We start from the raw sequence: 72,089 nt of genomic DNA, 5'->3' as shown, positions 1-72,089 counted from the left end.
GTTAAATTGCCTAAGGCGGAAATAGTTTCGTTCACTACTGCTTCAAGGGTTCTAGTTAATCTACGTATCAGCTTACTATTAGTAACGGTACCTATATAGGGAAAGAGACCTTTATTGAAATCTGTGTATTTTTCCCATGCCGTTTCAGTGTAATCGACTATCGTGAGATCTCTCCTTACTCTATTATATACTAAATGATTATTTCTGTGATAATCAGGAGGAGCTAGGAAAACGGGTGGCAAAAGGAATCCAATGTAGCAAGTACCATCCCAATCTAGAGGCAAACGTACATATGCCGTCTGACCACATATGAAATAAGAATGGCGGGAAGCTCTAAATGTAGACTTGCCTTGATCACTAAATTCTACTACAGTGGTGCATCTACTATGGCCCATATTTATGGAACCATTCTTTCTTACACATAATTCACCTTTTACTGGAAATATTGACATAGCGGGCAAAATTGGAGTAGCTTCGGATTCGACATTTAGGATCATAAGATTAAGCGTAAAATTACCTAATCCATACACTTCATTTTCTAGATCAGTTCCTGTTCTCTGGGGAAGTCCCTCCTTGTTAGGGTAGCAGACTTTAAGTAAAACTAAGTTCAAATTTCCCCATACCCAGTTATCTTGATAAACTGCAGAATTCGAATCTAGGGAATTAATTAAACTAAACCATGCTCGACAGGAGCCGTTGTGTGTGAACGGGTATGGAAAGAGAGGTAGAATTCCTTTATAATTCTGATAGGGAGGGAGTCGGCCACATATCCAACAATTTGTAGCATTGCTAACCTGATGGGAATGATGTAACATACTAATAAACGTGTTATTGCGCAGCGCAAATCTATAAGACAACTCAAGCGGAGGTAATTCACTAAAAGAATGTTCAGCAGTAACATTGTAAACATGACTAGAAATAGGATAATATATGTGCAACAATATACTTGCAGTAATTATTAAAATACTTAAGAAAAACAAAATTAATAACGTCACTATGCAATGACTACGCAGTGATTTACAGTACGCCTGTCGTTTCAACATTTTCCGGGTGTGTTCTCTATTCAGGTCTAAGGGATACATGTCAGAGACAATTCAACCGCTTCACCTTGGAGAGGACTTAAACAATCAAATTGCTTGACTGATTAGACCTGAGTTTTAGTTTATAAAGTTCGGAATTACTCTTTTCAACAAAAGGAAGTTTTGAGTCAATGGGTGAAGACACACAAGGTGTGGTATTCACATCCGATGGTAGTCCATGAAATTTCTTGATATGACTTGAATGAATCCAGCCTTTCCTGCCCTCGATCTTTACGGCTGTCCTTGTGGTGAGCAAGACAAGCTGCGGCGACTTCCACCTTGGATCCAGCTGAGTCTTTCGATCAAAGTTCCTCACTAGGACCAGGTCGCCTGGGATTACGTCATGGGGTTTCACCTCAGTGTTGTCAGGAAAAGCTGCAGCTACCTGTGAACGACAAGATTGTAGTGCAGACATCAAGGAAGCCAGGTAATCTGTCAGCATATTACAGTCAATATCAGTTATTTTGCGTGGTATAGGCGTCCCCCACATATTTGGTGGTCTGCCAAAGATCACCTCATACGGGGATAGCCCTGTTCGAGAGTGTGCTACCATTCTCATGTAAAAGAGTGCAACTGGTAATGCTACTACCCAGTCGACACCTTTCTCTCTGCATATTTTGGACAATCTAATTTTCAGAGTTTGATTATAGACATAATACGAGACCTGCTGCTTCGGGGTGTCGGACACAGTGGAATTTCCACTGATAACCTAACAAAAGTGAAACGTGTTTCATTAGTTCGGATGAGAACGGCTGGCCGTTATCTGAGTAAACAACACGTGGTAAACCGTATCGTGGGAAGAATTCTCGAACCAACTGTTTGGCAGTAGTCGGGGCAGTGTAATCTGAAACCGGGTATGCCTCCGTCCAACGGGAAAGAGCACAGACAACTACGAGAACATATTTGAATCCTCTACATCGTTCCATCTGGATATAATCCATCTGGAGGACTTCAAAAGGGTGATCAGGAGGCTGAAATCCACCCTGTTCTACGGGAACACCTTTTCCTGGGTTGAACTGGCAACAGATCATACAGGTACGAACTTTTTGTTTAGCTGCTGCTCGTAAATGTTTATTGAACCAAATGTGTTGAATGCTGTCTAGCATAGCTTTTTCTCCTAGATGCGCTGGACTATGTACAGTGTTAATTATAACTTGGACCATTGAATCAGGAAGTAACCACACAGACTTTTCCTTCATCATCCATCCCTGATCCGTTTGGATCCCTCCTAATTCAGTCCATTTCTTTATTTCTTCTGATGTAGCATGTGTCTGTATATCAATTACGTCAAGAGTAGGATCTTTAATCGTCATACAATGTGTTGGCGTCGGAACTATTGTCTTTGTCATGTCGGATGTTTGAGTTTGAGCAGTTTGTTTAGCTGTTCTGTCAGCTAGATCATTGCCTTGAGAAATGATATCAGTAACTTTCGTATGAGCTTTACATTTCATAATTGATATTGCAGTGGGTAGATGTATCGCATCTAATAAGGCATGAATGAGGGGTCCGTGCTGAATGTGGGCACCGTGAGAAGTTAAATAACCTCTCTCTCGCCACAGCACGCCGAAGTCATGTACAACTCCGAAGGCATAACGTGAATCAGTGTATATGTTGACTTTTTTATTTGTGGCTTGAATACAGGCTTGTGTCAGAGCGATGAGCTCTGCGGCTTGAGCTGACAAGGTATTTATGCAATTTGTTTCGATGACTTCAGTGTCTGTTGTGACTGCGTAAGCGGCCACTAGTTCTCCTGTACCTGTTCTCATACATGAACCATCTACATACAACGTCAGGTCTGGGTCTGACAATGGGACATCGGTTAAGTCTTGTCTGGGTTTCGTCGTGATTGTGATAACTTCAATACAGTCATGGGCTAGTGGGTCTGTTCCGATTACAGGTAAAAGTGTGGCAGGATTCAATGTGTTACAACGTCTGATTTCTATATGTGGCTGAAACAATGTTAATTCGTACCCTGTAAGTCGCGCTATAGTCAAGTGTTGTGTTTGCGTTCTATTTACAAGAACCTCTACTGCATGTGGTACTTGAACTGTCAATGGATGTCCTAACACTATGGCATCGCTTTGTCTGATTGCTAAAGCTGTTGCTGCCACTGATTTCAGGCATGCAGGCAAAGCCTGAGCTACGGGATCTAATGTACTAGAAAAATAAGCACATGGTTTGTGTGCTCCTGCTTGTTCCTGTGTGAGTACTGACAAGGCAGTACCTTCGCGTTCTGTAACAAAGAGTGTAAACTGTTTACTGTAACATGGTGTTGCTAAAACAGGTGCTTGACATAAGGCTGTCTTTAAGTTTTCAAAAGCTTGTGTATGTTCCTGAGTCCAAGGGAGAACAGTCGATGTGGCTGCCTCCTGTGTTGTCAACTGAATGAGTGGTTTTGCTAGAAATGCATACTGAGGGATCCACTGCCTACAATATGAAGTGAGGCCTATGAAAGCCCGCACCTCCTTTTGTGTCTTGGGTATTGGCATGTTAGCTATTAACTGAATGCGGTCGGGTGTAAGCTGCCTTCCCTCCTTGGACAGCGAGTGTCCAAGATAAACAACTCGCTGGACACAGAATTGCAGCTTAGAAGGGGACACCTTGTGCCCCTTTTCGGCTAGAAATTGTAAAACTGTCAGTGATGCTTTCTCACATTCAGGTTCGCTTCTCGCGGTGATCAGCAGATCATCGACATATTGAAGCAGGGCAGTGTTAACTGGCATGTGGATACTGTCGAGTTCTCGTTTCAGTGCTTGGCTATAGATGCTGGGGCTTTCTGTAAATCCTTGAGGTGCGCGTGAGAATTTAAAGCTACGTCCATTTAAACTAAATCCGAACAAGTATTGGCTTTCCGGATCTATTGGGACGCTGAAAAAGGCATTCTTGAGATCAATTACAGTAAAGAATTTTGCTTCGGAATCAATAGCTGTCAGTAATGATGAGATATCTGGGACCACAGGAAATTGTGGCACAATGCATTTGTTCAATTCGCGCAGATCAATAACCAATCGATATACTGGCGGGGCCTTCGGATCTGTTCGTTTAAGAATCGGAATTATCGGTGAATTACATACATTGGAGTCTGTTTCCACAACCACTCCTTGGGCAATGAGCTCGTCAATGATTTGCAGTAATGCCACTACAGCATCTGGTGGTAACTTGTATTGTCGCATTCGTGGTAGTACCACTCCTGCCTTTAGTGTGACTCGGTATGGTGTAATATTCATGCAACCAACATCAGTAGGGCCTTTTGCCCATAGATGTATAGGTAAAGTCTGCAGTCGGGGATCCATGTCTCTAGACACATAGTGACCTTTAAAATCACGTAAAAACAATCTTACTCCTTCCGGAGAACAACATATTATAGCTCCTAGAGCTTTCAGTGTTTTTATACCTAACAAGTTTTCTGGACATGATTTAGTAAGCAATAAATCTGTAGTTCGGGTCAAAGGTCCTATCGTAAGTGGAAGAGGCTGTGATACTTCATTAACAATAGGTTTTCCTGAAAAACCAAGGGAAATATTCTGTGAGCCTGAGAGGGGTGCCCCTGGAACTTCACTACGTTTTATGGTTGTTCGACTTGCCCCTGTATCGAGTAAAAATGTTCTATCTTGGCCTAATAATTCACTATGTACATAAGGTCCTTCTTGATCTACAGGGACCTCAATAAGGGGTAAGTCAACTTCCCTCTCTAGGCTGGTTCATGCGTATCACTGATAATCAGGATAGTCATACTGTGCGGTCTGGTACAGTTGTCGTGTCGTGGTTTGTGTGGCAGCAACAGGCAGCGCTGGTGCAGCTGGCACAAACTGTATAGACTGTGGTGGAACTGGCATGGACTGTGCATGCTGCGGGGCTCCTTGTTCATTCTGATCCTGTCTAGGTGGCCGTGGTCTTTCTTTTGTATTACCTATGGCGATATTATGTTTTAAAACTGGACAATCGTGTACGTAAGAAGAACATCTTCTGCGGTTCTAGGATGCCCCTTAGGATGTACCTTTATTGGGAATAATGGGGTTGGCAAGTCTTTTTGTATTTCCGGAGTAGCCTTAGGTAATCCCCCGGCCAGAAGGGGATACATACCATTCATAAGGGCATTTCTTTGTCTGTCTATTTGTTCTGACTTCACTCGTGTACCTTCTTCAATTAATAGATTTTCTCGGACTTTATTTGAACTCCCTCTATTTTTCTCTTCCTGTCGGAGTGCTTTTTCTGTACGTCTATGAGATTCTTTACGCCATAACTCAACGGCGTCTTTCTGTGACTGTCTGACTTTCCTTTTCCATAACTCTTCCTCTACTTTCATGATGCACTCTGCATCCCAGGTCCCAGCTGCGGGCCACCTCTGACTTTCTGGTAATTCCTTAGTGTAGTCTACCCACAAATCAAGAAATAATATAGCGTCTAAGCCATGTTTATGATACATGAAGTACCCTGGAGTGTCCCTAGGAGGAATAGGAACGGCTTCTTCGAGTACCCCTTTTCTTGTTGTGATCTGTCTTAATTTCGAAAAGAGCGGCATATTTGAGAACTGATCTGATACTTGATTTTGAACAAACTTAATACAAATAAACACAATAATGAACAGTCATTCACACCACAATATGCAGAACGTATTTAAAACATTTAACATTTAACATTTAACTGAGCAACAATGATGATGACGATCTAAGGAAAACTTAATCACTAAACATAATACTCGGCATTATCTGGATTTATTCTGAAACTTGATATACTAGATATACTGCTAAACAGTACAGATACACTGCTGAAACAGTGCAGACCGGATTTGTGTACCCAAACCCGTCTTGACCGGCACAACCTATGTGCACGTCAGAACGCCTCCCCAGTAATGGTACTCACCGGGTAGCTCGGAAACGGAAGGCCTCGGAAACTGAACTGAACTTGAACCGGACTGGACTCGACTCGAACACTTCAGAAACTGGACTCGACTCGGGACTTCGGAAACTGGTGGGCCTCTGTATACCTCGGATCTTGCTCTCTCAGCTAGGCTCTGGTCGGGATACTTCGCACTTCTCACCGCCTCGTCTGGGTGTTGATCGCAGCCTCAGTCGCCCCCGCTTGACCGGAGGGAGATACAGGAAATCCTGCTGGTACGCGTTATTGTCCGTCCAGCTGTGGCAGGAGACCGGGCCTGCAACGCACCGCCGGCGCGTGAGATGAGAAAGTGTCCCTGTTCGGGCGCCATTCATGTGGTACATAATTTAATTACCGGGACTTAATTTGATACAGAAACATAATAAAAATAGCTCATTAAATAAGAGGCAGAATCCGTGGTATTAGAGGTTCGGAATGGGCTTTATTCCAGTGGTCGATTCGAATCGGTTGCTCCAAGTTCCATCACCACGAAGGTTCAGGAAGTGAAGTACATACATTATCGATAGTTAATCACTTTTATACAATAGGCATTTACAGTGAAGCAAATACAAGAGGCGTAACAATTGATAGTGTGGATAATATATTCATGCGTAGCAAAAATAGGCGTAACTAGGTGTGTTTAAAGAACGTCATCAGAGGTGATGTCATAAGAGGGTGGTTACATGAAAGAATTTCGCAATGTCAGCAGAAATACTTGGCAGAAATGCGCGCGCAGCTGCATGACGTGTGATTGACGTGCAACTAGGGGGTGAAGGGGACTTGACATTTAGCTCTACATGTGGCGACAGAAGTCTGGAGGGTCAAGTCAACCTAAATCCCAAATCATATCTAACATCCTATGTTTAAAGAACTATGTTATCCAAAAGAGAGGTCTTCTTAGAGTAGAATCTTATTCTATACTGACTATACTGACTGTTAGTGCGTGTACAAGCGTCTAAGTGTCTACACTAGATGCGTGGGTGGAAATCTTCCATAGTAATAGGGCTATGAATTACTTGTATAAAGACAGAGAAGCCGGGCCTTTGCTCGGTAGCTGGAAGAATGTTTACTTAAACTACTAGACAGGAATGCATCGGGCAGGGAACGGAGCAGATAATTTCGAAGGTGAAATACAGTTTTTGGCAGGCAGCAGGCTGATGTCAGGCTTCGTGAGCCGCGCAGAGAATGAGACAAAGTTCATGGTCACAGATGCAGGCTCAGACTGGAGCTTTCAGAGGCAGAAGGCAAGAAGAGTTTGATGACAGAATCAGGGCCTACTTGCCTGGACTGTAAAATGGCATAAGTGAACCATATAAAGCCGGTGGCCTTTCATACTTAGGAATGGAATATCTGGCCTATTCATGGCGGATCTGAAAGAGGACAGGTTGACGGTGGACGCACATGTGTTTGCGTCTTCATAACTGGAACTGGAGGGAACATACATGTACTTGTGATTCATACATGGAACCGTTGGGGTCCAAGATAGGGGACATAACTGATCAGAAAAATCCATATTTCCACAACCTTTAGCAAAAAATACGATCACCTTTATAAATCTGAAGCATCTTCCACTGTACTGACAGAAACTACCAACAAAACAACGGACAATTCCGTCATAAGTGACACAGAATCGGATGTGTCAGAAGGAAACATATCAAGTGAGGAGCACATCCAGAAACAGATCAATTTTTTAGACGAGTTTCGGGTGTTGAGAAAAGATCGACAGAAAATGAGAGACAATCCACCCATGAGAGCGAGAGGACGAGGACGGGGCCGGGGCAGAGGACAAGGAAGCGACGCAATAGAAAAAAGAGACTCAAGCAACGATGGGAGCACAGACAGAGGAAGGGGCGCCGTGGGAAATCGGAGAACACGCTCAAACAGGAAATACTAATGGATAAGAACATGGTAAACAAAACAGTGGTTAACCTGTCTAGCAGGCCTATCAGTGACTTGGATAAAAGAACTTTGTGTCTGGGCCTTTCCTTTTGTCCCTCTTCACCTTTCAACTATACGGATGCTAGAATAGATCTGTTTAAATTTGTGAGAAAATTAAAATTAAAAAAATGGCACAAACTCAAAAGGCTTAATCACACTCAGGCCAAACAACATACCATTAGGTCTGATGATAATATCACCATTAGTGATGTTGATACTCTCATTATCTTAGCCTCATTAGATAACACCAATGAGATCCCCAATGAAGATATCACCACTTCCCAAATCCTTGAGAACATGGAACTAGAGCAAGGGGCATCGGCAAGGACAGAATTTAGGGTTAAATCCACCTTTATACCCATATTACCTCACGACAATATAGATACCTTCCATGATTGCACCACTCAGGCACTCATGGAGTTAAGACGTAAAAACAAGAATCACTCCAGGGATAATTTCAACAATTTGTCATTTAGCCAAAGACAAGCACTTAAAACCCTGCGAGACGACACCAACATTGTAATCCGCCCTGCCGACAAAGGTGGTAACATTGTGATTTTAGATAGAGATGACTAAATACAGGAAGCCTTACGACAATTGAATGATATCAAATTCTACACACCCATCACTCAAGATATCTATGACCTGAGCATTACCAACTTATGGGAAAAACTTGTCACCTGGAAAGATAAGGGACTGTTAGTGTGGGAAGAATTTTGCTACTTAAAAAATGATCATCCCAAACTTCCCATACTCTATCTACTTCCCAAATTGCACAAGGATAGTACTAAACCACCCGGGCGCCTTATAGTTTCCTCCATTGGCAGTGTCAGCGAACATATATCCAAATACGTTAATCATTTTTTGAGAGATTATGTCACAGAGCTACCCAGTTATCTTAGAGACACCAAAGATTTTCTCTGCAAAATTGATAAGTTAAAATGGAACACCAATTTTTTGTTTATTGTCCTTGACGTACACTCACTCTACACCATTATAGACAACCAACAGGGGATGGAGGCATGTGAGCATTTTTTACAACAGAGACCTCTCAGATATCGTGAACACAGCAAGATGATAATGGAAATGATACATTTTTGTCTCAACAATAAAAGATTTTCATTCAATGGCGCCCTCTACAGGCAGATCAATGGCACTGCCATGGGTTCGTGCTTTGCGCCGAGTTTTGCTAATCTGTTTATGGGCTTTTGGGAACAGGAGATCATGTGCAGTACCACACTAAAAAGAGAATTTGAACAGGTCATCATGTGGCTTCGCTACATAGATAACCTGTTCATTATCTGGAATGGCACCAAAGCGGAGGCTGAAAATTTCATCAAGCAACTGAATATCAACAGATACAACATCTTACTCACAGGTAACATCAGTGCGGAACGGACGGACTTCCTTGATGTTTACTTGGAAATCAAACAGGGCCAGATTTGCACTTCCCTCTTTCGGAAAGCTACTGCGGGCAATAGTGTGTTACATGCTCTCAGTAGTCACCCGGAAGCGTTGAAATGGAGCATACCCTACGGGGAATTGCTCAGGGCCAAAAGAAACTGTAACAATGACAACTCTTATGCAGAAGAAAGGGATAACATCATTGAAAGATTCAAACACAGGGGTTACCCCAATTGGGTTCTTAAGAAAGCCACAGCTCGGGCAGAACTGATTGAGAGAAAGAATACTCTATCTGATCCCATAGAGCCCCCTAATGACAAAGATTCGGATAATACTAGGATGATTCTTACATTTATTCCGACTCACAAAAAATCAAACACATACTTGTCAAACACTGGGATATTCTGAAAAACGACAGTGTCCTGGGAAGCAGTACTCCCAATAGACCAACCATCACTTACAGACGCAACAAGAATATCCGCGATCTGGTGGTCAGAAATGATATCACTCAATCTCCTACCACCACAAGTCATGGTTTAATTGGATTTTATCCATGTGGCCACTGTAAGGCGTGCAAGTATAGTAAGTTCAAAAGCATCCTATCTTACAATGGCATAACGAAAAAGATTACACAATTCCTTACATGTAGTACCAGCTTTGTAATTTACGCAATAGAATGTCCCTGCAAATTATGGTACATTGGGAGCACCACCTGTCCAGCGAAAAAGAGGGTCTTAGAACATTTGAGAGCCATTACCAATCATGACCCCAAATATCCCGTAGCACGACATTTTGAAGAATTGCATTACTCCAATGTTTCCAATGTAAGTTTCACCATCCTCGAACATGTCCCCAGAAATCCTAGAGGTGGTGACAGGGTACTTTCTTTACGACAACGGGAATCTAGATATATCATAGATTTTCACACAAAGATTCCTGGGGGGCTGAATATGGATGAAGAGTTATCCATTCACCTCAAAGAGAGCTCATAAACAGTGTTTATCTTTGTAATACCAGGTAAAGGACATTGCCTCATCCCTTGTGATGTATAGACCTGTATGTATGACCGCAACCTGCCTTATGTATCTTTCTCTCTTACAGGATGTTGGGACTTTTCAGTAAGCCTGGGCGAAGCACTACGCTACGCTCGCGTAGTTTGCGAAGTTCGCGCTACTTCGCACTACGCGAACTGCATGTAGCACAGTGCGAACACGCGTAGCGTAGTGTTGCGTAGTGCTGCGGTCATTTTTTGCTTGCTCGCGGTCCTCAACGTCAAGTTGGCGACCGCGAGCAAGCAAAATGACATCCCGGCGAGACTTTTTCCTTGTTCGCGATCAGCAACTTCAAGTTGGCGATCGCGAGCATGGAAAATAAACCTCCCGGCGAGATTCCCAACGCGAGGAGGTCAGGTTTCTCATTGCGAGTGGTCGCGTATGCTCGCGACCGCTCGCGATGAGAAACTACCAGTTCGCGTTGAGAAAGCTGAAGCTCGAGTAAAAATCTACTCGAGCAGCAGAAAACTACAGCTCGCACTGTGCAAGATGCCATTTTCAATGATTGCACAGTGCCGGTTGCTTGTCATGTGGTAAATAATTTAATTACCGGGACTTAATTTGATACAGAAACATAATAAAAATAGCTCAGTAAATAAGAGGCAGAATCCGTGGTATTAGAGGTTCGGAACGGGCTTTATTCCAATGGATGATTCGAATCGGTGACTCCAAGTTCCATCACCACGGAGGTTCAGGAAGTGAAGTACGTACTTTATTGATAATTAATCACTTTTATACAATAGGCATTACAGTGAAGCAAATGCAAGAGGCGTAACAATTCATAATGTAGATAAAAGATACATACGTAGCAAAAATAGGCGTAACTGGGTGTGACTAAAGAACGTCATCAGGTGTGATGTCATAATAGGGTGGTTCCATGAAAGAATTTCGCAATGTCAGCAGAAATACTTGGCAGAAATGCGCGCGCAGCAGCATGACGTGTGATTGACGTGCAACTAGGGGGTGAAGGGGACTTGACATATAGCTCTACATGTGGCGACAGAAGTCTGGAGGGTCAAGTCAACCTAATCCCAAATCATATCTAACATCCTATGTTTAAAGAACTATGTTATCCAAAAGAGAGGTCTTCTTAGAGTAGAATCTTATTCTATACTGACTATACTGACTGTTAGTGCGTGTACAAGCGTCTAAGTGTCTACACTAGATGCGAGGGCAGAAATCTTCCATAATAATAGGGCTATGAATTACTTGCATAAAGACAGAGAAGCCGAGCCTTTGCTCGGTAGCTGGAAGAATGTTTACTTAAACTACTAGACAGGAATGCATTGGGCAGGGAGCGGAGCAGATAATTTCGAAGGTGAAATACAGTTTTTGGCAGGCAGCAAGCTGATGTCAGGCTTCGTGAGCCGCGCAGGGAATGAGACAAAGTTCATGGTCACAGATGCAGGCTCAGACTGGAGCTTTCAGAGGCAGAAGGCAAGAAAAGCTTGATGACAGAATCAGGGCCTACTTGCCTGGACTGTAAAATGGCATAAGTGAACCATATAAAGCCGGTGGCCTTTCATACTTAGGAATAGAATATCCGGCCCATTCATGGCGGATCTGAAAGAGGACATGTTGACGGTGGACGCACATGTGTTTGCGTCTTCATAACTGGAACTGGAGGGAACATACATGTACTTGTGATTCATACATGAAACCGTTGGGGTCCAAGATAGGGGACATAACTGATCGGAAAAATCCATATTTCCACATTCCCTCCTTGTCCCCTACTTGCCCGTTAAGAGATATCAATCTTCATCAATCCGTTGATCTGTTCATATAGCATCATTTGTTCTTCTTTTTTCTTCTGGGATGAATGAAATCTTGGTGGTGGAATACACGATGTGGCACACAGACCACAGATCGCTGGTCCACATTGTAGACATAGACAGCAACTGAATAGTATGAGGAGGCCAATACCTAGGAAGGATAGGACCTTCCATCCAAAGGTAGATAATACACTCCAAAACCAACCGGACCAAGTCCAGGTGCCTGGATCCTGGTGTATCTGGCTTACAATCTTATGGAGGCGAGTTATGGCTTTATATACAGATGGCGAATTTTCTGGTATGAAAATGCAACAACTTGATCCGATGACCCTACAAGCTCCGCCCCTATCGCCCAAGATGACGTCAAGGACAAGACGATTTTGAAGCACAACAATCCGCATAGCAGACTGCTCTTCTGTTAAATTGCCTAAGGCGGAAATAGTTTCGTTCACTACTGCTTCAAGGGTTCTAGTTAATCTACGTATCAGCTTACTATTAGTAACGGTACCTATATAGGGAAAGAGACCTTTATTGAAATCTGTGTATTTTTCCCATGCTGTTTCAGTGTAATCGACTATTGGGAGATCTCTCCTTTCTCTATGGTGTACTAAATGAGTATTTCTGTGATAGTCAGGAGGAGCTAGGAAAACAGGTGGCAAAAGGAATCCAATGTAGCAGGTACCATCCCAATCTAGAGGCAAACGTACATATGCCGTCTGACCACATATGAAATAGGAATGGCGGGAAGCTCTAAATGTAGACTTGCCTTGATCACTAAATTCTATTACAGTGGTGCATCTACTATGGCCCATATGTATGGAACCATTCTTTCTTACACATAATTCACCTTTTACTGGAAATATTGACATAGCGGGCAAAATTGGAGTAGCTTCGGATTCGACATTTAGGATCATAAGATTAAGCGTAAAATTACCTAATCCATACACTTCATTTTCTAGATCAGTTCCTGTTCTTTTGGGAAGTCCCTCCTTGTTAGGGTAGCAGACTTTAAGTAAAACTAAGTTCAAATTTCCCCATACCCAGTTATCTTGATAAACTGCAGAATTCGAATCTAGGGAATTAATTAAACTAAACCATGCTCCACAGGAGCCGTTGTGTGTGAACGGGTATGGAAAGAGAGGTAGAATTCCTTTATAATTCTGATAGGGAGGGAGTCGGCCACATATCCAACAATTTGTAGCATTGCTAACCTGATGGGAATGATGTAACATACTAATAAACGTGTTATTGCGCAGCGCAAATCTATAAGACAACTCAAGCGGAGGTAATTCACTAAAAGAATGTTCAGCAGTAACATTATAAACATGTCTAGAAATAGGATAATATATGTGCAACAATATACTTGCAGTAATTATTAAAAGACTTAAGAAAAACAAAATTAATAACGTCACTGTGCAATGACTACGCAGTGATTTACAGTACGCATGTCGTTTCAACATTTTTCGGGTGTTTTCTCTATTCAGGTCTAAGGGATACATGTCAGAGACAAATTCAACCGCTTCACCTTGGAGAGGACTTAAACAATCAAATTGCCTGACTGGTTAGATCTGAGTTTTAGTTTATATTGTTCGTGATTACTCATTTCAACCAAAGGAAGTTTTGAGTCAATGGGTGAAGACACACGAGGTGTGGTATTTACATCAGATGGTAGTCCATGAAATTTCTTGATATGACTTGAATGTATCCAGCCTTTCCTGCCTTCGATCTTCACGGCTGTCCTTGTGGTGAGCAAGACCAGTTGCGGCGACCTCCACCTAGGATCCAGCTGAGTCTTCCGATCGAAGTTCCTCACTAAGACCAGGTCCCCCGGAACTACGTCATGGGGTTTCACCTCAGTGTTGTCAGGAAAAGCTGCAGCTACCTGTGAACGACAAGATTGTAGTGCAGACATCAAGGAAGCCAAGTAATCTGTCAGCATATTACAGTCAATATCAGTTATTTTGCGTGGTATAGGCGTCCCCCACATATTTGGTGGTCTGCCAAAGATCACCTCATACGGGGATAGCCCTGTTCGAGAGTGTGCTACCATTCTCATGTAAAAGAGTGCAACTGGTAACGCTACTACCCAGTCGACACCTTTCTCTCTGCATATTTTGGACAATCTGATTTTCAGGATCTGATTATGTCTTTCTACGAGACCTGCTGCCTCGGGGTGTCGGACACAGTGGAATTTCCACTGATAGCCTAACAAAAGTGAAACGTGTTTCATTAATTCGGATGAGAACGGCTGGCCGTTATCTGAGTAGACAACACGTGGTAAACCGTATCGTGGGAAGAATTCTCGAACCAACTGTTTGGCAGTAGTCGGGGCAGTGTAATCTGAAACCGGGTATGCCTCTGTCCAACGGGAAAGAGCACAGACAACTACGAGAACATATTTGAATCCTCGACATCGTTCCATCTGGATATAATCCATCTGGAGGACTTCAAAAGGGTGATCAGGAGGCTGAAATCCACCCTGTTCTACGGGAACGCTTTTTCCTGGGTTGAACTGACAACAGATCATACAGGTACGAACTTTTTGTTTAGCTGCTGCTCGTAAATGTTTATTGAACCAAATGTGTTGAATGCTGTCTAGCATAGCTTTTTCTCCTAAATGTGCTGGACTATGTATAGTGTTAATAATGACTTGGACCATTGAATCAGGAAGGAACCACACAGATTTTTCCTTCGTCATCCATCCTTGATCCGTTTGAATCCCTCCTAATTCAGTCCATTTCCTTATTTCATCTGGTGTAGCATGTGTCTGTATGTCAATTACGTCAAGAGTAGGATCTTTAATCGTCATACAATGTGTTGGCGTCGGGACTATTGTCTTTGTCATGTCGGATGTTTGAGTTTGAGCAGTCTGTTTAGCTGTTCTGTCAGCTAGATCATTGCCTTGAGAAATGATATCAGTAACTTTCGTATGAGCTTTACATTTCATAATTGATATTGCAGTGGGTAGATGTATTGCATCTAATAAGGCATGAATGAGGGGTCCGTGCTGAATGTGGGCACCGTGAGAAGTTAAATAACCTCTCTCTCGCCACAGCACGCCGAAGTCATGTACAACTCCGAATGCATAACGTGAATCAGTATATATGTTGACTTTTTTATTTGTGGCTTGAATACAGGCTTGTGTCAGAGCGATGAGCTCTGCGGCTTGAGCTGACAAGGTATTTATGCAATTTGTTTCGATGACTTCAGTGTCTGTTGTGACTGCGTAAGCGGCCACTAACTCTCCTGTACTTGTTCTCATACATGAACCATCTACATACAACGTCAGGTCTGGGTCTGACAATGGGACATCTGTCAAGTCTTGTCTGGGTTTCGTCGTGATTGTAATAACTTCAATACAGTCATGAGCTAGTGGGTCTGTTCCGATTACAGGTAAAAGTGTGGCAGGATTCAATGTGTTACAACGTCTGATTTCTATATGTGGCTGAAACAATGTTAATTCATACCCTGTGAGTCGCGCTATAGTCAAGTGTTGTGTTTGCGTTCGATTCACGAGAACCTCTACTGCATGTGGTACTTGAACTGTCAATGGATGTCCTAACACTATGGCATCGCTTTGTCTGATTGCTAAAGCTGTTGCTGCCACTGATTTTAGGCATGCAGGCAAAGCCTGAGCTACGGGATCTAATGTACTAGAAAAATAAGCACATGGTTTGTGTGATCCTGCTTGTTCCTGTGTGAGTACTGACAAGGCAGTACCTTCGCGCTCTGTAACAAAGAGTGTAAACTGTTTATTGTAACATGGTGTTGCTAAAACAGGTGCTTGGCATAAGGCTTTCTTTAGGCTTTCAAAAGCTTGTGTATGTTCCTGAGTCCAAGGGAGAACAGTCGATGTGGCTGCCTCCTGTGTTGTCAATTGAATGAGTGGTTTTGCTAGAAATGCATACTGAGGGATCCACTGCCTACAATATGAAGTGAGGCCTATGAAAGCCCGCACCTCCTTTTGTGTCTTGGGTATTGGCATGTTAGCTATTAACTGAATGCGGTCGGGTGTAAGCTGCCTTCCCTCCTTGGACAGCGAGTGTCCAAGATAAACAACTCGCTGGACACAGAATTGCAGCTTAGAAGGGGACACCTTGTGCCCCTTTTCGGCTAGAAATTGTAAAACTGTCAGTGATGCTTTCTCACATTCGGGTTCGCTTCTAGCGGTGATCAGCAGATCATCGACATATTGAAGCAGAGCAGTGTTAACTGGCATGTGGATACTGTCGAGTTCTCGTTTCAGTGCTTGGCTATAGATGCTGGGGCTTTCTGTAAATCCTTGAGGTGCGCGTGTGAATTTAAAGCTACGTCCATTTAAACTAAATCCGAACAAGTATTGGCTTTCCGGATCTATTGGGACGCTGAAAAAGGCATTCTTGAGATCAATTACAGTAAAGAATGTTGCTTCGGAATCAATGGCTGTCAGTAATGACGAGATATCTGGGACCACAGGGAATTGTGGCACAATGCATTTGTTTAATTCTCGCAGATCAATAACCAATCGATATACTGGCGGGGCCTTCGGATCTGTTCGTTTAAGAATCGGAATTATCGGTGAATTACATACATTGGAGTCTGTTTCCACAACCACTCCTTGGGCAATGAGCTCGTCAATGATTTGCAGTATCGCCACTACAGCATCTGGTGGTAACTTGTATTGTCGCATTCGTGGTAGTACCACTCCTGCCTTTAGTGTAACTCGATATGGTGTAATATTCATGCAACCAACATCAGTAGGGCCTTGTGCCCATAAATGTGTGGGTAAAGTCTGCAATCGGGGATCCATGTCTCTAGACACATAGTGACCTTTAAAATCACGTAAAAACAATCTTACTCCTTCCGGAGAACAACATATTATAGCTCCTAGAGCTTTCAGTGTTTTTATACCTAACAAGTTTTCTGGACATGATTTAGTAAGCAATAAATCTGTAATTCGGGTCAAAGGTCCTATCGTAAGTGGAAGAGGCTGTGATACTTCATTAACAATAGGTTTTTCTGAAAAACCAAGGGAAATATTCTGTGAGCCTGAGAGGGGTGCCCCTGGAACTTCACTATGTTTTATGGTTGTTCGACTTGCCCCTGTATCAAGTAAAAATTTTCTATCTTGGCCTAATAATTCACTATGCACATAAGGTCCTTCTTGGTCTACAGGGACCTCGATAAGGGGTAAGTCAACTTCCCTCTCTAGGCTGGTTCATGCGTATCGTTGATAATCAGGATAGTCGTACTGTGCGGTCTGGTACAGCTGTCGTGTCGTGGTTTGTGTGGCAGCAACAGGCAGCGCTGGTGCAGCTGGCACAAACTGTATAGACTGTTGTGGAGCTGGCATGGACTGTGCATGCTGCGGGGCTCCTTGTTCATTCTGATCCTGTCTAGGTGGCCGTGGTCTTTCTTTTGTAATACCTGTGGCGATATTACGCTTCAGGACCGGGCAATCGTGTATGTAATGTCCTGGCTGTTTACAATAGTTGCATGTCCCTTTTACAGGTCCTGCTGAATCACCTGAATGTGTCGTACCCTTTTTATGTCCTTCAGCTGGAACTGTCTGGGAGACTAGCATTTTCATTTTTGTGTCTTTCATGCGTCTTTGTTCATGTTCTTGCTCCTCTCTAATTCTATTGTGATGATACTGTAACATTTGTAACATTTGTGATGGGGTGTTACCTTGCCAGGTACTCTCGAATTTTAATACTCTATTCTTCACTTGGGGTAAGGAGTTTTCAACTAATTTTGTCACAAACAGATGTGGGTATGATTTGCTACTTGCTTTTATGCCACTATTTATACCAAAACATTTTTCAAATCGAGCATAGAAATCACTAGTGTCTTCATCTTGCTTTTGTTTACAGGCTGAAATTGTACCCCAGTCTTCCTTTTTCGTAGTTAATAAACGTGGCAGTACCTGTACTAGTAAACCTGGTAGTGCTTTAGTTTTATCCCCAAGCCCTGCTCCTGCAGTTCGGGCTTTTTCTTCTGTTTCTAATGCTGTCCAGTCTATCTTTTGGTCTCCCACCTCCCACTCTTTTTCCTTGAGTTTTTCATAAATGCCAGCAGGCATTAATACCTTTAATATAGTCATAATGTCGGGATAGGTATACTCTCCCATGAGTAACATGTCTTTAATTTCTCGGTGGAAACCCGCTGGGTCTTTGTCATGACTGGGTACCACTTTCTTCATTTGTAACAATTCTATTTTAGATATGGGTGTGTATACAAACACACGTTTAAACTCATTGTCCTCGCCCTTTATTGGGTGTACATCTCGTAAGGGATTCTGTCTGTCCATGTAATACGTCGTTCTTTCCTTGATGGGCAGTGAGACATGTTCTGGGCATACAAAGAGAATGTACTGCTTTCTTGATTCTAGTATTTCTCTAATTAACTTAGTACCTGAACCTCTCCATCTATTCGTGAGTAGTTCAGTCAATATATCAGGTAAGGGACCAGGATCTGAATGCTGACTTTTATATAGTATAAGGAGTTGTTGAATCATATAAATCCCAGCTAAACGCTGTTCATCTGGGGTGAGGTTCAAAAATGTGTGTGCTACTGTATCATCACCATACTTTCCGGGACTGTCAACCCAATGCACGGCTGACCTGGCTAATTCTTGTTCATCCATAGAATCGAGGAAATGATAACCCCTTCGTTCTTGGAGTAATTTGTCAGCGGCTTGGAACGAATGCTCGGGGGACCTTATATTTATTATAGGTGTTTGGAAATTCCTGTTATTATCTGGACATATCGGACGTATCGGGTCGTAAAAACATCTAGTACTATTACAAGATCTTCCTCTACCTACATAGGCTATGGTTTCTGACTGTCCTGTGGGCAGTCCTGATCCTTCCTCCTCGCTTTGTTCGAACTGGTCTACCGTTAATCTCTCTTCGTGTAGGCGTTCTATTTCTTTACGGATCTTTCGGCACATGGCTATTATACAATTTTGCTTATCATGTCTCCCTTCTGATATATTCTGGCTCCATCTGGTAAGAGTTTGCATTGCTTCCGGATCTACCCCCGGTCGGTCTTGATTTCTGATCACACAATTTATGAGGAAACGTAACAGTTCCCCCTGTATCTCCACTTTCTGGTATTCCATAGCTCTGTTAATACATTCAGAATCTCGCCCTGTTTGGACAAAATGATATATATTATCTAGATGCACAGTCATTCCTGGTATCTTCCCTAGATACACCGCGGCTCGTCTGATACGTAATGATGCCATGATCATTTCGTCCTCTTTGCCGGGCACAGGGTCATATCTACAATCTATAAGAAGTTCCTTAAGCGTGCGGGCATTTATGAGTTTGGGGGTACGTGGATGTGCTGATTCTTGAAAGGTACGTTTATTTACTCTGGGTGGCGTAGAAAAAATGTTGGTAGCACCTCCGGTAGCCCCGTCTGGGGTATCGGGCGTGAAAGGATTCGTTGAACGTGATACAGCAACTATAGGTGTGGACACAGCTATAGAAGCAGCTGAAGGAACCGATGTGGAAACAGATGTGCTTGCCGGAACTTGTGTCTGGATTTGTTGCTGTAGAGATACAGATACTGGATCTTGGCGTTGAACCTCCCTGGCAGGCGGTCTATGTGGGGCGGGATTAGCATACTCGGGAGCTGCGTCATCTAAATATGAGGAAAGAAAAACATCTTCTGCGGTTCTAGGATGCCCCTTAGGATGCATTTTTATTGGAAACAACGGGGGTGGCAAGTCTTTTGGTATTTCCGGAGTAGTCTTAGGTAATCCCTCGGCCAGGATGGGATACATACCATTCATAAGGGCATTTCTTTGTCTGTCTACTTGTTCTGATTTCACTCGTGTACCCTCTTCAATTAATAGATTTTCTCGGACTTTATTTGAATTCTCTTTATTTTTCTCTTCCTGTCGGAGTGCTTTTTCTGTACGTCTATGAGATTCTTTGCGCCATAACTCAACGGCGTCTTTCTGTGACTGTCTGACTTTCCTTTTCCATAACTCTTCCTCTACTTTCATGATGCACTCTGCATCCCAGGTCCCAGCTGCGGGCCACCTCTGACTTTCTGGTAATTCCTTGGTGTAGTCTACCCATAAATCAAGAAATAATATAGCGTCTAAGCCGTGTTTATGATACATGAAGTACCCTGGAGTGTCCCTAGGAGGAATAGGAACAGCTTCTTCGAGTACCCCTTTTCTAGTTGTGATCTAGTTGTGGTCTTAATTTCGAAAAGAGCGGCATATTGAGAACTGATCTGATACTTGATTTTGAACAAACTTAATACAATAAACACGATAATGAACAGTCATTCACACCACAATATGCAGAACGTATTTTAAAACATTTAACATTTAACATTTAACTGAGCAACGATGATGATGACGATCTAAGGAAAACTTAATCACTAAACATAATACTTGGCATTAACTGAATTATTCTGAATTTATATACTTGATATACTAGATATACTGCTAAACAGTACAGATACACTGCTAAAACAGTGCAGACCGGATTTGTGTACCCAAACCCGTCTTGACCGGCACAACCTATGTGCACGTCAGAACGCCTCCCCAGTAATGGTACTCACCGGGTAGCTCGGAACGGAAGGCCTCGGAACGGAACTGAACTGGACTGGACCGGACTGGACTCGACTCGAAAACTTCGGACACTTCGGGACTGCGGAACTTGGTGGGCCTCTGTATACCTCGGATCTTGCTCTCTCAGCTAGGCTCTGGTCGGGATACTTCGCACTTCTCACCGCCTCGTCTGGGTGTTGATCGCAGCCTCAGTCGCCCCCGCTTGACCGGAGGGAGATACAGGAAATCCTGCTGGTACGCGTTGTTGTCCGTCCAGCTGTGGCAGGAGACCGGGCCTGCAACGCACCGCCGGCGCGTGAGATGAGAAAGTGTCCCTGTTCGGGCGCCATTCATGTGGTAAATAATTTAATTACCGGGACTTAATTTGATACAGAAACATAATAAAAATAGCTCAGTAAATAAGAGGCAGAATCCGTGGTATTAGAGGTTCGGAACGGGCTTTATTCCAATGGATGATTCGAATCGGTGACTCCAAGTTCCATCACCACGGAGGTTCAGGAAGTGAAGTACGTACTTTATTGATAATTAATCACTTTTATACAATAGGCATTACAGTGAAGCAAATGCAAGAGGCGTAACAATTCATAATGTAGATAAAAGATACATACGTAGCAAAAATAGGCGTAACTGGGTGTGACTAAAGAACGTCATCAGGTGTGATGTCATAATAGGGTGGTTCCATGAAAGAATTTCGCAATGTCAGCAGAAATACTTGGCAGAAATGCGCGCGCAGCAGCATGACGTGTGATTGACGTGCAACTAGGGGGTGAAGGGGACTTGACATTTAGCTCTACATGTGGCAACAGAAGTCTGGAGGGTCAAGTCAACCTAATCCCAAATCATATCTAACATCCTATGTTTAAAGAACTATGTTATCCAAAAGAGAGGTCTTCTTAGAGTAGAATCTTATTCTATACTGACTATACTGACTGTTAGTGCGTGTACAAGCGTCTAAGTGTCTACACTAGATGCGAGGGCAGAAATCTTCCATAATAATAGGGCTATGAATTACTTGCATAAAGACAGAGAAGCCGGGCCTTTGCTCGGTAGCTGGAAGAATGTTTACTTAAACTACTAGACAGGAATGCATTGGGCAGGGAGCGGAGCAGATAATTTCGAAGGTGAAATACAGTTTTTGGCAGGCAGCAAGCTGATGTCAGGCTTCGTGAGCCGCGCAGGGAATGAGACAAAGTTCATGGTCACAGATGCAGGCTCAGACTGGAGCTTTCAGAGGCAGAAGGCAAGAAAAGCTTGATGACAGAATCAGGGCCTACTTGCCTGGACTGTAAAATGGCATAAGTGAACCATATAAAGCCGGTGGCCTTTCATACTTAGGAATAGAATATCCGGCCCATTCATGGCGGATCTGAAAGAGGACATGTTGACGGTGGACGCACATGTGTTTGCGTCTTCATAACTGGAACTGGAGGGAACATACATGTACTTGTGATTCATACATGAAACCGTTGGGGTCCAAGATAGGGGACATAACTGATCGGAAAAATCCATATTTCCACAGTCCGCACTGTGCAATCATTGAAAACGACATCTGGCACAGTGCGAACAAGGTACTACGCAGTTCGCGAAGTGCTACGCGTAGCTCGCGTAGTGCGAACTTCACTTTGCGTAGCTTCGCGAAGTGCTACTTCGCGAACTACGCCCAGGCCTACTTTTCAGTATTTGTCATATGTTGTTAGTGTATATACATAACCTTCTTGCTTCTTCAACTCCTCGTTAGGATGTGCAACAAATGTAATTCGCTTTTAACTTTTTGTATTCTAACTGTCTTTTATTATTTCTTTTTCACTTTTTCTACAGGAGAAAAGGAAGGGGCCCAATTTCACGTATTCACCAGCACGGGCAACCTACCCTTTTCATCCGGTATGATTAACACGCTTGGCACATCTTTATTTCTGCAGAGTTGTGATTGGTCTGAGCGCTGTCATTCGGCACTCAGATGGGAAATAGGGTCCTGGGCATGGTCTCCCTGCAGGCCGTAATGCAGCCTGCATGGAGAACATGCAAGGAGCGCATGATTGTTTAGCCGGACTGAGACATCTAGTTATTATAATTTTATTTTTCCTTCATTTCCACTGCTAAAAGCAGGGGGGGGGGGCGATGCTCCTCTGCCTCAGCAGGGAAGCCGCCACCGCCATCAGGGCCGGACTGGGAATCAAAAGCAGCCCTGGGAACAAAATCCTAACTTTACGACTTTCGGTATTCACAAAAGGCATTTAGTAGTAGTAAAGTTAGTCCTAACTTTACTCCTACTAAATGCCTTCTGTGAATACCAAAAGTAGTAAGTACAGGATTTTATCTCAGTTTAGTAGTAGTAAAGTTAGGAGTCCTAACTTTACTACTACTACTACTACTACTACTAGTTTAGGATTTTATCTCAGATTAGTTCTGTGAATCGGCCCCTCAGGCTTGATTTTATTTAAAGCTCTACTCCATTTAAGCTAAAACCAGCTGGCACTTTACACTCAATGTTTCAAGCACCTCTACTTTTCTCTAGAGTGTGCCATGTTTACTGTGTTCATTAGTGACTTTCAATGTAGTGCCTGCATTAAAATCATTTTTGATGTAATGGGGGTACCTCATTTACTCTTATCAACCACTAGTCTCATTCCAATTGTAGGGGTGCATCATAATCATGTGTAGAGCACCCCACATTTAATCTTGTATTATGGAATGTGAGGTGTTAGAACTTTGAAACGTACTTACGTAACTACGTGACATATTTTAGGTTACAGACAAGTGCCATGGAGAATTAGCTTAGGAAATGGATGTAACTAGTAGAATATGTTAACCTGTAGAATTCCTTTTGTGGAATTCGACACTACTCATGTAATAAAGGTGTTTATCCATGGTAAATTTCCTAATTAAGTGAATGTATTAGTTGAAATGTAATAATGATTATGTGAATCCGTAATGCTTAAGCAACACGTTTGTATGTAACCCCTGCAGTAGGCCTGAAATGCATGCCTCTGACACCTCTCACTTTAGAATTAATGTTCGAAATTTCATGTGCATTGTGGAACTGTTCTTTTTCACATTTTGCATTGCAGGTGGAGAAGCATTCATTGGGCAAAATAATGTCTTTGTTTTAGCAGCTAGGACAGGAGAGAAGACATTACAATCGTATGATTCGAAGGCGATAAAGAAAGGACGTTGGGTTTACATGAGCAAAGGCTTGGGAATCAAGGATTCATTGTTGCAAAAGATGTACATGGAGAACACCATGGAAGAGTATGCTCCTGACTGTACTTATCGTGGGATTTGTGCAAAGCTGTGCATCATGGTAAACTACCTGTGGATAACTGGTTGGGATTAGGGAAAGTGCCCACATCTGTCTTGCCTTTGGTGAGGCAGCAACTGAGAGTGAGCTCTATCTTTGCGATGGTGGATTTATGCTACCTGGCCCATCTTGACGGTGGAGAGACTTCTTAGGAAGACTCCATGCCTAACACCTTTTTCCTCTTCACTCGATTTGTTTATCTATTAACCAAGGGATGTCATTTTAGCGTTAGAGTAGGCATAGATTTGATGCTTTAATTAATCAACCCTTGATGCATGGAAATTTGGACTCTTGCTTCCTGATAATGTGCATCCTCTTTCTTCAACCAATAGTTCCATTTATGTTGCACTGTCTGAATTGGGTGTGTAGATTTTGCTTTATGCTGTTTCCTTTGTATGTCTATACACTCGTGTTGAGGTGCTTTTTTGTCCAATTATTTTTGGCGTTTTATCCAATCAAACTAACCTTTGCCAGAGATCAGGACTTCTGTTTTGTTGGTGTTAAACTTTAGGCAGTGCTCTCTCATCCAGTTGGCAACTCTCGTCATACAGCTGTGGAATATGGCTCTGGTGGTGGTGGGGCCCTTGAAAGGGAGAGGATAAGTTGTTTATTGTCTGCCTAGGAGATGATGTTGAAACTGTGGGATCTGACAATGTTGGCCAGGGGTGTCATGTAGGTGTTGAAGAGGGTAAGGCTAAGCAGTAAACTCTGGGGACCCTGCAGTTGGTGTCCTTGGGTTCGGAAGTGGATGGAGGTAGGCAGACTTTCTGGGTTCTTCCAGTGAGGAAGGAGGCGATCCATCTGAGAGCACTCCCTTGGATCCCAATGTTGTGAAGCCTGGTGATCAGAGTGTGGTGGGATACCATGTTGAACGCTGCCTAGAGGTCAAGGGGGATCAGGGTGCCATTTCTCCTTGATCGAGGAGGGTTTTGATGTCTTCTGTAGCTGTAATGAGGGTGGTCTCAGTGCTGTGGTTGCTGCAGATTACGGGTTGGGAGGAGTCGAGGAGATAGTGTAGCTCAAAGTGGGTGGTGAGTTGTTTGTTGATGGCTTTTTAGAGTACCTTGGCAGGGAAGGGGAGTAGGGAGATAGGGAGATGGGTCGATAGTTTTTGAGTTTGCTGGAGTCGTCTGATTGTTTCTTGAGTAAGGGTTTGGTCTCAGCTTGCTTCCAGTCTTCTGGGAACAAGGCTGTGGTTATGGAGGTGTTGCGCAGGGAGGTGAGTTCCTGGCTGATTTTGTCTTTCCAGAGGTTGAAGATGTGGTCTTTGCAATGGGTCATTAGTTGTTCCTGAGTGGATGGAGTCCATGAGGGTGTCTGCTTCCTGGGTGGTGAGGGAGCTCCAGATGGTTAGTTGGTTAGTCGAGGTTCTGTGCCAGTGTTGGTGAGGCTGTGTGAGTTGAGGAAGTTGGTGGTCTCGGTTTGAGGTTCGAAATTCCTGTAGATAGCGGAGTTCTTGCTGTGAAAATAAGTTGCGAGGTTGTCACTGAGATACTGTGAGGTCCTTGATGCTTTTCTCTTTGGCTGTGGGGCTGACAAACTCCCTGCGGATGCTGAAGAGTTCTTTGGTGTCGTTGGAGCTGGAGTCAATGTGGGTTGTTAAGGGCTCTTTCTTCTCTTAGCATTCGATGGTAGAGGTTAAGGGAGGTCTTGAAGGTGGTTCTGTTGAATGTGTCCTTGAAGGAGTGCCATCTTCTTTCCTGTTGTTTGCAGATGCATTTGGCTGTCTGGAGTTCTGCAGTGTAGCAACTGGCTTGTTTGGAGGACCTTTTGTGGTGGTTGCTTTTGATGGACGTGACATTGTTTGCACAGTTGGTAATCTATGCATTGAAGTTCTTGACAACCTGGTCGAGGGAGGTAGTGAGTTTGGGGTTGGAGCAGTTGAGAACGTCAGTCCATTGTGTTTTGGTTATTTCAACTCAGCTGCAGCGAGGAGTGGGCATTCTCGAGAATGCAGGCTGTGGTCGGTGTACTGGTGATATTGAAATAGACGATGAAGTGGTTGGTCCAGGTTAGTCAGGTGGTGAGGCTATAAATGGCTCAGTTGCTGGATGTAAATATGGAGTCCATAGTGTGTCCTGCACCATGTATGGGGTCATAGATGAATTGGGTGAGTCCTAAGTTGCTCAGGCATTTGAGGAGCTTGATGGTAATGGGGTTGCTGTTGTCTTTGAGGTGGAAATTCAGGTAGGCGTGGAAGATGTAGGAAGTTGGAGTCAATGGCGAGGTGTACGATGATATCTGTGAAGTAGTTGCAGAAGCTGTGGCGGGGTCTGGAGAATGGTTGATGAGAGGGCCTCTGATGGTCGATTTGTCGTTGCATTGAAGTCTGAAATTGAGGTGTTCCATAGTCGGATAACAGCGTCCGTGGTGGTAGAGTATTGGATGGTTTCTTTGTGGATGATGGTGAAACTGCCATTGGGTTTGTTGGTGCGGTTCCTGTGGATGATGTTGTATTCTTCTGGTACTGCTGTGGGGATGTCGGGGTGATGAAGGTTTGAGGCAAGTTTCGGTGAGGAAGGCGACGTTGGATGCTAGGCTGGAAATGAGGTCCCATATGTCGGTGGTGTGTTTACACAGCAAGCAAGGGTTTAGGAGAAGGCACGTGAGCTGCTGGTAGGATACTATTGTGGCGCTGGGTTAGGTGAGTGCTGTGGTAGTGTGGTGGGAGGTCTGCATGGTTTTGACGGGTCGGCTGGTGGCTGTGTTCAGACATGTGAAGCTGCAGTGGGAGCAGGAGAAAGGGCCTTCTGTGAAGTGTGGTGAGGTGTGAGGTGTAGCAGCCCAGGTCGCTGGTGTGTCGTGCATTCAGAGCGCAGAGTTCAGCTGCAGATTAGCTGTGGGTAGGAACTGAACCAGGTTCCCTGGTGCTGGGTGCCGTCAGGTGCAGACAAGCTTGCCTTTGGGGCACCTCCAGGACACCAATGGTGCCCCCACTGCTGAGTAGTGCTGTGGTCGCCATTAAATAAGTCCTGGGAGAGGAGCTGGGGTGAGGTGGGCGAGGGTAGCAGAGAAAGAAAGAAGATCGTGAGAAGTGCGCGGGAGAGCAGGGTACGAGCGGGGGAAGGTAGAATTTATTTGCTGTTAGCCAAAGCAAGTAGGTGTTATTTTTAAATAGAAATGCAATTGGGGCTGTGCAGGTAACACTTCAATACTGCACATTTATGTACTATCATGCTATAAAAATTGTGTGCTTTGTTTGTCTAAAACAATATAATTGAGTGCTATGTGGGGAACAGCTGGCATTTTACACATTTTGCATTGAGCTTCATAGCAGTGAGGATTGGCCAGTAGTTTTAGTTTTGGATTTTGAAGTAGACAGACATTATGTCATTCTGCGCAACACTTACAGAGGGCTAGCTTATGCTTTTGCTTATGATTGGACTAAGATAATTCTTTTGATGATTAACGAACTTTTCCCTGCTGTATTTATTATTTTGATGAATGAATAAATTATTAGAACTGTGAATAGTGTCTCAAACCTTTACTTTAGGTTTGAAACGGATTTCTACCCTTCCTGTTACTTGACCCTGTAAATTAAATGTGTTTGAGCACTAGCACAGTGCACCATGGTTTCATCAGAAAAGCCCATTAATAGTTGAGTAAAATCTGGCATTCATGCTGTGAAAAAACAGAAAAGATGACAGGTGTGAAAAAGAAAAACTTCCACTTGGGAAGGATCAAATTAGAAAATGGAAGTAATGAGTAATGCCTGCATAACTCGTCCCCTTAAATCAGGCATTGGTGATTGCAAAGTTAAGTGGGGCAGTGGCTGTAAACAACCACAATTAACCAAACTAACATATACAAGGAGTGCATCAATCACAAATACATTTCAATTATAAATTATCATCAATTCAAGTCCATTGATCAAATATATCCAAAGCTCTATTGATATTTATCAAACTTGATTTATTTTCCAGAGTTCATCTGCTTATTCTTACAAATCAGATCATCACATCTTTATATTCACAGTTCAAAGTTCTTAATATTCACAGGTACAGCCTACGCGTTTCGTCCTATAATCCAGGACTTCATCAGGGCTGCGAAAAAGAAAAAAAGTATATACACAAATCAGTTTCTTCATGCTATTCAAGGTGTTCACACATTCCAATATCTATATAACTTAACAAAACTTCCACCTGCCTATTTCCATTCTAAACGTATGCTCATCACATATGGATGAAAACAACATCAAAATAGGGAAACATAATTAAAATCATGATTAACAATGTGCAAAACTCACAATAAAAATGTACATAAGAATCAAATAACACAAGCATGTTCAATCTGTTTTTATCTCAATTGGTATGATTCCAATAATTCGTATCTGGTTGGCCATTCCATCTGACTTATATAACATAATCGTGGTTAACATTATCACTGTAAAACCATAGTATATAAATTCTTATTAACTTAAATCCACAACTAAACTTCAATTGTTTCCAAATCTTCTCAATGAGAAACGTTATTTGCTTTCAAATCACTCGAAACAAGTTACAACTTTGTTCACCGCTAACTCCGCAAGTTGTAACCACCTAAAAATACTTAAGCCACACATTTTACATACCTCTTTTAATTTTAATTTTTATGATTTCTCACTTCTAATTTTCTCATATTTATCCTTCCAACTGATATAGATGGCAGCATTAGTTTTGAAGGTCCTACAAAAGGTCAAATATATCATTGCCTTACTTATTCAAGTTCTAGTTACAAACATTTTTTATCAGCTAATCCCCAAAAAGCCTGTTACACCTTAACTTTTAATCAGCCTAATTAATGCGAAATACCTTACTATTAGAGGCTGGATGAGCAGCTCAGGTTCTTAATCCCAGAACGTCCTTTTAACTAGTACTTTATTTTACCTATTTATAAAAATACGACATCTAATTAATTTTCTTCTAATTTTAAGCGCATTATCATCACAAATCACATCTAAGTCTAAATCAACCTACCAAAACAAATTCCTTCTTGAGTATTATCTCCAATCACCACTGTCTCCTGAATTCCCTCGCTTTCTTCTTAAAATTCTCCCCAATTCTTCTCAAACCATATATTGCTCACGTGGATATATAATCCTATAATGTAACGGGGAAAATCCATTATTACCTCCCTCCAACCTACAAAAAAATCGCTCTTAAATCATTCACTCCGTCAGTGTTTCCTCACCGTTCGCGTCACGTAACCTCTGTCTTTGCTGATTCCATTTTTGCAGGACTCTGTGCACTTTACTACTGCTAGTTAGTGCTAAAGTGCTTATGCTCTCTGATAAGCATGGTAAAATTGGCTTATACCCAAATGGCACAGTTAATTTATTTGGATGACCCTAGTAAAGTAGCACTACATGTACCCATGGCCTGTAAATTAAATATTACTAGTGGGTCCTCAGCACTTATTGGATCCACTTACTTAGGTAACTTTTAAGCATGTCGCAGTCCTGCCACTGCAGCCTGTGTATGCAGTTTAGACTGCCCTTTTTACCTGGCAAAAGTAAACCTTTTGCTGGGCCTAAACCTCCCTTTTTAATACATACAAGTCCTCAATAGGGTAGGCCCTAAACAGCCCATAGAGAAGGCTGCAGTGTATGTAAAAAGTTGAACATGTACTTATAAGTTTTGCATGTCCTGGTAGTGAAAAACTTCTGATATTGTTTTTCACTAGTGTGAGTCCTACCGCTCCCATAGGATAACATTGGGTTACCTTATTACAAAGACATGTAATTTAAAAACCTGTTGTGACATCCAAGTATGTTGTTTCATAAATAACACAAAGAGTGCAGGGGTTCAAAAGAAAGTTAATTTATTCTTAGAAGAGAACCCATCCATCCACAAGCCTTCCTGGAGTAACTGTCACTGGTCCCCCAACCCCCAACACATTCCATCATCTGGTTATGACATGCTAGGTGACATCATAGTGTTCCAACAACACACAGGTGGGACAGCCACCCAGCTACACAGTTACCACACACCTCCTTTCCTTACTAACCCAGATAATAATTCTCTTTTTTACATTTACACATAACTAAGAAGAGCACTTGTGAAAGTACATGAAAAATAGGAGTAATGCTTTAACTAAACCATACTGGCAGTCTAAAAGTTCAAACATAGCCTTTCCAATACGCTGTTTTCTTCACAGATCTTCCAGATGTTCTTATCTCCACTCCCTCATTGCATCCTCTAGCCATGCCTTCCATTTTCTTATTTTTCAAAGTTCCTTTGTACAAGACAACTCTGTTGAGGTTCCATATGCGATGGTCCTGAGTTTTCACACCATTGTTGAAAGTCTTGATAACTTGAATAGGCTTTTTGAATTTAGGACCCACACCGCCTTTACCAGGTTGTTTGATCATAACAAAATCACCTACTTGCACCTCCATTCTCGTCACAGCTTTCCACATGTCAAAACCATTCTTTCTGAGATTCAACTTTTCCTCTTCTCAGACTCATAATTAAGGCTCCCAGTCTTCCTTTTTTATATATTTTTACAGATGAATACAGACAGAAAACAATGTGTTTCCTGTCTAAATGAATTTTTAAAAGCGGAAAAATACATAAAATTGTGCTTCTTGTGAGTGACTCTCCAAGCTGTCCTTCATGAATTCTAGGCCAACAGTTGAGCAGACAGACATCATGTAGAGTCAAAAAAAACATTACATTTCCTTTAATAGAGGCACATTTTAATAAATATGTGTTTGTAATGCTGATATTTTCCTGTGGGTGTAGTGTTTTATTATATTTGGCTGCTTAATTAGGAAATATTCAGCAGGTATCAAAGTATGAGGTCATGATTATCAGTTAAATAAATGCGGAAATGTACCATTTTACTTCTCCATAAATTCTCAAAACACAAAATAAATATGGATAAATACCAGTAAGATGGCCAAAAAACAAATATGGACAGTTACAGACGGAAATGTTAGAAACATAAATACCATAACAAGAGGAGCCCTACTCATAAATATTAACTCAGGCAGTTCGACAGAGGTGTTGGGAAGCCTTCTTCAAACCACTTCAAATGGTGTTTTTCATGTTGCACTATACATTTCGACCTTCTTAATCACTTCCTCTTTCCAATTCAAAGAGTTTGACTTTGCTAACATGATTGTTTCATTAAGCACCCTATTCAACCTCTCAACCATTCCATTAATTTCTAGGTGATATTATGTGCATTTCTTGGGCTTTATCCCCGTTACTGAGAAACTCTTCCATTTCCATGGGCGTTAATTGGACCCCATTGTCCATAAGTTAGGTGCCTGGAAACCCTTCCCTCGCCATGAGTTCCTTCGATAATCTGATCACATGCTTGCTCTCTATAGCACGTGTCAAACAAATCTCTGGCCATCTCAAAACCATGTCTATTACAACTATTACATATTATTGTGCTCCTTCCCCATGCATCAGACATAGAATGTCCATCGCAATTTCCTTCGAAGGTCAATTGGGACATTCCCTGACCACCATAGTTTGCACCCTAGTTTGTTTATACTTTTCACTAAGTGCTCACGGTAAGCAATCTTGCACCACTCCCTCAACCGATTCAACCATTCCCCGCCACCAATATAAAGATTACAATCTCTCCTTACTTTTCAAAATTCCTTGATGTGACTCATGAGTTAAAGTAATAAATTCCTCTATAACACTGCACAATGGTATCAGTCTAGTTCCTCCAAACAGCAGATCTTTACTCATATTTAATTAATCCTTCACAACCCAGTAAGCTTGACATCTCTCAGACCATTGTTTTTTATTAAATCACTCCTGCTACACCAAATGTATCACCTCGTCAAGTTCTTTGTCACTTCTTAACTTCTCACGCCATCTTTCTTCTGAAATGATATAGCAATCCACTGCACATACTAATTCAGTTTCCTCATCCAACAGATAAACTGGTTCATCACTACATTCAGGGATCAATTTGGAAAGTGAGTCCGCTATTATATTCTTTACACCCGGTAAGTATTCTAGATCAAAATTGTACTCCTGCAAGGGCCTCTCTCTTAATAACTGAGTACCTAGACTCAGGAGCCTTTAAGACCCGTGAGATAAACAGAATGGTATTCATGCCATCCTTCCCCTTTTGCTGTAGCACTGCCCCCAGTTCTTTAAGACGGTTTTGGAGCTGCACTGAGCAGTTCTTTTAACAGCAAGAATTCCCTCTCACAGATGTCAGCCCAGGTAAACTCAACCCCCTTCCTTAACAGACCCCTCATACTGACACTGAATTCAGAACAATTTGTAACAAATTTGCTGTAATCATCCTCAAAAACACAATTAACTCCTCACAGGATGAAGGTGAGCTTATGTGCAGGATAGTGTTCACCAACTCTGCTTTCGGAAATATTCCCTCCCCAGAGATCGTATGTCCTAAATAATTCATAGTTTTAGTGCCAAATTTGCATTGCCCCAGTCTTATGGTGAGATTGCAGTCAGCTAATCCTTTCAACACATCTCTCATGTGAGTATCATGTTGCTCAGAGTTCCTGCCAAAATCCAGGATGTTGTCCTGGTAAACGTAAACCCCTTTAGCTTCTTGCAAGACCCTCTCCATTACACCTTGAAAGTCTGATGCTGCAGAAACCAACCCAAAATACAGCCTAACAAACCTAAATGTTTTAAAGGGTGTTATGAATGCAGTGTAATCTCTAGAGGGCTCCTTCAGTTCAATATGATGATAAGCTGAGGTGAGGTCTATGGTACTAAAAACCTTAGCACCACCGAGCAACAATAACAATTCTGTAAAATTTGAAAAAGAATACTTTTTCACAATAGCATTCTTGTTTAGTTGCCACAAGTCTATGCATAAGCACAAGCTTCTGTTATGCTTCCTAGGTGCAACAACAGTTGCAAGCCACTCAGTACCATCAACGTCTTCTATAATCCCACTCTCTTTGAATTTATTTTCTCATGCATCTCCTCTCTGATAGCTATGAGAACATTCCTCACTTTGCAACATACAGGTTGTGCTCCAGAAACTAAACACATATCCTGCTAATAATTTCCCAAACATCCTAGCTGTTTCCTGTGAACCTTTGGAAAATCATTTATGGGTTGTTCCAACATCTTACCATCTGACATTGTCTCAACACTGCAGAGTTCTCCCCTCTCCTTTAAACAAATTGGTGAGTTACTGCTGGGGTCTAACAAGACACCCAGTCCACCTTGATGTATCCAACTGATGATACTATCCCCTCTCTTCTGCACATATACTTTCCCTGAAACTAAAAGTTGTTTATATTCAATTAGACCTATGAAATATAATATTCATATAACTTTACAGGCTCGCCCCCATAAGCACGGGGTCTGATATCAGGTTTAGATACAGTGACCCTATCCAGCAATTTACTATTTTACAATATATCAGAGGTTATGTTGATTTTTGCCTCTGAATTGAAACAATACCTTAGTGGATTCTCCATCAACCAAAACTGTATCCACTGGACTGGGTCTACGTTTCCCTTCACTATTTATCTGAAGAACAATTTGCCCACACTCAAAATCTGGGTCATCATCATCCACACACAATTATTTGTGCATGCCACAGGAAAGTGCCCCTTTTTTTCTCATTTTACACAAGTAGCCTTCAAAGCAGGACTCATTTATTTGTTGGCTAGATGATCAGTTTTGTCACACCTGTAACATCTGCGTCCAACAGGTTTACTTTTAATTCCCCCATCTTCATGCTTCACATTGATTTCCCTTAACTTCTCATTCAAAACACTCACAATTTGTTACTTCTCTTTCTCTTTCTTAATTATTCTGACACACTACACAGAATGGGCCACAGGTTTCACAATCAATAGAGCTTCCTCAAGAGCGGGTTCATCTTTTAACCATAGCTCCTCCCTCACGTTTTCCATATTCTACCATGAACTAATCATTTATACGTTCATCTACCATTCCCACAAATTTGCATGATGCAACAAGCCTTCTTAACTTAGTGACATAGCATTCTATTGATTCCCCCTCCTTTTGAAACCTTCTTGCAAAATGATGCCATTCTAGAATAGCACTCACTTTCAGTAGAAAGTGATTATCTAATTTCTTGATGCACAACTCATACTCATTCAAGTTAGCAGAATCAGATTCAGAAATCCCTGCAAGGTGATCCAAGATTTCCTGACCCTTTAGCCTAAACAGTGAAGAAGTAGAGATGTTTTTCTCTCAGCACTTAAAGACGCACGACACAGCTTTGTATACCTCTTAAATACCTTCTTCCACTTTTGCCATTTCAAAGGTGGGGTCCACAGACTTGTGAGAAAGAAAGGAGATGCGGGAATAATCTGCATTTGTATCCCACCAGCCAACTACACATTATAATAAACAAGTGTCCTCTCCCCAAACATTGTACACTTTAAACAAATACGGGAAATACTACTCAATTCACAGAACACACACATTCAATGAATGTTATATAATATAAAACATTACCAAACTATAACAAGATGAAAGAAGGCCATTAACATACACCGCATTCCAGTCTGTAAGTCCTTACTACTACTGTGACTGTAACTTCATCATGCCCAAAGGTAAGTGTGCGAATCACTGCAAATAAATCAGCAGACACGCTTCAAACCATTAGAATATGTATATCAGTGTGCGCATCACTGCAAAGCTTCAGAAATGTGAATTTCAGTGTGCATGTCAATGCAAAGGAAAACAGCAGTGACACACTCCACCAGTGTGTGCATCACATGTAAAGGAAACAGCACTCTTCAACATTAACTTTGTGTATCACTTACTGAAGCCAAGAGTGGAATAACACTCCTTGAAATTAAGTGTGCGTATCACTAAACATTCTGTGATGAACAACAAAATCAGGCAAATTGTAAATTCACAATGGCATCTGCTCAATTTAGACTCGGAAACCACCCACATCCCCAAACCTCTTTTTGCATTTCGCAGAAACAAAATCTTGCGAAATTGGATAGTCAAAGCTAAACAGCCTGAATTCAAGGGCTGGACGCAAAAGTCTATTGAGGGATTGGTCCCCATCAAAGGCAATCACAAGTGTGGTACTTGCCATGCCACTGCCCACGCTATAGTTGGTGACAATATCTGCATAAATGACTACAAGGTCAACATGAAAGACATGACCAACTGCAGGACTTCGAACTGCATCTATGTCATCCAATGCCCTTGCTCTCTTGCCTATGTAGGCGAAACTGCTAGAGAAGTAAGGATACACATAGGTGAGCACAAATCTAACATCAGACGATCCAAACATGGAGCCCCCTTAGTGGATCATTGGGTTCAAAAGGGCCACTCAGAAATTGACCTTCGCTGGACGATTTTGGAAAAGATCCGCGTACAAAGAGGAACCGACAGTAATAATGTACGCAGGAAACGAGAAGTTTTTTGGATATTTGTCCTTAAATCTAAGGACAAAGGTCTGAACGAATCCCTACCTTGGGAAAATGCCATCTGTTAAGCCTTTTTTAGGCTGCCCCTATGTTTATACATCTTGATCTTAATGTAAGAAATTATACAGAGGCGCTGCGAGAAATGCAGCCCTATAATTATTTCCACTGTGGTTCGGTTACTATCACTTGTATAATCTGGCTTATTTCCTTTGCATCAAAAATAGAAACAAGGAAACCCTATTGATCAGAAGGGACCAAGGGTAGAAAGTTATTTTTAAGAAACAAGGTCCCATTCAATTTTAAAGATAGGTATAATCTCACAATTTTTCAATCAAAAATTGGATTATATGTTTTATTCAAAAAATGATTCAGATATAATACAGTTGCTACGAACCAAAATACACGTGGTGAAATAAGTGAGCAGCCCGTGAGTTGTAAAAGGAAATCAGCCGATTTCCTAGCCGCAGGCAAGTGACTTAAAATGTGACTTTTTGTGTTTGTGAAAATAAAGGTTATTGAAAGTCACAATTGATCAACATCTCGTACTCAAATAAAATTTACAATGTATTATTAGGAGATTAGAGATGTGAGTCGACGACGTTTCGATCCCCAAAGTAGTGGTAGGATCTCTTCAGGACTAACCGATTGATGAAATGCCTGGGAAAGTATGCCTGGGTAGGTAGGGAAGGAAGGGGGGGAAAAATGGGGTAGAAGAAAAAAAAAGAGAAGAGGGAAAGGGTTATTAAAAATAGAAAGGAAAAGATAATATCGAAATGAAGCATTCCAGGGTAAGGATGCACTGGAGAGGGAGAGCAATGTGCATACTAGGGATATATAGACAGGAAGGGTGAGAAGGATTGGGGTGGAAGGAAAAATAGAATGTGAGGGAGCAGCAAGGGGAGGAATGATACCAGAATTGGGGTGTGAGTGTAAGAGATAACGGAGGGAGGAATGGGCAGAGAAAGTGAAGGTGGAGTGGGATGGTGCCTTGGGAAGGGTGGAGGGAAGGGGAAAAGAGAAGAGAACTTACTGTGCAATAAACAGCTGGAGAGCGAGAGTTACAGCAGGTGAATGAGCTAAAAAGATCTCCTGTGCCACAAGGGAATTTCTGTGGGCGAAAAAAGGGGGGAGAATGAAGGGGATGGAGTGTCACAGAGCCGCAAGGGGACCGGAGGAAGTGGAGGGTAATATTTACCTGGAATTAGCATAATAGGACTATAGGATCCGTCCCTACTTCTTTCATCATAAAGCTCCTCAAAATTTGTCTGACTAAGAATTTCTTCCTTTTTGATGGCAACTACTATCAACAAGTGAAGGGTACCAGTATGGGTGCCGTTTTTGCTCCAAATTTTGCCATACTTTATATGGATTGGCTGGAGACACACCGCATACTATCTCCCATGAACCCTTTCAGAAACTCTATTCTGGAATGGAAGCGGTACATTGACGACATTTTCCTGATCTGGAACAACAGTGAGGAGAACCTCACTGAATTCAAAGACTGGCTCAACTCACACTGCAATGGCCTCAAATTCACTGCTAACAATAGTAGAGACGAAATTGCCTTTCTTGACCTAGCTATCAAAGCTCACAATGGCGGTCTTTATACAACGCTTTATCGCAAACCCACAGAAAAGAACACTCTACTATCTTACAGCAGCCATCACCCCAGAGCCTTGCGAGACTCCCTTCCCTACTCACAATTTCTTAGGATACGCCGCAATTGTTATCTTAAAAAAGATTATTTTGCGGAGGCCTCCATCCTTTCCAAAAAATTGACCAACAGAGGCTACCCACGCAAACTAGTGAAAAAAGCCCTTAAAAGAGCATGGTATTGCCCAAGGGAGACTCTACTTAGCCCCAAAGAGAAAAGAAGGGACGACAAGATAGTTTGCGTGACCACCTTTTCACCCATCTCAAACACAGTTAGAAAATGCATTCTAAAACACTGGCCAACAATTAACGCCGGCATTTTGAATTTTGAACGCCCTCTTTTTGCTTTCAAAAAAAGCAAAAACATAAAAGACCACCTCGTAAGGGCCGCACTTTCCAACAAGACAAAGGACCAATCCCTTAGAGGCGCATGGGGTTTACCACCACTACTAGGCCATTTCAAGTGCGGAAATTGCAGTGTGTGCAATTTCACTAAAGACACGAAAAAATTTGTGCATGGTAACATTGATGTCACTCTCTCACATTTCTCAAATTGTAACACTATCAATGTGATATATGCTATTACCTGCCCCTGTGATTTGATTTATGTTGGACAAACGACACAAAAGATCAGGATCCGGATTTGCCAACACAGAAGCCGTATACGCTGCAAAACACCTAATGCGCCACTTGTGGATCATTTCACCAACCTGAACCACACTGAGGACGACATCAGATGGCAAGTCATTAACGTGGTCCAACAACCCCCAAGGAACACTAACATTGGTGCTATTTTGGACAAAGAGGAACTAAAATGGATAATTCGTACTGACAGTTTGCACACCGGGCTTAACCGTCAGGAGGACTGGTCCAATCTTCTGTAATAAGCTATCATTGTATGGTAATGTTGTCCATACACTGTGACTGTCTTGCCCCCCCCCCCTCTTTTTATCTCTTTTATTCCTTTTACCCTTTCTCATTATATCCAATTCTCTACACCTTCACTCTTCAACCTTACACCTCCCCTCGCCAACAGTGCCTGATTTCCATTTGCCCCCCCCCACCCCCGCCTGGGAACCCCTGTACCTCCTTCCACCCCTCACTCTATGTAGCACGATCGGCTAACTCTTGCCTTTCTTATTCTTAATGTACTCCTCCCTATTATTACCCAACCTTGTTCTTTCCCGACTCTACTTCATTTCTCATTATCATCGCTTCCCTGCTCCGGGTCCCCTCTCCCTCTCTCCACATGTATTCCCCTCTTTGCCTTCCTATTCGTATGTATTTACTCCTTCTTCTTTATTCTAACCTCACAACGCCGTCCGTCTCTCCCCGTCCCGTGTCTCTTCTCCCTTTCTATCGCACTCACTACTCGGGACACGCCCCCCTCGTCACACACCCTCTCCTACGTAGGAGAATTCATATTACCTGCCCCTTCCGGTCCGACACTCGCTGCAGACCCGGGAACTTCTACTCGAGCCCAGCCTCGCTACGGAGAACCAGCTGACCATTCAGGTACTGTGATCGCCCCTCCTACGATCATCGGCCCCCCGCCAACCCTCGGCCTTCTCCGTACTACCAGCACTTACTCCCCCTTTCCCGCCCACAGATTATCCACCATTGGCGTGAACAGTCTTGGCTCTCCGTTTTCCAGCACGAAGGATTGTTTACTCGCGGCGATTTTTCTGCCGCTTTTCCCGTACCAGGACCTAGACAGTTCCTGGCTTAATTCCCAGGTATTTATTATCCCACCCCATTAACGGCTACCGCGCTGGCCTGCTACAACTCATTACGCCGCTCACCGGCACTCCATTCACCACACCAACCCCCCCCAATTAATTTTTTCCTGCCTCCAGGAATTCTACTGCTCCACTACCTAAGACTGGATTTCCGCTGTCCGGCCACACGGAAAGAGTGCTCGTAGACTTAACTCTCCACCATCCTCAACCTTGACGGTTCCTATAGTCCTATTATGCTAATTCCAGGTAAATATTACCCTCCACTTCCTCCGGTCCCCTTGCGGCTCTGTGACACTCCATCCCCTTCATTCTCCCCCCTTTTTTCGCCCACAGAAATTCCCTTGTGGCACAGGAGATCTTTTTAGCTCATTCACCTGCTGTAACTCTCGCTCTCCAGCTGTTTATTGCACAGTAAGTTCTCTTCTCTTTTCCCCTTCCCTCCACCCTTCCCAAGGCACTATCCCACTCCACCTTCACTTTCTCTGCCCATTCCTCCCTCCGTTATCTCTTACACTCACACCCCAATTCTGGTATCATTCCTCCCCTTGCTGCTCCCTCACATTCTATTTTTCCTTCCACCCCAATCCTTCTCACCCTTCCTGCCTATATATCCCTAGTATGCACATTGCTCTCCCTCTCCAGTGCATCCTTACCCTGGAATGCTTCATTTCGATATTATCTTTTCCTTTCTATTTTTAATAACCCTTTCCCTCTTCTCTTTTTTTCTTCTACCCCATTTTTTCCCCCCCTTCCTTCCCTACCTACCCAGGCATACTTTCTCAGGCATTTCATCAATCGGTTAGTCCTGAAGAGATCCCACCACTACTTTGAGGATCGAAACGTCGTCGACTCACATCTCTAATCTCCTAATAATACATTGTAAATTTTATTTGAGTACGAGATGTTGTTCAATTGTGACTTTCAATAACCTTTATTTTCACAAACACAAAAAGTCACATTTTAAGTCACTTGCCTGCGGCTAGGAAATCGGCTGATTTCCATTTACAACTCACGGGCTGCTCACTTATTTCACCACGTGTATTTTGGTTCGTAGCAACTGTATTATATCTGAATCATTTTTTGAATAAAACATATAATCCAATTTTTGATTGGAAAATTGTGAGATTATACCTATCTTTAAAATTGAATGGGACCTTGTTTCTTATTTCCTTTGCATGTCCTTTATTGGAAAATGCAGTCTGCTGCTATAATATATAATTTTTATTTAATTCTATAGATCTATTTATTCACTTGTATTATTTAGTACACCCCTGTTTTCACATACTCTCTTGACTCATGCTTAAATCTTGCTCGTAGGGTTTCTTCCGATAACACGTCTATCGCTTTGCAACACTTTTCATTTTATTATTTATTTTTCTAATCTTCTACTCTTCTGGTTCACTGATTTTGCAGTACTTTGAATTTGTATTACTATACGACTTTTTAGTCTTTGGGTAATTTACTGCCCAACGTTTCCACTAAGGCAGACTCGCTCCCCTCCTCCTTATTTCCGATGATGCTCAATCAGTGACACGCTAGCCCATTGGCCTATTTAAACGGCCTTTGAACACCGCGTGTGCTCTCCGGACCGATCCGTTTCACCTGAGGCCTTACTTTCCGTTCAGAGCCCTCTGGACTGACAACTCGTGCGATATCAGGTACTTACATCAGAGCCGATTTTCTTTTCGTTTCTTTTTTTTCTCTTTATCCTAGCGCCTGACATGTTTTGATTCCTATATTTCTTTAATGCACTATTTTTTGCCTATTCTTATAGCCTTGGTCCAATCCTATCACGACGGGTATTTCCGTGTTATTTACCAGGATGCATCTACATTATTTCTCTATGGCTCATTAAAGCCCCGTTTTCTATCAGGTAGTGCTTGCCATTTTTCTCTTATCTTTTCACTCTGTCTGTCTGTACATACCCGTGTTATGTTTACTTAATTCCTTAATTTATCTTTGTAGGTTCGTCAGCCTAATTATCTCTTGCCTGGCATTCTATCATTCAGGGATTCGTTTCTTACTCCGAGAGCGCCCTTTTCTTTGCCCAGGTGATTTGAGCATATTTTTGCCTCTTTGAATGCGCACATATATGCATATTTTGTGCTTCTTCAGCTTTCTATTTATCCGTGTTCCTGTTCCTTTGGCACCATCTTTGAAGGATGTCTGTTTTAAACAATCCTTGTTATACGCTATTATGTGTTGTGTTTCTGTGTTTTATCCCCTTATCTCCTTAGAAAGTGAGTCAGCATGGTTTTTCGTCTCTAATTCGTTTTTTCAAAACTGCATTGTTTCACCCATTTAACTATCTAGAGGCCTAGCCTCGACTCCAAAGCTTGTCGATAGTTTGAATTTTCGCCCTAATGGCCCATTTAGGCAGCATTTAGAATTCAGGGCCTGTACGTCCTTCCAGGGCGCGTTTCCTCCTGATTAGTTTATTTTAATTTTCTTTATATTTGTTCCTTTAGGCAGATTTATTTCAAGCAAGTGCATCGATTGATTGCTTTTTAACCTGAGCTATCTTGCTCATACCTTCTATGTGACCTCACAGGTGAGCGCCAATTATTTTTTGCCTTTCCCCCTCCCCCCTCTTCCCCCTACCCCCTCCTTCTCCCCTCCCCCTTCCTCCTTTGCCATTCCCTGGGATAAAAATAATTTCCTTTGATCAGGTGCCACCTTTGTACTGAAGAAAAAAGATAAAAATTAAGAAAGAAGTTGCTCTTATTATGTATATATCTCCCAATTTAATTTTTTCTGTTTCAATTCTTGTATATGTCTTCCCTCTTGAATCACGGTGGGTTTTTGGGAATGTCCAGTGTTAGCTGCATTTTAACCTATTTTTATGTAGAGAAAAACATTTCTTACCATATTTTTGTGCTTTGTTCAACACTTGTGACTAATGACTTCTGTATGATATGCTCATTGATTTATATGAAGGATGTTATTAATATCGCATGTTGATCTGTTATCTCAATATATTGTTATTTTCTTTGATAGGTCCCAGCTTTTACCCATTCTAAGACTTTTGATTTCTGTTTGCCCTGAGGAAGGTGGCACCAACATTTCGGTGCATTCACCGAAACGCGCGTCGGCGCCTACATGAGGCCTACTCAAGCCCTAATTCCTCTATTTTGAACACGTGTCGCTTGACACAATATTGAATATCCATATGATTCTGTGTCCATATCGATTTTTGTTTACATATTTTATATCTTTTTGGATTTAATACATCTTGCAAATGTGTGAATTTAATGTCTATGGTGTTGAATGATCTCGGCATGAATGTGTAAGTTTGTGTGTGACTGAGCACGTCTGGGACCATGATTAGTATGTCTATTTTTATTTGAAAGGTTATTTTGTATTAATAGCCAACCAGTAAATGTACTGAATTTATCCCTTCAAAATTAATCTAATTTAAAAATAAAACTCTTATAAATTTGATTCTTGTTTATGTTTTGAACTTGATTGTCTGTATTTTTCTTTGCTGTCCTTGTCCAAGTTGTGATATACCAAAAAACGATACTTTGTACGTTTTGAAATCTATAGGTAGAGATATCCCCTTTTTCGTATTTATCACTGCAATGGAAACAGCAGGGCAACCATGACACAGAAAGAAGCTTAACTCTCTAGCGTGCGCATCACTGCGAGGACCAGCTGAAATGAAACAGCAGGGAAATGCTGCAACAGAAAGTAGGGTGGCATTCTAGTGTGCGTATCACTGTGGGGACACGCTGGTTGAAGCTTTAACTCACAGCACATATCTGGATGCTGCCCAGCATGCACCCTCAATGCATCAGGAAGCTTGATGCCTTCAAACCTTATGGAACTTAGGAGAGGAGTGCCCCACTTCCCTGAAGAAAGTTCACAAAACTGGTGAATAAGTCAAATGAGATCTACCAGTCCGTGCTCTGCTGTGGTACCCTGCTAGACATGCAAGTAGAGCTCAGCACATGAGGATTCTGTGTTCGGTCCTGGTCCTGAGACCTTGAGAAGGCTGGAGCATGAGCACCAACGGCAACCCCACCAGTATTGCACCGGCCTGAACCCGGAAAACCACAGATTGTGAAACAGAGGTCAAAGAAAAGTCACAGTGGGATGGCGGTCACAGAACACAATGCATCAGAATAACAAAGCTGTTACAATTAACACAGTGACAATAAAATTAGGCCCCTTCCTCAAAGGCAGAGAAGTGAAAACAAAAATCAAGAAAATAGCACGTAGCAGTCACAACAAGTACTGCTCTGACCCAAATCAGGCGTAATGAAAGGCAGTCTCACTGCAGTAGAAATCAAATCGTGGAGTCATGAATTTCCAGTTTCTCCATTGTGTTGAGATCCTCTGTCATCCTGCTGACTACATCAGTGTGGCAATCCATGTATGTTGCTCCAAAAATAACACAAAGAGTGCAGGGCTACCAAAAGTAAGTTCCTTTATTCTCGAAAGAAGATTCCATCCATCCGTCCACCAGCTCCCCTGGAGTAACTGTCACTGGTCCCTCAACCCGCAACACATTCCATCACCTGATTATGACATGCTAGGTGATATTGTGGTGTTCAAAAACAAACCGGTCTGACAGCCACCCAGTTACCACACCTCTTTAATGGTAAAGTTGGATTTTAAGTCACAATTCTAAGTATGCCACTTGAAGAAAGTTGGCATTTTTTGTCCTAACTATTTAGTGACTACAACCTGTAACCTGGGTCACATGACGAGGTGTAGCTGGCAGTTGGTCTTTATGTATTATTCCCAGACAGTGCGACAAAGGGGGAATAGGGGTTGGCAGAATGGATTATCTATGTCAGTATGAGGGGGAGAAGCTGTCACCTACCACACTTACACATCACAAAGGCTCACCCTCAGGAAACTCATAAAGGTTTTCACACCAGTCTATGGTGCCACCAAACAAGCAGTGGCCAGGGCAGGGAGGCAAGATATTCCAGACTCCTCTGTAGGGGGAGGATTCTAGAAACCATTCCCTTTTCAAAATGAGCACTAAGTATAAATATTGGACCTTCACACCCAACTCTTTGGATCACTTCTGGACCCGTGGGGAACTCAGAAGAAAGACTGTTGTGCTGCTCAGCTGCAAGAAGAACTGCCTTGCTGCCCTTCCTGCTACTTTTCTGTCCTACTGTCTGACTAGGAAGGACTGGACCTGCATCTTGAACCCGAGACCACCACATTGACTTCATGGGCTAGTTGGCAGGCCTCCTGATCAGAGCCTCAGGGACAGAAAAAGCTCCAACCATCTTGAATCGTGCACCTGGGCTCTGCCTGCTGTGAGTCCCCAAGTGGTGCCCCTCAAGTCCTAGACCCTTAGAAGTGCTAAAGGTGCTCTTCTAAACCATCTGTGGTCTCACTAAACCGATGCAGTGCAACAGAAACTCAACACAGCACTTTGCAGCACCTCATCAGAAATGACTCAGCCTGACAGCCCTAATGCAGGCCTACATCACAGACTGCCCAGCTCATCAGAACCACCACTGCCCAATGCATCTCAACACAGACCTTGCTGCCTCTCCTCAGAATCAAACCACAACCTTGACGCAAACCAGCATGGCAGCCCTAACAGCTCATTGGAACCACCAAAGTGCAACCCATCCTGGTTGCATTTTTTAAGCAGATCTCACATTGTGTCTTGGGACTGTCACTGCATGGCACAACATTCTTCAACTAGGATTTAAGGTTAACTTGTCAGAGGGATCAGTTTGGCCCCCGAAACCAGCCTATGTTCCAGAACGGCTGGCTTCAATTTGTAATTTTTTCCCAAACCACCTCAACCAGATAACCACAGTTGGAGCTTTGCACTTTCAAGCAACGTAGATTTTTCTTGTTTTGGTGTCATATAATGTATTAAATTTTACTCTATTTTTCTAAATTGGTGTGGGATTTTCTCGTGTTATGTCTTCACTTCAGTATTGTTTGTGTACCACATAAATACTTTATACATTGCCTCTAAGTTAAGACTAACCAGTTTTGCGCCAACCTACAAGAGGGTTAAGTCCTTTCTCATATAGTATAGCAATATATTCTAGAAATATATCACAACATATCCCCACTTTGGTCCATCTGTTGAGATCAATAAACATGTGAATTTGTTTCATATACTTTCCCTAAATATAATAGCATTTTCTCATTGTGGTTTTCGGTTTTGTCATGTTGATAGGTACTTAAAGGCACAATAACAATTTGACCCAACACTGCACCGAACAAACCCACAACAAAGGCTCAATCCTGGATGCCATCATAGCTCACGAAGATGCAATCACCATCGACTGTACCCTCCCCGTCGAAAGGTCAGAGCACCATCTCGTTCTTTTTCATATCAATCAAAAGACACATCGACCGCCTCGCACAAATGAACACTTTCACTGGACAAGAACCTGAGACAGATCCCCTTCGCAGAACTAAAAGAAAGGCTAAGTACACTCCTCCCTTCTATTGCAGGTGACAGGTCGACAACAGAACTTACCTCACACTACAATGCGCCTATGACATCCATGCTGGACAAAATAGCCCCCCTGAAACAAAAAAAAACAAGACCCTTCCATCAAGATCGTAGTTTAACACTGACCTAAATGTGGAAAGAAGACAACTAAGAGCTGCAGAAAGACTTTGGCGCAACAACCCTTCGTCAAACCCATCTTGATCAACTCAAAAAGGAACGTAGGAAATATAAACAGCACATAAAAAATGAAAAATCCACCTTCTTCTGCGGTGCACTAAATAATGCCAAAAATCGCCCCAAAGAACTCTTCAATATCATCAGACAGCAAACATCCAAACCATCACCTTCTGCAATTCCGGCCTCCAAAGACATATGTAACAAATTTGTCAATTTCTTCAATGAAAAAATATGAAAGATTGAGCTCTCACTTAAGGATCACCTAATGAAGGCCCGCTACTCTATAAAGTAGACATAAACCCACTTAGGCAACCTACAAACAACTGGATAACATTCTAACCCATCACGGAAACCAAAATTATTGAATTGAGTACCGGATCCAAGCCTTCACCACACATTGAGGAACCCCTCCCTGCCCAACTGGCTAAAAAACTCTAACTCTTCCTAGCCCCACTCTGGTTGTACATTATAAATAGCTCCCTGAAAACAGGCATCATGCCTGACTGCCTCAAAATCGGTCAGGTAACACCTTTACTGAATAAAGCAGGCGCTGACCCAAGCGATCTCAACAACTTCAGGCCTGGCTCCAATCTCCCATTCCTAGCAAAACTACTAGAAAAATGTTTTCTCCGTCAACTCACCCATCACATGGACAACAACGATCTCCTCGACCCTCACCAATCGGGCTTTAGAAAAGGATGCAGCACAGAGACTGCCATCTTGAATGTCATTGATGATGTCCACATGTCACTGGACAAGCACTGTTGCTGTCTACTCATACTCCTGGACCTTTCGGCGGCCTTTGACACGGTTGAACACTACTCATCAACGTACTCCGAGAAAGGGTAGGAGCAGAAGGGGTGGTCTTACAATGGTTTACCACCTTCCTGCAAAACCGCTCTCAAAGAATAAAAATCAGAAACTTCACGTCCGACCAACACCCCATAAACAGAGGCATTCCCCAAGGATCAGTTCTCTCACCCGCGCTGTTTAACATTTACATGGAGCCACTCACCACCATTCTCAAAAAAAAAACAACATACGCTTCCACCTCTACACCCTACTAGAAGTCCAAAATGGCTATGCCAAAACCATCTGAAACTCAACCAAGATATAACGGAAATCCTCCTCATAGCCAACAAAGAGCAGACACTCCCGAATCACAGAATGGATAAAGTCTATTTATGCTCTCAACTGCACTCTCATCCCAGAAGACTCCGAGAAATCACTGGGAATCACTCTAGACACCATCCTTAACATGGTCAAACACATCAAGAACATCGCAAGATGTGCCTTTTTCAACTTAAAACTACTAAATAAAATCAAACCCTTCATCCCTCCAAAAGACCTTAAGCAAGTCACGCAATCCCTCGTGCTATCCAGATTAGACTACGGGAATCACACCTTGCTCCTCTTAGATCAACCCTAAAAGCTGCAGCCAGAATGGTGACTGAAGTAAAGAAATACAAACACATCTCCCCCACTCTCAAAGAGCTTAATTGGCCTGCTAACTTCAGAACTGCCTGTCTCACCCACAAAGCTCTGCACACTGGTAAACCCACCTATCTAGCTGCCAAACTCAGGAAAGCGGGACAGACAAGAAATCTCAGGAGCACCAACACTCTGCTACTTATTCCCCAAAATCCCGCAAACAAAAGACCTTATCTCGGTCTTTCTCTGGAAATGCACCTAGAATTTGGAATGCCATCCCTAAACATATCAGAACTAACCCTTCCTTTGAAGAATTCAAAAGCCAGCTCAAAGTGCTCTTCCTAGATCGAGCTCTCACGAAGTGACAACAGACCTACAATACCGAACCGCCACCAACTGAGGATCCAGTCACTACGATGAGACAACTCCTTACAGCATCTTCCTCTTGACCCGCACATTACCCCCTCTTACTATTACCACCACCACTACTACTCTGCATTCGAATGCTAAGTGACTTATACTGATCAATGACCCGTCTTTAAACACTGTGTTTACTGTTCCACTCTTTGTATACTCGACTGTCATTCGACAAATGCTGTAAAGCGCTCCAATACCTTCGGGTCTGGCTAGTGCTATATAAAACACCTACATAAAAATAAAAATAATTAAACTTGGGGGTAGTATTTCCAAAGGATTTGAACACTACACAAACACATTTTACATTTTACACTTGCTGCCAACAGCATCCTTTAGGGGCTTCTGCATGCAAGAGGCGCATGGTCCTTCGTTCTCACACCACCTGTCATGCAGTGTCCTATATGTTGTGCCTTTTGAAAAAGTCTTTATTTGTTTTTAGTGATTCATAAGTGAAGGTTGTTTATGTAATCTAATATACTGGTCTGATGGCTAACTAACAACGGTTAGGTGGGATCAGACCGACCAGTGTTTTCAACCAAAAGTTGCATCCAGCCAACACACTAGGGGGCATATTTACAAAAATGTAGTTGATGTAGTTGAGTGCAGCAAGTCAACCCAATACATTATGTGACAGGGCAGTAATGCACTGTATTTGAAAGAATATGGCGCATTCCTTTCCTTGTTCCTGCGATGGTGCCAATGCAGGCACCTTTGCGCCATGGCGCAAGGGTGCCTGCATTGCAGGCAGGATTGTTTTTGTGCAGAAAGGGATAACTTCCTACACAAAAACAATCTTGGAAGCTATGTGTGCTGCAGAATGCAGCACATGTAGAAAGAGGAAGTAACAAGGAGAACTAAAGATATTTCTCCTCGTTGCGCCTCCGCCTGGGAAAGCGTAAGATTTTGCAGCATTTCCAGGTTGATAAACTCTTGTAAATCTGGGAATGCATCAAAATCCATGTGAGTTGCGTGGGATCTTCCACACAATGCCCATGGAAAGCCTACTCAGGGCAGAGTAGCACAACACAGCGATTTGTGTTGCGTTGTACTACTCCAGATTTATGTAGCAACGCAAAGCCATACAAAGTGTCTGTGAACCCCGTGGCTGTGTCTGTGAACCTTGGAGCTGATAGCAAGATGTCTGGTTGGTAATTAAGGATTATCTGTGTTTTAGTCAAGTTTAATTTACACCCAGAAAAGACTCCAAAAAGCTCAACCTCTTCTGTAAATACAAGCTGAGGCCTCTACTGGGTTACTTGAGAAGACTGCAATATCGTGCGCATAAGCAGTTAGCTTAAGTTTCATACCACTTAAGTTTATTTGATGAATACCCACATTCTGCAAAACATGGCTGATAAATGACTCAATATATAAAGCAAATAATAAAGGAGAGAGTGGGCACCCCTGTTGTGTGCCCCTGTGTGCTGAAAATAAAGATGACGAGATACCATTGAGCATAACTTTAGCTACAGGTTTCTTATGCCAGTCAGTCAGTCAAGCTTTTAATATCGGTAAAAAACCATAAAAAGACATAAATACAAATTTGCAATTAAAAAAAGAGCACAATTAGAGCTAAAAACATATATATTTAAAAGAATCATACTTTGTAGTCCTAACACATGAGAGATTCATATCGAAGATGGAGGAGGATCATAGGATTTCATTAGATACACTAAACATGCACAGCGCTCCTAAAGGGCAATCCCAAACTATGAAATATATAGACAACATGAGTTACCGTGTTTGAGCTACTGCAGAAACAGTCGTTTGAGGACTTTCAGATTTTAATTTTTTGCACCTCGAGTACCACATAGACAAAAGAAATCTAGCAGTCGCAAGCACTATTAGGGGGGTGGTATCATATTTGAGAAATCTAAATGCCTCCCTATAGTCCTTAAGCCCCCTGGACTTGCAAAGTCGAATGATCCATTTGGCTCTTGCCTTACCATAGAAGGGGCAAAAGAGCAGGACATGCAAATCTGTCTCTCTACTACACGCACAACCTGGGCAGGAACTCGTGGAATGTAATGCATTTGACCACTTATATGTTGCGTCCCTAAGAGGCAATGAACCATATCTAAACTGTATATATAATTTCTTGGCCAAGGGAGGCTGGATATCATCCAAGAATTTCTCAAAAAAAGGATGGGCTTTGATATCAGCCTACCCGTGGAAGAATTTGTTATTATATATTCCATGCGGTAGCGCTTAAGGGCCATGCTCAGAGATTTTTTGGAGTACAGGGCACAGGTCTCCTCAGGGGACGACCACACATCCCCCCTACCTAAAACATGACAAAGTTGCTTGATGTGATTTAGCCATTGAATTTTCCCCTTGCTCCCCCCAGACATAAGATCCCCTAGATCCTCCCTGTTGCTGGAGAGCTCAGGGGTCGACCATAAGCGTCTCCAATACAGGAGGGGGCGATTTGCAACCAACTCCTGAATAGGAGCCAAGCCGAAATCCAACCGAAGGGGTGTCAGGGGCGTACTCATAGGGAGTCTCAGTAGACGCCTGATAAAACTATTCTCAGTGCAAGATAAACGGGCAACACTGACGTGACCCCATAACTCTGCACCGTAGAGTGCTCCCCCTCTCGCCTGGGTTTTATAGATTTCCATGGGCGGACTCAACAGCTTAGAAGAGGTATCATTAAATACCTTTAGGATACCACCAGTTGATTGTGCCAACTTCAAGTTAGCCTTAACCATATGGGATCCCCAATCCATTCGATCATTTAATGTAATCCCCAGGTAATCGAAGGTGGTTACTCGTCCAGAGCAGTTCCATCCAGGTGAGGGAGGGGACAATTGGCTAAGTTGGTGTTATAAGCCATAAACTTAGTTTTAGAGAGATTAATCTCCAAGTTCCTCAGTCTACAAAAGGAGCAAAAAGCCTCTAATGTGCGCTGAATACCTGTGGATGATTTTGATAATAAAAGGGTATCATCAGCGAACATTAGGGCGGGTATCTTCCGCCCCGCTAAACTTGGAGAATCCAGATCTCTTGCTCCATATAGATGGTCTATCAACCCGTTTAGGAAGAGCGAGAAGAGCCTGGGGGGCAGAACGCACCCCTGCCTTACTCCCTTTTCCACCGGGAACGAAGCTGACAGTTCCCCACACCTCCCGAATCTCACCCATGCGTATGTACCTTGGTGCATATGTTTAAATAGATGGCACAGATAGGCCGGAACTTCCCATCTCCAACAGGATTGCCCAGAGTTTGTCCCTTTCGACCAGGTCAAATGCGGACCGAAGGTCCACAAAAATCAAATACAAACTACCAGCCCCAATAGTGACCGTCTTCCAGTAGACCAACTGTAATCTGAATAGTTGGTTTATGGTGGATACTTTTGCACGAAAGCCCGCTTGAAGGAAGGTTAGGATGTGATGTTCGTCCATCCAGGTCTGCAACCTAGACAAAAGAAAGCGGGCAAATAATTTCTGGAGGACGTCAATCAAACTAATGGGGCGGTATTTGGCCGGGTCGTGAGGGGAAGCTTTTTTGTGGATTGGGATAATTTCGTCTCCCAGCCAAGTAGTAGGGATCTCCAAGCCCTGAAGGCGTTAAAATAAACCCAAATGTAGGGAGCCCAGACCTTTTGTTCACTAAGATATAGGTCTCCCGGGATCCTATCAAGGCCTGGGGCTTTCCCTAAAGACAAACTTTTAAGGGCCGCCTGGACTTCAAGGAGAGAGCAGGGTGGGCAGGCAAGGCACGGGGCCTCCAGGTGTGCTGGTACACATGTGCTTGTTGGAATCACTGGAACTACTCGGGATGCAGGGTTACTAAGAGAATAAAGAGGTTTGAAGTGGTCCAGCCAGACCTCTTCACTAAGGTTAGGTGTAATGGCCGACATCCCTTCAGCCGACCCCACTTGGACAAGGTTCCAAAAGGACCTAAAGTCACGAGCTTTCAGAGCTGCTTTGATACGTTCCCACCTTGAGGCCTCCCATTCTAGCCTAGCCTCCTTTATCAAGGTTTTGTAGGTTTCCCTGGCATTTCTAATACTTGACTGGGACCCCGATTTACCTTCTTGAGCAAGATATTTTTAGCCAGCCTACAGTTTTTATTAAACCAGTGATCACGCCTATTCACCCTTTGCCTTTTAATATTAGTAGTATAAAAAAACCCGATCAGGGAGCCAAAAAGCTTCTTGTGAATGGACTGCAATCCCTGTAGATAGAGATGGGAGGGATCGCCATTAAAACTCAAGAGGTGAAGAACCTCTGTTAGGGACTGTACGACATAAGAATATAACTCCACTAACTTGTTGGGTGCTGATGCGATCTTCGCCCACCTGATTCGTCTACCCCCTGCCGCTCTAACCAAGTTTGAGTTACTGCTAATCTCAGCACCCCCAGTTTCTTTACGATGGCCCAGAGTATTAGATAATTCTAGTGACAATAAGTTATGGTCACTGTCATCCCTTTGGAAGACATGAAAGGTTCTCAATCTGGCCCAGAATTCTACATTTACCAGGATGTAATCTATGGTCGTAGTTTTCCCTGGTCTGTTAAAGGTGCATAAACCCGGAACGTCTGGGGGGAGTCTGCCATTACAAGCCCTTAAAGAATGTGAAACTACCAACTTATTGATTTCAAGGGCCAAAGGCAGTAAGCGCTTTTCAGGATACATAGTGCAGTCCGGGATCAGCCAATTTTCATCCTCGTCCGAGGTTACCGAAAGGATCCCCATAAGCGGTTCAAAGCGGCAATTGAGATCGGCACCAATGATTTTATGATGTGACGAGGGAAAGGCATGGAGGAGAACCTCTAAGGCGTCCAAGATTGATAGACCCAACTGAAGCGGTTGAGGACGTAAATAAACGTTGATCACTGCCAATGATAAGCCATCCTGGAAGTTGAGTATAATACATAGGATGTCCGGGCAATGAGAGTCTATTTTCTTAACTGAGCAACCTAAGTGGGAGGCCACCCATATGCATAACCCCCCCGAGGGTCTTCCCCTGGGTCCCTGCACTGCTGGAGAATAGAAAGACGCATATCCTACCCTCACTGGGGCAGATAATAACCAAGTCTCTTGGAACAAACATAAGTCATAGCGATCCATCAGCTCACCCCATTCCGGATTATGCAGCTTAGGCCCTAGCCCTGCTATGTTCCAAGACCCGATTAGTGGTCTACGTGACACCACGTGGGCAGGGGAACCCTCAAGGGGTTGGGACGCGCTAGGAGGTGGAGAAGCTGTATGTATGCGGGTAACCAGCTCCTGTTTACCACCTGTAAGGCCAAAGTTTTGGGAAGATGGGGGTATAGTTCCCCTACCCACCTTGGTACCAATGACCTGCTCAAGGGACCCCTCCTCTATACTCGAACCCTCCACAGCGTGACTCCGAGACCGCTGCGGAACCGTTCCGGCTGGACACGATGGTGATAGTGGTCAATCTATATTGCTCAGTGCACTGTATCTATTGCTCACGGAGATGTTGCACCATAATGGGGGAGAAATGATTGTAACATTCCCGGTATGAGAAATCGAGAATAAAAATACCCCAGGTGACAAGTGTTGATAGTGCCCCTCTTCGAAGGCCCTCCATTTGCTAGTATGTGTCCAGCTACTCTAGGATCCCTAAAGTTGACAATTACACAGTCGCCACAAATATCTTTGGGTCTAGTCCCCAACCAACTGACTCTTCGCACAAATAGGATCTCCCCCAGGCCGGCACCCCTTAAAGGTCTATGTCTACTTAACCAAAAGGTGGTTTTATTCTTTAACTCCTGGAAGGTTTTCCCTTGGTCCCTATCCAGTGGAGGTACTCCCGTAAGCACCATCACATACGGTGACGCTTCTGGGGGTAACTGGGGGCGGGGAGGAGATTTGGGTGTACCGTTTGCATCAGATTTCCGGGGAAGATTGTGTAGAGACCTACCCGATTCTAGGCTCTGAGTACCGGGAATTTTTGAAATAATAGATGGACCAGACTGATTCTCCCCCGATACGGCTGAAGACAGTTTGGAGCCAGTAGATTGACCAAAACCAGTCGGAACTACCAAGGGGTTCGGCATATTTTGAGAAGCCGAGACATGCGTACAGATGTCGGGGCAAATACTTGCACCTTGAGTTGAACCTTTGATGGCAGACTTGGTTACTCCTTCAGCCCCTACAATAACTGGATTCCCCGTCGGAGGGCTAGACTGAGATCTCCCTGGGCCTTTATTGTTTATCAATGAGGCTAATCTTTCAATCCTGGAAGTCAAAGATTTAAAATGGGTGGTAATAAGGTGTTCTAAATGTGACTGGAGATCAATTATCAGATGGGTAGCCTAAACAGGAGGACCTATAATAGAAGATGGAGGGCCCGGGTCGGACTGCACATAAACAAGTGTTGATGCTGTTCTCTTAGTCGATTTTTTAACCCGTTTTACATTTTTAGTTCTAGCATGGGGTTTAAAGGGCTTTGTACATGCCGACGGAGAAGAAGATGGAGCAACCTCTATTAAAAGATTTTCATCAGGCTCAGTCTGAGCACAAGGAAGATCGGAGAAAGAGGGCATGTGAAAAGACATAAATTCAGCGGGGTTAGCTGTGGCTACAGAGCTATCGCCCACAGATGTAAAAAGGGGCATAGCGGGGGTAATTGAAAGACGTCTTCAGTATTTTCTATGGCTGTTGCCACTACCCCTATTGTTTTTTGTAGCATTTTGTCAATGGCTGTAAGGGTCGGGAGCGGTTGGGTCGTTGCTGCTAATTGTATGGTCATTGGGCGGGCAGCAGAGGGCTTACTATTTTTGCCCTTGCTGCTCATTGTAAAGGGTTAACCAAAACTATCTACGAATGATGATAAAGTCTCATACACAGATTGAACTAATCGATTGAGATAAGCAGAATAAACAATAATAACAAAATATGGCCCCACAGGGGCACTTCTCATAATGATAAACAAGTATCAGGGCAAGACTTCACTGGTTACAATGTATTATGGAAATTACCACAAATGTCGGGGGTCCATAGCTCGTTCAGTCTCTACCATCAAGTCCAAGAGGGGTGTCCCAGCCCAGCCTCCTGCAGCCCCTGACGGCCACAGATGGACCCGCCCTTGTCCCGGGCTTCTCCCGGCACGTCCCGCGCGCGTCCCGCGGGACGAGGAAAAAAACAGTCCTTTATGCGCCTCCTGGCGCTTATGGATGGCGTTTGCGGCGTCCTTGCCACAGTCAGGGTTGATGGGAGATGTAGTCCCAGTGTGGCGGAGCCAAGCCCGGCCAAGGAAATCGGCAGAGCAAAGACCGGCCCGGAATTCATCCCCAAGCAGGAAGCAGCTGCAGGTAAGCCAGGGATCACAGGTGGAGACTCGGCGGAGTCAAACCCGGCCAAGCAGAGCGGCGGAGCAGAGCCCGGCCAGCGGTTCAGCCCCCAGCAAGATAAAAGGATCACAAGGAACTCGGCCCCAAACAGTCCTTTATGCGTTTCTTATGCAATACCTGGACATGAGATATAAGCCAACCTTTGAGCCCGAATGCTGTCATTGTCGGCCAAAGTGCTTCTTAAGTTACTTTGTCAAAAGCCTTCTCTGCATCTAGCATTATCAAGCCAATCTGTTGTTTCAATATCCCTGATACATCGAAGGCTTCTATGGCAGTGCTAACATGGGCCGTGGTATCTCTTCCAGGGAAAAACCCATGCTGTTGGTCTGAGACCAAACCATGTATAAGAGGGGGCAGGCAATTTGCCAAGATTTTAGAGAAAGACTTTGTATTGGAGTTAATCAACAAAATTGGTCAATACAAACTTATCTCCTCAGGTGGTTTGCCCTTTTTGAGAAATACTACTAAATTAGTCATTCTCCAAGATACGGGGCATCCCCCGTGATAAATGTAATTAAGTGGGTAAACTCTGGTGCTAGGATAGGATGTATGTCGTTACAACGCACACTTTTACAACGCATGCACTTACAACGCATTTTTTACAACGCAACATCCACTACAACGCATTCCATTACATCGCATGACACTGCAACGCATTTTTAAAAACTACCTTTACAACGCATTCCATTACATCGCATACTACCTTTACAACGCATACCATTACAACGCATAATATTATATTGCATTTAAGGTAAGTATTGGATAGTATAGGGGTAAAAATTACTATTCTTACTCCAGGGGGTGCAACAGTAGGGTAAGTGTTGGATAGTATAGGGGTAAAAATTATTATTCTTACTCCAGGGGGTGCAACAGTAGGGTAAGTGTTGGATAGTATAGGGGTAAAAATTACTATTCTAACTCCAGGGGGTGCAACAGTAGGGTAATTGTTGGATAGTATAGGGGTAAAAAATACTATTCTAACTCCAGGGGGTGCAACAGTTGGGTAAGTGTTGGATAGTATGGGTGTAAAAATTACTATTCTAACTCCAGGGGGTGCAACAGTAGGGTAAGTGTTGGATAGTGTAGGGGTTTTAATGTAATATTATGCGTTGTAATGGTATGCGTTGTAAAGGTAGTATGCAATTTAATGGAATGCGTTGTAAAGGTAGTTTTTAAAAATGCGTTGTAGTGTCATGCGATGTACTGGAATGCGTTGTAGTGGATGTTGCGTTGTAAAAATTGCGTTGTAAGTGTAGTGCGTTGTAATAGTTGCGTTGTAAAGGTTGTTCCCCGCTAGGATATCCTTCAAAACTTTATAAAACTCAAGGGGGATTGTATACTTACCCGCAGCCTTACCTGAATGCAGAGAACCAATAGCATCTTCAACCTCACATGCCTTCTTGAAGCTGTATCATCTCCTGAGATTCTAACTGGGGTAGTTGGCTCTCTTGTAGATATTCACGGAAACTAAGATTAGTGGGGGATGCTAGTTTGCTATAAACTCTTTCATAACAAATTCCCAATTGCTCAGCGATAGCTTGAGGTTGTATATGTAGCACCCCTCCCTCCCTTTCAACATGCTTGATGTTAGATCTGGCCTTGTTGTCAGAAATTTGGCTATCCAAACGTCGACCCAATTTCCCACCATATACATAGTGTAACATTCTGTTTTTGTTATAGATGGCAGCCACTTTTTCAGTTAGCCCCAGATTAAGACTGTGCCGCTTCTCTATCAACCTGAGACATATCGACTGCTCACTCGAATCCCTTGCAAGGGTTGCCTGTGCATGCTGACGTTCTAGATCTAAGCAATCAAGATGACATTGTCTAGCTTCATCATGCATACGCCTGTTTTGGTCTAAGATAAACTGGAGGGTCGCTCCCCTGGTATTTACCCAATGTCCCTATGAGGTATACACGCAACTCCAGGTTACTAAGTAGATGATGAGGAAATGTTAACATGATAGGTTTGTGGTCTGAGGTGATTTTAGGACAGACCTCAATATGGGCATTCTCCAGAGCCATGCCCTACGCAAATATCATGTTAATACATGAGTATTGTTTGTGGGGAAGTGAGTGATCCGTAAACCCTGGTGCAGTTGGAAATATAGTCCTCCAAGCATCATTTAATGGATTAATGCTCATAGGTTCTAGTATAGAGGCACAAGTCTTGCCCATCCTTGCCTGCACCTTTTGATTTATAGTATCAATCCTATAATCCATGATGCAGTTAAAATCCCCCATGATTATTAAATCTTTCGCCAAATCTAGTAATTCTGAGCATAGATAGTCAAATATGTCAGGGTTGTCAAAGTTTGGACTGTATATCACACATATAGTTACCTTCTGCCATAGGGTAGTCAGCTGCATTATCACCCATCTTACTTTAGAATCTGCAGATGTTCGGAGTATACTTACAACTACATTTGTGGATTACATTATGGCAACTCCCCGAATTGAGACTCTTTGAAAGGTTAATGTTAAAACATCATATGCCAATTGTTCAAGCACATGCCTATCTGTATAAGCCAAAAGGGTCTCAGTTAAACCAAGTATCTGTGGTTTAAATACGTTAAGCTCTTCACATATCAGTTGACGCTGGCTGGGTTGGTTCTGTCCTGCAACACTCCAACACATATACTTCAATTTAGACATTCAATGATCTTATTCATGTTATCTTTCTCTTTTTTCTGTTTTACTTGCACCACCCTGCTCTTTTTCAGAAATAAGTATTTGTGAATAAAACATTACCTTAGCTGGCTCCTTGCACCCCTCCCTTCACCCCTCTCCATCAAATGATGCTGATAGAATAAGAGCGAACATTTCTCTATGCCTTTCCTAGCCCACCCAGCCCTACCCCCTGTATCTCGGAAAAGGAATCATCCTCCCACCCTGCTGTCGGTGACTGACAGCCTTCAGGGAGAAGTCCTCCTGAGCCCCCCTTGACTCCACCACCCAGCCACCACCAGAAAGAAAACAAGAAAAAGAAAAAAGATAAAAAATAAAAAATGTATCTTTGTGAAAAAGGGGTGATACCCGTGACTTATGGCCACATTATTGGACAGATAAGGGGACGATACTCCCCTAAAAATGTATGAAGTGCCTGATTGCCACATAGAGAGGGCTTGTTTGGCTTCAGTCTTTGTGTAAAAAATTGTGAGCAACTGTCTTTAATAATCTTGAGGCAAGCTGGCTCCTGCAAGAAGACCTTTGTGCCAATTGCTTTTATAGGATCTGTCAGCTGTTGTAGCTTCTATCTCTTGTCCATCGTGGCTTTACACGGATCTGGTCTCACAACGATAGAAGTTGAATCCATCTTGATAGGGGTTGTGGGACGGGCTTCTGCAAATATTGCTTGGGAAGTAGGAAGTAGCTGATGTATACGAGCATTGGATGGGGAATATGATGGCTTTGTTCGCGGTCCCTGCGTTACCGAAGTTAATAGTCTGTGTGCCCGCTGAACCTGCAAATCCATATCACAGTCTGCAAGATCAGGAAATGCTTGCTGATATAATCTGACCATGTAGGCACTAGGATTCAAGCCTCCCCCCTCCCCTTCGGGTATGCCAAAGATCCTTAAATTATTATGGCATTTTGCCAGTTCTCAAGATCTTCAACTTTGCCCTGCTGAAACACCATCTGGTTTTCCTGGGTTTTTATGGATATGACCCCCATGTAGCTCATCTCCTCTGCCACTGCCACATGCTGTTGCAAATCAGAGACCTCTGAGGGAAACAGTAAAACTTTACTAGTGGCATCCGTTAGTGCCTGTTTTATTTCCAGACAGTCTGTTTTTGCTTGTGTGTAATATTCTTGTCCCTCTACTTGTTAAGTATGCAGAAATTGCAAAATTGTAAATAATGAGGGCTCTTCCACTTAAAAAGATTTGAAAATCTCATCTCGTGACTCCAGAGGAGGAATAGAATGATCCAATAGTAAAATAGAGCATCCTGACAGATTGTGAGTCCTTTCTAGGCTAATCTGCTGCTCTGGGCTAGAAATTATGTTATCCTGGGTAGCTTGGCCAGTCCCCAAAGAATGCCCCTTCCCGGATAGGTTCATGGGAGGATCTGTGTAGCTGGTATTGGACAACCAAGAGACCATGGCTCTGACTTCAACTTTGGAGGTAACCCACTTGTGTAAGGGACAAGCCTTACACCCCGCTTTTGAGCATGTTGATACAAAGCCATTATGCTGCTCCCCCTCAGCATTCCTGCGGGTGAGTTTAAGACCTCCTCAACCTTTCCCTCCTTTAACTTTAGACAACTAATTGCTCGGGGGACCACCAGGTTTTGCAGAAGAGATCCAACGCTAGTGTCAGCCGTGCCGTTTGTCTCCACACTGGGCACTGCAGGGTGCACCATTACTGACTCTAAATCTGGCACTGTTGGAGCTGCCAAACCCTCCACACTAGACAACCCTAGGACTACCAGGCCATCGGCTTGCATGCTGATGTCCCTGGCTCCCCCAACGGGTGATTTTTCCTCCCCATTACTCTCTACCAATTGCTAGGGTAACAGTGACATAGAGGGAGGGTCCCAATAGTGTTTTGACACATGACTATTGCAGTCCATCCCTTAACTTGTTGCAGATCATACACCATGCTCAAATCAATGCTCAAGTTATCTGGTGCAATTGCTTCCTTCAAGCCATCTCCCAAATCCTTTTCCCCAGTGAGGTTTGGGCATTCAGCTCCTTCTGAGACCATTGAGGATGCCATATTGATGCCCCAACCTTCCTGCTCAGTGCTGAGTAGAGTATCAACCATTTCAGAGGCCAGAGTGAAGTTCTCCGAGCCACAGGACTGGAGTAAGCCTGATGCTTTTCCTGACCGAAGTAGCTTCAGGATCGACTTCCCCAGCAGTGAACAGAGAGCGACGTCAGATGTCGGTCCACCCTGTGCTACTTGCAGGGTTAACGCCGAAGCCATCACCATCTTTGCCACCACTGCAGAGCCCTCCAAACCAGTGGCCGCTGCAGTGACTGTAGGGCTGCCGCGTCCTCCTCTTTGTACTGTTGGCGCCATTCAAAAAGCTGCCGCTGAACTTCCAGAGCCTGAGGCATCATCAAATGCCCTGACAAATCACCTTGCCTCCCTGATCAGCTGGAGGTGGCAGTAGGTGGCTTCGACGTATCGCCATCCCATCAGGTACGAAGTCACCTATAGAGCCATTCAGCCCTTACGGCACATCAAAGCAGTCTGTGGAGTGGTGCAGCGGTGCCAGAACAGGCTCCAGGAAGTGCTCTCCACGGCGGAGTCAATCCACCATCTTCCCTTTTGCCCGCAACGTAACCCTCTCATAAATATGCCCCTGGGTGTGTAACTTTCTTTATGACCAAAATAATCTGGCTAAATATATCAGGGATCTCAAGTTGGTTGCCAGACCTCATCAACCTTTGAGTTCTTTTTCAGCCCTGACTTAATATGCCTAAGCAGAAATGTAGCCAGATCAGTCTTTTAGACATACCACATTCTGAGTCTCCTCAGCAAAAAATTGAAACGCCAATCTATAATTCTTCAAGATGACCTTAAGGGAGTTCACATAAATATTAAAGAGATACACAAAGAGTGGTAATCCCAGAGGAACTGCAAAGGCTGGACTTTTTTTGGGGGAAGAAAATGGCTCTATTTGTATTATTTGACCTCTCTCTTAGACTAAGATCTAATGGTTTCAGCACTCACTCCAGGTAATTCTTTGTGACATTGGGCCAGGATGCCATGGTCCTCAGTTTTCTGTAGCTTCTCCATAATCAAGACAGTCTTTGAGACATGCTTTTCTCCAAACCCTGACTTGGATCTTCTCAAGAATACATAGTGTTTCTGTTGGACTTGGACCTTTTTGCAGAATAACACCAAGCATTTTGTCTCCTCTCCTATTCCTGTTTTCGGAAACCGATTTTGTTGACTTTTAAGATTCTGTGCACTTTACCACTACTATCCAGTGCGGTGGAACTTGTGCCCTCTTATTGATGCATGGTAAAATTGGCCTACACCCAATTAGCACATTTAATTTATTCCAAAGTTCATAATCAAGTGTACAAAATGTACCCAGGGCACATAATCTAAATGCTACTAGTGGCTTGCAGCAAATATTGTGCCATCAACTTTAAGTAGCCATTTAAAACATGTCTCAGGTCTTCCATCGCAGCCTGTGTGCAGCTTTAAACTGCCAATTCAATATGTTAAATAAACCGTTTGCCAAGCCTAAACCTTCCCTTTTTGTACATGTAAGTCATCCCTAAGGTGGGTTCTAAATAGCCCATAGGGCAGAATACAGTGCATTAAAAAAGTTGGACATATACATTTACATTTAGTGAAAAACTCTTAAATTTGTTTTTATCTACTAGAAGCTACCAGAAGGTTAAGCACAGGTTAATTTAGTGACTGTTGTGGTTCACCCTCACAGCGACTGTGGTTGATGGTTGAGAAGGGACTTCACTCACCTCTATCAAAAACACAATTTCCAACATTTCTCAACATCGGTTTGTATCAGGATTTCATTGACGGGAATACATGGAAAGAGGCACATGTTCAAGATTATTTGATTCTGTCTGGGAAGCACACGAAAGGCAGTGAAGGACTTTAGACTATGGAGTTCCAGCTGTTGGCTCCTGGCTCACACAAGGACATAGATGATCAAGAACTGGTTGTTCCTGGTTAGGGCCAGCAGAGCTAGCACAGTACTTTCTGGTTACTACAAAAGGGCTGTGAACTAGCAAAATGGTGCCAGGCAACTATCCATTTTTTTGTATGACACCCATTCATACGCAGTTCTCCCCACAATATTGCATCCTTAATGTTTGTTGCTTTGTTCCTTCCTCAGTGTGTGTATCCCCTGTTCCTTTGTTGTCTTAACTCTTTTCCCCAGTTGGATCCTCCTCTCTAAGATGATTGGGAGTATGCTTCCATCACTACAGCTCCCTAATGTCTGTCTACAGAGTGCTTCTGGGTCCCTGAGTGAATTTCCTGGTGCCTTCAGGTCTTGTAATTGCCATCTCCTAGAAATGTCCATACTGCCTTCCCTTCCTTATGTATACTTTCATGTGTGCTACCTGTAGGAAGGTGAAATCTAACTGCATGGTTGCCGCCACATTTTTCATGGTGTTTTGATGTTTTTTGACTAAGTTTGGCTGGGAACCTGCTATTCAGGTCCCCAGCCTCTCTGCTTTCTCTCTAAAATGGATTCCATGTACTTTAGGTACACCACAAATTGGATCCTGAGGTACCCTTGTGAGCCCCTAGTATATGGTACACTATGTACCCAGGGCAAAGGTACCCCAGAGGCCTACCAGGGGCTGAAGCATGTATTATGCCACCCAAAATGACACCACAAGTCTGCTACTTCAGCCTGGGTAAGGTGGGGCATGCACCCCTTACTGTGATATAGGTTACCTATATCACTATATATATGCACACATGTAAACCTATAAGTCACTCCTATGGCAAGCTTATCAATCCTGACGGCAGAGTGCTTGGTTCTTATGTGAGGGGGCGCCCCTGCATGAGCAGAACCCCTCTGCAGCATTCGGAGACCCTTCTCTGATGCAGTTTGTAATGCAGCCTGACCATATACTCTTAAGTGCATTATAACCTCGAGGTAAATGGTAACTTTGGAATGGATGTACAGAAACATGTCGTGTTTAGTGTCAAACGCTTTGGAATCCTACCCCCCCCCCACCAGTTCTGATGGCGGGGTAGAATTCCACCCTTCTAGAAGGAGTAACATGACAGTACTGGGTTTCCCGGTAGAAACAGAGCCCTGGCATCACGAAATGGATGCTGCAGCCACAGACATGGGTCTGGCCTCCTGCTGCTGACCGAAACTCCGGCAGGGGAGGCCTGGACAATAGGTTTCCTGTCACAGGGAGGTGTAAACACCTCCCAGACAGGCTTATGTGTATTCGGGCTGAGTGGGAGCACTCTCTGAGTGCTTTGAAGTCCTGCCCTGGGGGCACATTTGGTGTTCCTGTGCATAGTCCAGCTCAGATCGGTTCAGGGGCTTCCAGCCCCTGCTCTGGCACAAAACTGCACAAAGGAACTGGGTGTAGCCACCCCTCTTTCCAGACCCTCCCATACGGGGGCCCCCGGAGCTAGTCCAACCCCTTCCATAGGTATAAGTAAGGAACCTCTGTAACCAGAACTTTAGATTACCCTGGATGAAACTCTGAAGCTGAATCCTGGACCTTCAACGCTCTGCTCAAGACCAGAGGACTGAAGAAATCTCCCTTGGGGTCAAGGAGTGACTCCCCTGCTTGGCAGGCACCAACAAAGCAATTTGCCAGTCTGTATTTCCAAAGCTCTGGCCGGACTCCGAAGTATTTGTAGCCCAAGAAGAGGATTTCCAGACATCGCAGAGGACGACCCGAGTCCCCAGCAAAGCTGAGACCCGCAGCCCTCGTGAGTAGCATGGAACCGGAACTCCTGGTCATCGTGCATTTCTGCAAGTGCATTGACTTCTCGACATCTCTTGAAGTAGTTCTTGGGCCGACTTGTAGCCCCCACCTCTAGCACTGAATCCACCAAAGATTGTTGGCCTGGTCCTTCCTAGTGACCCGTGGGCCGCCATTTTGTGTTTCATCTCGAGGTCCCTTTGCGATCCCTGGTCCATTGACTGGTGGGTCCCTGAGGGGGTAACTTTGAATTTCCTTGGGCTTTCCTGGTTGCTCCAGATGTTCCCGACTCTCTACCAAGTGGTGAGTCCCACAGACCTTGCTGGTCTACACCGAAGCATCTTTCTCGTTTCTGTGTGGGTTGCTGTTGCCAAGGCTTGTTGTGTCCAATCTGGGCACCGACACTACAGCACTCGACATCTTTTGTGGGACAGCTCGAATCCAGCTACTGGTTGTCCATGACGCCTCCTGGTCCTTGTGGCTGAAGAGTCGAGCTTTACCTCTTTCACCTGAAATCACCTGACATCTGTGGGCATCTGTCCATCGCCTTCCTGGTCACTGGCTAGTGACCCAGACTCTGTCCCCTCTGCTTTCAGGTTCTTCTCATCTTCGATCCAGGCTTGGATCTCTTCGGACACTTCACATCTTCACGGCAGCAGCACTTCTTCGCCAGCTCCCATTGAAATCGACGGCGCGACCCAACACCAAAAGACACCTATGCACCCGGCTTCCCTGGGTGAGGTAACATGAGTACTCCAGTGCTCCCGTGGGTGTTAGCCCTAGAACTTCCTAAGTCCAAAAGGATTTGGTCCTGACTCATTTCTACGTGTCCCTAATCTTTAAAAATCTAACTGCGACTTTCCCCATAGAAGCTAACGGGAGCTCGCGGCTGTGTTCACACACTGCACTCGGCCCCCGTGTGTCACTACCTTGGGAGGTTCCTTGGGGTCCCAGCGATTCTACAGGCTCTAGGCCTTGTGTCTAGTTAAGTCGTGGTTCTCATACCACTATTTTAGTATATGGTTTGGCTCGCCCCTAGGGCTGACGTGTATTTGTGCTATTTTACTGTGATTATTGAAGTGTAACTTATGTGTTTTGATCTCTAGTCTCATAAAGAGAGTAGGAGGGTGTGTTTAGTAATAAATACATATATTTTATATATATACCTGGTGTGGATATCTTTCATTTAGTGATTCAAGAGATTATAGACTGGTAAAACAAGCTGCTTTACATTCCTTCAAGACTTAGCCTGAAGGCTGCTCTCCATAGCTACCACTGGGATAGCTTTCAAAAAAGGTTGTCTTTAACCTATAATCAATAAGGGGTTGTTTGGACTGATATAAGGTGCCCACTATAACTAGTGGACAGCATATCTCAGGCCAACTTCTCACACTACCCATAAGTATTAATCATCATTGTGCCATTTATTATTACAGGTCCTTCTGCCCTGACCCCGAAATTCACCCACACTAACGCCATCTGCTCCAGGCACTTATAGCGATTTTCTTGAGACTTTTCCTTGATGGTGATGTGCCCTTTCTTGCCTCACCTTACCTCGTATCCCCTCTTTCTATGTTTCCTTTCTACACATCCCCGCATGGTGATTGGTGGATTATCATCTGAATCCAAGGCCTCACTGTCCTTGCAGGGATTGGTGGATTCCTGACAGTGTGCTAGGACAACATACTTGCATGGATTAAGACATTAATGAACTTCAGGCCATGGCACAAGCCATTAATGAGCTTCAGAGTGGTTCAGCAAGAGCAAAAAGATTCATCTTTCTGCACTGAGCCCATCTACTAGGACAGTTAACAATACCAGGAGAAAACTCTGTAGACTTAAATTCCAGGCACGGTTCACCTCCATTAAGAGGCCCTACCATTTAGGCATTACCAGAGACATTTTATGGGGATTCTTGAACATTTCGATCTTTCCTTGCCAAGTGCAAACTATATTTTTTTTTAATCAACCTCATCTGTTTCAAATGGATCACACAAAGCTTATGTTTATCCTTTCACACTTGTCTCAAGATGCATAAGTCTGGGCTACACCCTTAATTAATGGAGTTAGCCCATTAGGAGGGTACTATTCAGACTTTCTTCCCAAATTTACCTGTATCGTTTCATTGAAACTGATGCTTCAGTCTGTTCATGTTAATCTGCTAACATTGAAGCAGGAAACTACATATGTAATTCCATATGTGAACCCCAGGTTGGACCGATGAAGCTTATGCTGCCACATCCTAACAATGGCTTTTGAGAAGAATTGAAAGACGCTTTGTCACTATTGGTAAATTAACTTACCATGCATGAAGCATCAATTGAACTGATTATTCCGACTGATGTCCAGCAACAAAATCGTAAGAATAAATGAAGAGAGCAGGTTATTCGACCATCTCTCAAAGAAGACGTTTCCCCCCACAATCGGTTGTCTAAGCTAGAGGAACCAATGCAGATTGGGAATTTGGAAAGATCCTGAACAAAAGAAGAGAAGGATCACCATCATAAAGAAGATCTTTACCTCTAATATGGGAAACAAAGGAATTTTGTAATAAGAAACTGCCCCCAGCTACAGGAACAACCACTGGACCTGTCCTTGACTAGCAATCCAGAAAAGATAGGACAAAATGGACAGACCTCTCTATATCAAAAGTGTATGCAGTCTCAGAAGCACATTATTATTTAGCACTTGAAGTTATGATTCGTAATGGGCCATGTTACATTCTGGCTCTAATCAACTGTGGAGAATCTAATTGTTTCATGGACTATACATTCTAAAAGATGGCAGAAATATCGCTGCAGAACAAGAGCTGGTCAGAACTTGTTCAAGGGATAGAGGGTAAGCCAATAACTTCTGGAGACATCTTACAAGCCACTTCACATATTCTGATGGTCACTTCACAAGGGCTTGTTGAATCTTTGCCCTGAAATTTGGCAGAAAAACTTATTTCCCTATTGAGCTAGGAACACTGTGACTGTGCCTCCATAATCCCACTATTCATTGTGAGACCCATGTCAGTGAATTATTTTTCTAACACTGCCAATAAGAGTGTCCTCTGAAAGGAGATCTTCTGAAATGGCAGAATTGTGTGTTTCAGAAATAACAAAAGGAGAATCTAACTTTATCTGATATCCCAGAAATATGTGAAGAATTTGCAGATGTTAAAATGTAAACTGTCTCTCTCCCTACCACCTCACAGGAGTATGATTGCCCAATGTAGCTTGCTCCTGGTGAGATGATTCCCCAATGGAAACAAATATCTTTAAGACAACACAGAGAAAGAGTTCATTAGGCATTCAATATCTCCTGCTGGGACTCCCATCCTTTCATTTCTGTCTCAGGTTTGTTCTTACAGACCCTGTATTGATTACAGTGAACTCAACAACATCACTTTTCACAACTGATATCCTTTACCTTTGATTTCGGTCTTTAAATAACATCTGCCAAGATATTCACTAAGCTCGAGTTACGTTGGGCATATAATCTGTTGCAACAGGAGATCAATGAAAGACCTACGTTTGGTCATGTCTTTCAGTCTATGTAATGCTCAAGCCACATGACAACACTTGTAAATGGCATCTTTCGGGATATTCTGAATCTCTATGTACTGATTTATATGGACAACATTTCAGTTTTATCCAACTCTGTAAAGGAATATCTGAAGTCAGAGAACTTATGTTTTGACTTCAGAAGCATTTGCTATATGCAAAACTAGAGAAATTATAATGTGAGAACTGTCAAGTCAGTTTCCTGGGCTTTCTTCTCTCCAAACAAGGCACTTAAATGGATCCCTATAAGGTCAAGTACGTTTTGGACCGGGCTGCGCCCAAAAAATGAAAAAGAGATTCAAACATTTTTTGGCTTTGCACATTTATTTAGACAATCCATGCCTTATGTTTCTAAGATATCTTGCCAATAACTCACTTCACAAAAACAGTGGTCAAGTTGATTGGGGGTTTGAACAAGTAGAGGCATTTCAGCAATGAAAGAAACTGTTACATCAGCACACAGGCTACTGCATCTTGCTAATGAACTTCCATTTATTGCAGAAACTGTGCTTCATCTTCTGCAATTTGAGCTATCCTATTACAGAGACATCCAGCAACAGAAAAGTTACACCTTATTGCCTTCTTCTCAAGAATGCGCTCTGCCACCGAACAAAACTTCACCATATGAAACAAGGATTTATTAGTCATCGCTGTGAAAAGATGTAACACAACATGTTAAGATCTGTACCATTTGTGCCAAAGAAAAGAGTGAACACTAGAACCGGGGGGAATATTGAAACTGTTTACCCCTCCCTCTTGTCCTCAGACAAATGTTTTTATAGATTTCCTTGTTGTTCTACTGTATCTCAATGTTACACTACAGTTTTGGTTGTAGTGGATTATTTTACAAAGTTTGGCCATTCCATCCCCTTAACTAAGTTCCCTCTGCCCCAGAACTTGTTCAACTTTTCTTGGCACATATAGGGGCATATTTGCAACAGGCAGCGATAATTATCGCTGACCTTGTAAACGGCATTTTTTTCTATCGCTGGAATATTTTGCCAGGCTAGCGTTGTATTAACAACGCTTAGCGCCATGGCAATGTATATTCCAGCGACAGCGCCCTTTTCCATGGAACATCGCTGATTTTCCATGTAAAACGGCGATATGCTTGATGATACGACCCTGTGGTCGTATCACATGAATCCACCTCCCATGTTAGGTATGCCTTAGTCAGGAATTTAACAGACGTTAAAGTCCTGCGTTAAGGCATACTTAGAGCGATTAAAATAATCGCTTCCCCGCATTGTAAATATCGTGAAGCTGCCTTCGCGACATTTACCCATGTTGTTTCCACAGACACGCCTACTTTGCATCTCATTAGCGATGCGAAGTTAGGCGTGCTGGAAACGGGAGCAAAATCAGCAAAACACGCGATACCGTGTCTTTACTGATAAGGCAATAAAATTATCGCTGCTTTTCAGCCAAAAATGGCCACAAAAGTGGCAATAATTTTTTATCGCCGCATTGTTAATATGCCCCATAGTTTGATTATATGGGCTACAAGAGGTTATTGTTATTGATTGATAGGGAATATAAGTCATAGAAATATTTCAGAATACATTGCTACAATCTTTGTAAATAGTGAATTACAAATTTGCCAGTTACCCCCAACAGACTGACAGACAGAGAGAATCCAAAAACCTTACAGCACTAACTACTACGTTTTATAATGAAACATCCAGAGGATTGGGCATGATGGGTGCCTTGCCTGAACTGGCCTTCAGCAACTCCTTACACAGCACTTGGGCTCTAACAGAGATTGCAGACTTTCCCATCACCAAATGCTACAGTACCCTTTGTGATAGCATTACTTACACAACTTCATCAGACTCTCAGATCACACTTGATCAAAACTAAGGCAGACGACAAAAGATGTCTCGACAATCACCATAAACCCACCCCTTTCTAGAAGGTAGGGGATGATATTAGACTCCAGGATAAACCAAAGTAGCCTTCAATACCTCATTGTTTCAAAGGAATATGATGTCGTTGAGCAGTCATGGAAACCAGCAGCTTTTCTAAATGACTTTAGATTAGTTAAGGACTGTGAGAAAGTAATCCTTTTTGCCCTGATCAATCCCATTTTTTTTCTGATGCTGGTGGTTACTGACTCTGACTGTACACTGGGCCCTGCTAATCAGGCTCAGTGCCCTATTTAAAAGGTATATGGCAAGTAGGTGAAATTACAATTGGTATGACAACCTACCTGTAAGCCCCTAGTATATGGTAGGGCATGTAGGTTTAGAAGCCCAGTATATTTCATGCACTTACGTGTGCCCTGCTGTGGTGCCTGGTGTCATTTTGATAGCTAGCCTTGCCTTGCAGGCTGGTTTTAAAATAAATCAACATCCAATTTCGACTTTGGATTTATAGGCACTTCCATAGTCTTAGACTACCTTATTTTTACATATAAGCCACCCCCTACGGTCTACCCTAAGTGCCCCAAGGGTAGGGTGCCATGTTAAAATAAGCAGGAACAATATAAAATATCTTTTATATGCCTTGGTGAGGGAAAAACTACCAATTTCGGTTTCCCCATCGTAGTGCATAATATCCATAGGCTAACATGGTAAGGCTTTATTTAATATTAATACAGTTTAACTAGTGATAGGAGTGAAATGAAATGAAATGAAATGAAAAGTAGATTTATAGAGCGCGGTTGCTGCCCAGGGGCGTCCAAGCGCTAGAGACCAGAATGAAAATAGCTTGACAGGGGTAACTTGCTGAAATTACTGAGGGGGGTTAAACAGAAAAGTCTTCAGCTGTTTTCGGAATGAGGAGAGGTTAGGGTTGGATCTAAGATGAAGAGGGAGTGAGTTCCAGGTCTTGGCGGCATTATGGGTGAACGTCCTGCCGCCCGTCCTGGCCTTTTTTATTCTCGGAGCTATAGCCATAAAGGCCTGGCTAGATCGAAGGTTTCTACTGGGTTGGTACTGTTTTACTAGGTCGCGGATAATCATAGGACCTGTGTCCCAAAAGGCCTGATGGGCAATGCACATGGCCTTGAAGATGATTCTCTGTCGCACTGGTAGCCAGTGCAGGCTGATCAGACCAGGTTTGGCTGATTGTCTGCGTGGGAGCTGTAACAATGTGCGAGCCGCACAGTTCTGCACTATCTGTAGTCTACGCAAGGTGTACTCCGGGGCGCCAAGGTAGAGGACATTGTTGAAGTCTAAGCGGGACTGTATCAGACCCTGGATGGCCACCTGCTTTGCCTCCATAGGTAAAAGAGGGAGGACTTTCTTTAGCATCCTAAGAAGTCCGAAGCAGGTAGCCGAGAGTTTTGTAGCCTGGATGTTAAATGAGAGGGTCTTGTCCAGCCACACCCCAAGGCTCTTAATATTGTCCTTGGGTACTGGGGGGGTACCTAGACAAGGAGGCCACAAGGAGTTGAAGAAGGTGGGGTTTGAGGGGCCCAGGAGCATCAGCTCCGTTTTGTCCCCATTGAGCTTAAGGGATGAGGAGGTCATCCAGCCCTTTACCTCCTCTAAGCACTTTTTTAGCCCCCCTGACAACGGCAGGTCGGCCTCCTGCGCCAAGGAGACCACCAGCTGGGTGTCGTCCGCGTAAGAAATGATCTTAACCCCAAATGGACGAACAACCTCAGCCAGTGGACTCATATAGATGTTGAAAAGCGCAGGGCTTAAAGAGGAGCCTTGTGGGACTCCACACCTCAACGGCCTACTCATGGACACTGTCTCTCCCTCAAATACTTTGAATGATCTGTCACTCAAGAAGGATTGGAGCCATAGCCAAGCTCCATCCACTATTCCGACACTCGAGAGGCGGCTCAGCAGGGTGTCATGGCTGACCGTATCGAATGCCGCGCTTAGGTCAAGGAGGATCACTGCCACTGACCCCCCCGATCTAGGATTTTTCTGGTTTCCTCCGTGACTGCTAGGAGGGCAGTCTCTGTTCCGTGTCAGGGTCTAAAACCCATCTGGGTGGCATCTAACAGCTGGTTGTTTTCGAGAAAATTCACCAGCTGGAGATTGATGTACCTCTCAAGGATATTGCTCACCCAGGGGAGCAGAGAAATAGGCCGGTAGTTGCTAAAGTCAGAGGGATCCAGATTGGGTTTTTTTAGCAGCGCTCGGACCATGGCCCGCTTCCAAGCGGGGGGGACAGTGCCAGAGGTGATGGAGGCGTTCAGGAGGTCCATAATGGTTGGTAAAGTGACCTGAGATGCTAACATCATGACTTCTGGAGGTGCTGGGTCGCATGGAGACCCAGATTTTACCTTGCGGGCAATGGACTCCAAGGATTCAAGGTCTAGAGGGGGGAAGTGGTCCAGTGTTGGTAGGGGTTCTGATAAAGTGTCTCCCAGATTTATTTGGTCCTGAGCTATAGGGACAGTAGCTGTAGGGGAGAATGATGAATAAATTTTATTAACTTTTTGGTGGAAAAATTCTGCCAAGTCGTTGCAATGGGCTGTTGTTTTTTCCTCGTGCAAGCTAGAAGATGGAAGTTTTGTAAGTTTTTTCAGTATTTGAAAAATGTCCTTAGGTTTGGATTTAGCTAGTATGATTTTATCAGAGAAGTATACCGATTGGGCAGCTTTGACCTCGGCTTTGTAGGTATTAATTGCCTCTCGGTATCGAGTTTTTTTTTTTAAAGAGTAATCTAGACGCCATTGTCTTTCTGTCTTCCTGCATTGGCGTTTCTTTTCCCTGAGAGCCTCTGAGTACCAGGGGTCAGTTTTATGGGAACGTTTCAGCGTTATTTTACTCAGGGGGAGAGTGGCTTCAAGGGATTGTGTGATCCAGTCTTCGAAATTCTGGTTGGCCAAACATGGATCCTCATTGTAGGAGGGTTGGTCAATCGCGAGTCTACTTGCCCATTCATCGGCTGGTAGCCGCGCCCAGGATCTGGCGTGTCTTACCGTGGGTCTCACGGGGGTGGCTTAAATGTGGTCCAGGTGAAAGGCACCAGTAGATGATCAGTCCACGGGAGGGAGTTTGGTGGCCCAACCATGAGGTCTGCACAGTTACTGAACACAGGGTCCAGTAAGTGGCCCTTAGCGTGAGTCGGGGCCTTCACTCGTTGGACTAATTGTAGAGCAGCTAGGTCGTCTGCAAGTGTCGTAGCTGTATGGTCCAGGGCAGTATCAAAATGAAAATTGAGATCCCCTAGCAAAATATAGTTAGAGGCAGTGCTAACGCGTTCAGCCACAATCGAAGGAAGGAGATTGTGAAACTGTTTGGGGGGGCCCGGGGGGCGATATATTACTGTTCCTGAAAAGCAGTTGTTAGGGGATAGTTCCAGAATAAAAGCTAAGCTCTCACAGTCTGGAATTGCTTCAGGGATAATTCGACAGTGGTATTGCTCTTTATATATAATTGCTAAGCCTGCTCCTCTCCCCTCAGGACGATCCTGACGAATAATTTGGAACCCTGGAGGGAGGGCTGTCACTAAGACAGGGTCGGAGTCCGACGCGAGCCACGTTTCAGTAAAAACACTGCATCTGGCATGCGTTTCTCTAACAAAAGGGCAACTTCCACCCTATGTTTTGGCAGGGATCTGCAGTTTAACAGAAACATACAGTACTCCTGTTTCGCATCTTGGACCTGCTTAGGTTTAAGAGATAGTTTACATTTTG

The 72,089-nt window shown here is 43.4% G+C and overlaps 1 long non-coding RNA gene across 1 annotated transcript; it reads left to right on the top strand.

Moving 5' to 3' along the window:
- The first annotated feature begins 40,338 nt into the window (after positions 1-40,338).
- Positions 40,339-42,166, top strand: LOC146821293 (uncharacterized). The gene is made up of 5 exons (XR_014962697.1): positions 40,339-40,405; positions 40,522-40,620; positions 40,713-40,798; positions 41,216-41,298; positions 41,745-42,166. It is a non-coding gene; the product is annotated as an uncharacterized LOC146821293 (long non-coding RNA).
- Positions 42,167-72,089: the final 29,923 nt, after the last annotated feature.

Source organism: Triturus cristatus, chromosome 6 (genome assembly GCF_964204655.1).
Source record: "Triturus cristatus chromosome 6, aTriCri1.1, whole genome shotgun sequence".
NCBI lineage: Eukaryota > Metazoa > Chordata > Amphibia > Caudata > Salamandridae > Triturus > Triturus cristatus.
The sequence above is the reverse complement of the archived record's forward strand: the minus strand, read 5'-3'. Positions and strand labels throughout refer to the sequence as shown.